Source organism: Pseudopipra pipra, chromosome 5 (assembly GCF_036250125.1).
Source record: "Pseudopipra pipra isolate bDixPip1 chromosome 5, bDixPip1.hap1, whole genome shotgun sequence".
Lineage (NCBI taxonomy): Eukaryota > Metazoa > Chordata > Aves > Passeriformes > Pipridae > Pseudopipra > Pseudopipra pipra.
The window spans coordinates 59,899,402-59,971,490 of record NC_087553.1 but is presented as its reverse complement, the minus strand read 5'-3'; the positions used below and the strand labels follow the sequence as shown (position 1 = coordinate 59,971,490).

The 72,089-nt window shown below is 42.8% G+C and overlaps 1 long non-coding RNA gene across 1 annotated transcript; it reads left to right on the top strand.

Moving 5' to 3' along the window:
• The first annotated feature begins 37,669 nt into the window (after window positions 1-37,669).
• Window positions 37,670-69,353, top strand: LOC135415307 (uncharacterized). Its single transcript, XR_010431069.1, has 3 exons — window positions 37,670-37,917; window positions 66,746-66,791; window positions 67,928-69,353. It is a non-coding gene; the product is annotated as an uncharacterized LOC135415307 (long non-coding RNA).
• Window positions 69,354-72,089: the final 2,736 nt, after the last annotated feature.

The window sequence follows — 72,089 nt, the reverse complement described above, 5'->3', positions numbered from 1 at the left end:
CTGGGGCCACAGGGGTTACTGGAGAGAAAAAGAAGTAAACATTTATCTAGTGGATTACTCCTTTTTTTCCTAATCCCTGCTCTTGAGTTACAGAGGCACTGTAAGGATGAGCTGTGCGTATTCTTTTTGACGATAAAATTGCCTAGCAGTGAGATGAAGATTTTATGCACAAGTGGTTTTGTTTTTTCTTTATTGGTTATCCATTGCTTCTTCCCAGCTCCTAGGATCCTACCCTCAAACCCATGGCCATACACAGCCATTCTGTGTATGCAGCATGTGCATCTCAGGGAAGGTAGGGGTAATGGCTTGTAATGAAAAAGTAAAATTATCAAGGCAAGACTGCCTTGTGTTCTCTATTCTTGCTATTTTCAGCAGTCTGTGTCAGATCTGGTTTAATTCTTTTTTCATCTTTTCTGGGCAACAGAAGTTGTCCCTTTATATGAACATAAATAAACCCCTTTCAGAGTAATGATGTTTGCATAGAGGGTATGTTAACCTACAGGAGTGTGAAGTAGGTTTACATTCAGAGAACAACATGTGTATCAGGATTATTCCTTCCCCACTCCCCCTGTGTGAGACCTTTTCCTCTTTTGTTTCCATTTGAGCCAGGTGCCAGTTCATTACTCAGACATTTAAAATACATCAAGTGCAAGTAATATATTGGGATTTTTTCCTAAATGTTTTTCAGTTTGTTTGCTTCTACTATATTTTAAACCTGGTTTTTCCTGTCAGGATAAATCTTACCAAGATAAACATGAGCACAACTCTGATCTTGTATTTCCTTACACCTTCCTCTTTAACAAGATTCTAGCTACAGGGTCTGATTAACCCCTCTGACTGAGTCAAGTGACTCTCAGAAGACTGTTGGAGAAACTCCTGATTTACAGCCATAGGAAAAAGCAGGAAATCAAATCACTGTTTAAAGCTTTATACGTGCCAGGCACGAATGATCTGACCACACAGACACTTGAATGGCCAGACATGTAAGGCACATCTAGAAAGATCCAAATGCCACTCTTTCCTAAACCTGTCTCTTTCTCATGGTCAATATGAAGGGAGCCTCAGTGAGACTAGTTTGGATACAGCCCTCTACCCTTCAGGCATTTCCATGGCCATGAATGAGCATCCAATCTTTTCCCAGGTTGTCACTCTTGCCAATTGCCTTCATGCAGGAAATTGTCTTTTAAAGACCTCAAGGTTGAAAACCAGACTCCATCATGTCCAAAATACAGCACCACAGGGAGAACTTCCTCAAATGCTGTTGGCTTCTCATCTGGTTGATAGCTCTAGCTAAAACATTCTGGCTTGAGGAGGCACGAAAGACATTCTTATTCCCCCATATCAAGCTCCCTGGGCCAGCGGAAGAGGCCAAGGAAGGACTAGACCTGCTCAGAGATTTAAGAGAAGACTACAGAAACAATTACTGCCATTTGATCTCATCTCATACTTCTCACTTTGTGACTTCTAGGCACAGCTGACAGCAGAGTCAGATCCATCCAGTAAGGTGTTGAAGTGCTCTACATCCTACCTGAAGCTATTCTGCATTTTTCACCTGCTCTGGCAAAAGAACTGGGGAAATCTTTTCTCCAGGTTGCACTGTAAGGATCTTTGTTCTATAGGATTTTGCAGCAGCTTTGGGGCCCTAAAGTTTTTATGGGTCTGATCTCTTACCTCTGATGCCCTCTATGAGATTTCTGTCTCCTTTTGTTTTTGCATAGGATAATAGTTTTGCATTTCTGTTGAACTGGAGTGGGCTTTGGACTGGTCAGCTAGACAACCCATTATACTTCTACTGTGAGTAAAACTCTTAAACTGTTTAGTCAAGACATGTCTTCTCCAGAGAAACACCTCATTGCCTGGCTGTTTCATTTTGAAGCCTTGTAGCCATGAAATTTGTTGGGAGAACAAAAACAGCTGTGATTACCTGACAGCTTTAGCAAATAGCACAGAGACAAGATGTCTGAGATAAAAGTGCCGATTGCAGGTGGAGGCTGCAGGCAGAACTTTAAAACTTCTCTGTAACCTTTGGGCTCTGGTAAGCACCAAAAGGGGGATGCCCTGTCAGTCTGTGTCAATGAGCAACAGTGATCTGATACTGCTCTTCTGCCCAACTGAGAGTCATTACTTTTGCTAAAATTGGATTGTGTCTGTAAGTGTGATGCCATTATTCTTCCTTAATGTAACCACACTTTACACAGAGGATCCTAATAACAACGAAAGCCCTTGGCACTGTACATGCTGTACAGGTCCCTTCTGAGAAGCAGGTCCTGATCTGGAGTCCACATAATCTACAGGGGGAGGATGGAGAGCTGCCCATGGGGAATTTTGCACCATGGTGAACAGAAAGTCTGTCCGAAGGAATCGGATTTTGGAGTGCTAAACCTTAAATTCTTCCTGGTAGCCATGGCTGGGACAAGCTGCATTTATGCCTGGTTATTTTGCAACAGAGCTTACCTGGACTACAGGAGGCAATTTCAGATGCTGTTTTGGCAGTGGGAGATGCAGGGGAGTGTTAATTCCTGGGGGTCTTCTCCCTGTCTCATCAAGCTCTCCTTAGGTTATGTATGGAAACAAATTTTATAAAATCCAGTTTTTCCTTCTTTCTCTCTCATCCCTGTCTCTTGCTTGTGAATATATTAGTCCACATTGCAAGGACTTTCACAGGCACCGAGCCAGGACAGGATGGGTTTCTCAGCCACAGATTATAATCAGATCTGTTCATTTTCCTTTTCTCCTGCAGTCTGTCCCTTTCTCTTCCTTGTGCTTTTCTACACCCTGGTCTTCCCTTTCCAATTATTTTTTCCCAAGACATTTTATTCATCACAGTCTCCAAGCCATTTGTTACTGTACTGCAAAAGGTCTTATGCGCTCTCCCTTTCCCTTTTTTCTCTCTCTCCTTTTTTCCCCCTTCTTTTCTCTCCAAAATAACATTCCCTATTAAAGCCAATACACGCTACCAGCTCCAGATCCTGCTTACACCTCTTTGTGTGTCTGATGGTACCCCAGCACCCCGTGTGCCACAGATGGTTGGGAGAGACGATTCAGTCCTGCAGGACAATCCCACACTGCAAACTCTGCACAAATATAAGCAAATCCCAGTGTCTTATTTCTGCCATGTAGTGGTGGTGAATCCAGTGATGGGATAACTTAAAATATTGAAATACCTGGTGGTGATGCTTTTGTTGATTTTGCTTTTGAAGAATGCCATAGTGGAGCTGCAGTGACACCCAGACAGGAAGCTGAGGCCAGAGGTATGTGACTGTGAGGCAGCTTGGTCAAAGCAGTCACAGATACCAGGCTCTCTGTGCCTTCTTGCCACTGCAGAGCAATGGTGGCCAGTGTGCTGCTTTTTACCAGTTGTGTATAATCACGGTGAGGCAGTGGAGCTGCAAAAAATCAGGACTGAACAAAGGATGCCAACTTCTGAACTGCCCCTTTCCCACCATGTGTGACCAGGGAAACAGCCTTATGTTGTGCTTACCCTGCAGCTGATTTGAGTTCACTTGTGCCTTAATCTCCTGATAGCACAGCATCACGCAGTGACACTAGAGGAGGGAGCACTGCTCTCTTTCAGTAGCCCAAGTCATTATTAAGAAGGAGGGGGGAAAAATAAAAATTTATGTGGTCTCACTTGGATTTGAGAACTAACCTAGGCAGTGCTCAGCTTTAAGTTCAACTGTCCTGGAAAATATCCTCATGAGATTTTTGAACAGGAAAGTCAGAGATATTACAAAACAAATGGTTTGCTTGAGATTTCTACCAATTCTGGGCAAAATCCCATGAGAATAGTTGTTCTTGGGAATTTTTTTCTGCATCTGAACAAGAAAGAAAATATGTTCTTGAAGCATTACATCTCTCATCACAGTGGAGTGGTGTATCTGGAAATTCAATTCTGACACTTCTCAAAGACTGAAAAATGAAGTTGGTTGAGCTGAGTGAGACTATTTTTATCTCTTACCACATCCACATTGTCTCCTATATGTGGGACAGGCAGTGCTCAGCTCTTCTGCCAGGCGCAAGGAAACACCTCAACCCAGAGATGGCATGGTGGGACATGATTATCATGCGAGATGAGGGATCCTTTGCTGCCCCACATCCCTCTCATTGCCTCTTGGTGGGCTGCAGTGCCCCAAAACCAAGCAAGAGACTAGACCAAGCAGCTGGTTAATGGCAAGGAGACAGAGGTGGTCACAGTCCAACATTCTGTGACAATTGGAGGGCAATAAACAGTATTTTAATCTGATTTTGTAGAAAGAAGAGGGGTAAAAACTGCACTCTTGTAGCTGCTTGTGAAGTGTTCAAGTACATTGGGTTCTGAGGATCTGGGGGGAGCGAGAGCGCTGCTCTGCGAGGGGTCGAGCTGTGAGGGACCCTGGTGTGGGCCATGCTGTCACGTCTGGGCACTGGCCCACAGCCCTTTAACAGGCAAGCAGAGCTGGGAGGTGGCAGCAGCAGGTCCTATCCATGAGCCATGGACAGGGCTGGAGCCAGGCACCCCTACAGGATGAGCTGAAGTGGCTTGAGATGGTGCAAGAATCTTCCTTAGAGACAACGTAAGTCAGTAAGACGAGACCTCCTTTGTGACAACATGAGAGGAAATTCTGACACCTGAAGATCCTGCCTGGATTTCTCTGATGGTAAAACTGCCAAGAGTGCTCATGTTACATGAAAGATCTTGGGCTGCAAGCAGAGGCCCAGCATTATATTGTGACATACAAGTGGTGTCCTTTCCTCCTATCCCATGCCTCTGCACCCTTTGCCTCTGTCTCCTGGCTATGGATGTGGCTTGGCAGACTGTTTATGCACATTCGTGCTCCCAGGGCAGCTCATTGAAGCTGCACCTTTCTCCAAATCCCTTCCTAAGATGTGGTCAGACCAAATCAAGGATTTCTAGTAACATTTTACTACCTGTGAAGCTTAAACACAGGATTTTGGTATACCATAAGGTGCAGGCAGCTTTGATGTGGCCAGGAATGGGGTCCACACCTCTAAATGCTGAATAGGTGGGGATTTATGCACAGCTCCAGTCCTCAACCAAAGACTATGAGCAGCTGCTCTCTTCCAAACCAGCCCAGTCCTCCCAGCTGCAGCATCATCCACAAAACAGCAGCCACACCCTGGGTTGTGGGTGCTGGGGATGGAGGACATTGCCTGTGGTCATGATGCTGTTGTGGACTTCTGCTTGGAGTCAAACACCTACAGCTGTGGTGACACCACCGTGGCAGGTGTTGCATGCTTGTATGACTGTGCTGCTCTGATGTCTGAACACATGGCATTCACTGGGCACTTTCCCTCAGGGGCAAATCCCAAAATTTCTCACTGAATTTACCGAGCAGCAGTGGGGGGACTGATGCTTCTGGCAGAGCTGCTCTCTGAGGCACTCTGACAGGGTCCATGGTTGAAAGGGTTGTTTGCATCTAGCTCAGATAACAGAAATTTGAGATTGCTGATGCATTACGAAACAAACACACACAGTTTGCATTTGGTTTTCATAAAGAGGCTAGATATGACCTAAAGTATGCAAATACCTTCTGATGCAGAGAAAAAGATTTCAGGACTGCGGAGGTGTAAGAGTTGGCAAATTATGCGGCATTATGGAATAATACTCCATTTTTGTGCAAATTGAGGAACAACAGCTGTTAAGCATGTCAGTATTTGGGGAGGCTAATTTTCAGAGCAGGGGAATAGAAAACATCGCTGTCACATACACAGAGAGGAAAGGAAGTGAATGCAGTAATGAACATGGGAGAGAGCCTCATGTTGTTATCCGTTGGAGAATAAAAGCACCAAATCCTTATTTAATCCTTGCAGAGTTATTTAAAATATTAAAAATAGTGTGTCTGAGGGGATTTACAACGGTCACAGAGGGTGAGTTGCATTACAAAGTTAACATTTGAGGGTTTTGTACTCATTTGTGGGAGTAAAGCAAGTACTTCTTTTCCACAATTCTTTCTCTTTTTTTTTAATTGACAACAACATGCACACCACATAGTTATCTTACCAGTATTGATGCCCTTAAAATCCAGAGGGTTTAAATCTGACCTCATCCCCACCCCCAGTGCTTACCATGCAGAAGTCCCCAGCCCCACTTATCTGACCCCTCACTCTGCCACTGCTGAGGACTCACCCACCTTGCAGATTCTTCTTTGGCCTTAATCTCCTGCCCTCCCTGCCTTTTTTCACCTAAAGCACAAGCAGTCATCTGACACTTGTCTCCCTTGTTTCTTGACTCAACTTTCTTATAACCCGTTCTCTAGAGTCAAGGAGGGAATTGAGTCTTGTCTTCTAACTGCATCTTTTTTCCTCCCAGTCCTTCCTTTGCCTCCTGGGACTAGTATCCCTCAGGTTGCTAAGGATCCCTTGTGAGAGACTGAAATGTTAATGGTAAATGACTCGAACAAACAGCCATTTGCCAAAGCAGCAGGTGCTTTGATGATGATATGCAAAGGAACAGCCCAGGAGCAGAGTGTGTACCTGCCACCAGAGGCTACAAGCTGAGTTTTGAGCCAGACAAGGGCCTGTAATGATGGGGTATAACTGGCTCAACCACACAGACCTGAGAGGCAGCTGCCATGTCTTAGAATGTGTCATAAACCATCAAAGACTCCCAAAGCACTCCCAGACTCATTTCTGAGGCCTTCCACCAGAGGACTGCGTGTGAATCCCAGTGTTACTTCAAACAGTGTAAATGTCCTTTCCCCCCAGGGGAGGTACCTGGGCGTTCCCACCTGAACTTGAACGTGTACTACTCCATTGACCTTTCTGTTTCATGGGCTTCCCCCATTCCCAATGGATCAAAACTGCAACCATCACCTTGACTCAGGGACATTGAAATAGCAACAATCAAGTCTCATTCGTGGATCCATGGGGGGTGATATCTTCCTACTCTTATCCTGTCTTTCTCTTTCTTTCTTTTCCCTATGCATTTTCTTAAGTGTTCTTTTAATGCTTTTATATTGCTGTATTTCTAAAGATAATAAGCAAAATGGCTACATACCTCCTTCCCATTGCAACCAAATTTTTCTGAAATTAACCTGACATACATATATTTATAAACACCCGTTGCTTAGTGTTATTTCACTCTAATCCACCCCAAGGGATCTATTATTAACAAAAACCTTAACTGGCATTTACTGTATGTGTATATATATATATATATATATATATATACATGAGGCATATTGCTCACATTAAAAAAATAAAAAAATACCCACTAGCAGAGGTAGAAACTAAAAGATGCTGGCTGCAACCCCCTTGGAGCAATGAAATTTCAGGGTCTTATTTGGAACAAACCCAATTTGTTTTCTCCCCTCCACCCGGCGCCTTCAGACACACAGAGGAATCCTGCCTATTGCCATGTTACCCAGCCTCGGCTGTCTCAGCCTCCCTGTTCTTGGCTGCTCAGCACTGTGCTGGCTTTGTTTTTGCTAAAGCTTGGCCAACAGCAGTCTTTGGCTGGGATTTGCGAGCAGAGCTGCCTCTGAAAGCTGGGGAGGGTAGAGAACCTGGCTCTATCTGTCCTCATGGTTAGTCTGACAAGAGTTGCTCCTGCAGGAGAACCAACTGAAATACCGTTTCTCCAATTTATCCTCTGCCAGCTCTAATTTTTCGTGTTCTATCTGCGTTATAACTTAGTTGATGTAGCAGGTGCTTTTTAAATAAAGGGAGAGAACTACTGTTTCCTGTTTATTTTGTGTTTGATAACTTCTAGGCAGATAGATTTTGCCTATGCCATCCTTAATAGAAACTGATTTTGAGAGATCTGCTGTAATATCAGAGGACCAGTTGATAGGGTTCATCCTCTAGGCAACCTCAACCTTTCTCCTATTAGGTGGGACTAGTCTTTGCATATGTAGTTACTTAGAGGTTCAACTTTAAACCCAAGCAACTGATTACATGGCAGAAAATGAGCTCTTCCTTCAAAACTGAGGGTAGGGAGTGGGTGGATTTATTTTTTAAGGACACCAGCAACCCCCAAAAATGCCAAAAATTTGTATCTGGCTGAGTCACAGTCAGTGCAGTTACCTGTTTGTGTTCCTCACTGTTTCAGTTGTGGTTGTGAATTGGAAAGTGGGTTATTTTTACAGGTTTACAACATGGAAGAGTTTGTTGCTATACAGTAAATCCTTGCAGCCTGGGACTTGAGAGTATAAAGAGGACAAAGTCATCTTTGCCTGTTTTAAAATGCAAAACTTTTCACAAATAAAGGGTAGCCTTCAGCAGTGGGCAGCTGTCTGGAACTCCAAATACCCAAGTAACTCTGAGTCTGTTCAGTTCAGCCAGAGGCCTCAGGCAACTGATACTCCTCTATAGTTGTCCATGGCCAGGTTGAACTACTTGGCAAATTTTGATTTTTAGTGGGATATTAAGGATCCTGGTGCAGCAGCCTGTTCTGGTTGCACATCTGATGAAGGCAGCAGGACAGATCACCAGGAGCTGGCCCAGATTTGTCAAAGTGGCACTGAGCATGTGATGGATAGCAGAAGGTTTCCAGATATGCTGGAAACGTGAGCAGATTTTACTCCCCTCTGCTGTAGTGCAAGACATCTCTTGCTCTTCTTCCTGTTCTGCCCTTACCAGGTGAAGGGACATAGGGAGAGTGGGCTGGGTGGCAAAAGAGCTGCCGAAGGTGAGAAGGTGGCATTGGGGTGATGGAAACAATTACACTCAGGTGGAGACCAAATGCCAGGGATGAGGAAGTGTCAGAGGAGGTGAGGACGTACAGAGCTGGAAAGGGGCAGAAGTGTTCAGTTGGCAGGTGTAAGAGGTAATTGTTAAACTGGTTGCAGAAAGGGCTGTTGCATTGTCAGGGAGATTGATTGAGGCAGAACTCATTGTAAGGATGGCAGATATGGACAGCAGTGACCAAATGGACCAGGCAAAGAAGATGCCACAGAGGAAAAACAACAGGAGATGGGAACACAAAAGTGGGAGAGGCTGAAGTGGCATGTGTGAAGCAGGGAACAATTTGGATATGAGAAGAAAGAAAGCAAGGAATCAATAGGGAAGGATGGAAAGAAGAAAGATGAAACCGTACCTGCATTTCACAATGTTTCTGGGTGTCTTCAGGAGGATTGTGGTGTGCCTCCTCCTACATCCAGCACTGGCCACCCTTCCAGGCTACCAGACACACTGGGGACAAATAACAGCCTGCCAGCAGGGTGCACCTCTGCTTGGTGCAACAGCTTCCAGCGTGTTTGTCTGGACGCCAGTAATTCAATCTCCACCAAGACCCTATACTGCAGTCTCATCAGTCCCCCGTCAGGTTTATGCCTATGCAGTATACAACATCCCCCAAAACATCAGCATCTCCATTTCAAGCACATATTGGCAGAAACATGGATCTAATAAAGAGATTAGTGGAGTATTTGATTTACTAAAAAGGCCTATCAACTCTTAGAGTTTTCATATTGAGCTTCAGGGTCTGTGTTTTAAACTAAAGAGGAGCACCAGTACAGTTTTCATTAATAAAATACCAGTGTACATGGGTTGCTACTGGCAAGGAGAGAATGGCTATGCAGGAGATATGCTTTTATTTTTTTATATACTTATTCTAAAATTGACCTGACAGCTTCTAGCTATTCCTTGGTGACAGATTTCAAACTATTCAAATAGATAATTTTCAGCTCTAGCATTTCTCTTTGGAACCTTATGCAAAAATTTTTCCACAATATTTAGCATGTCAAAGGCTGTCTAACAGCTCCGAGCCTTGCTTGTAAAATATGCGCACACAAAAATGTAACAAGAATATGTTTTGGCAATAAGCTTAAATCTCAAAGAAATGTTCCAGAACCTTGATTAATTAAAGACAACCCAAGTGTTACCTCCAACCTGCACTGCTACATCATTAAGCAGCCTAATTAATACTAGGACATACTGAAACAAGAGAGTTATTTTGGATTTTCAGTTACTAAGGGAAAACTAAGTGCTGTCTGTTAAATGCTTTGGCCTCCTTTTCTTGTAGAAAATGTGCTTTATAACTTCCCCATATGCTCCTGCTGTTCTCTCCCTGATGGATGTTGCTATGGAAGCAAACTAGGGGAAAAAAATCAAACAGCTAATAATGTTTCTGCAAATGATTGCACAGGTGGAGCTGAAAAGTACAGATGACAGGAGTTAGTTAAGCAGGGGATTTGAGCTGCAGCAACAATTTGAGGCCAAAAATCAAAACACTCACACTTTGTTTCCTTTTCTCTTTACATCAGTTAAGTGAAATTCCAGATTTCTGTAGGCTGTTGAGGTTTATTTTACTCTTTATTAAGAAAATTTATTCAGAAATTTTCAGAGATGCCCTAAAACACTGAATAAAATAGATGGAGGTTTAGAAGAAGAGAGGGCTGGGTATACTGCTAGTGGGTGGGATAGTCTTGGAGAATATAGGTTCCTTGAGGCTATGGTATAAAGAAATTGTGTCTTTCACTCAAATGAAATGTGATCCTTCAGTTCTGTATCATATTTGAATATCATTTTAGCAACAGGGGAAGATGCATGTGCTGGATGTTGGAGGGACAAACCTGTAGCATGACTGACTGTCTTATATTCATTCATAGGAGCATAAGTTTTTTGATATAAAGCACACCCAACAAGTGTATGTGAGTGAGGAAATGCACCAGCATGTTGACACAGAGCATTTAGTTAAGTACTGAAAATGAGAATACAGAGAGTCAAGGAGTGAGAGTGATAAAGCTTGCACCTGGCATCTCTGCAGGCTCCTGGCCAAGGCCAGACAGGTTGGCAGTGTGTCTCCAGGGCACAGAACAGGCAGCTACTCTATATATTTCTTGCTTGTTTTTCAATCATGTTGGCTGCTGCTCTGTCTGACTCAGTGACACTGAACTTTTCTTTAGCTTTTCTGAGTCTTAGATAAACTTACACATATGGACCCTCTTCAATCTGGCTCATGCTGCTTGGTCCTGTGTCCAGGCATCCATCCCTCTCTGCTAACAGCTTACAGCCTGTGGCTCCTTCCCCAGACCACTTTAGACATGTTGAAAAGTGCAGCTGCACCACCTGAATGCTTTGGAATGGGGCAGATGGCTGCAGATCTCCTCTGGCCTAGAGCTTGGTCCCCATGAGGCCTCCTGAGCCCATGGTGCAACATGAGGAAGGATAGAGAGTTCACTGTCAGGGTACATTTAACCAGAGGCCATTAGTCTCATTCTACCATCATTTTAAAGTTTTCTGGATTCTGTTGCACACCAAAATGTGAGGCGTATTAGTGATGGTAGCACGGTGCTGGTGTGTGCTGAGAGCTGGAGTCCTCCCTCCCAGAGGAGATCTGTGCTGATCACCTTGCTCTAGACACTTAGCTTTTCACTGCAGATGCTGCCAAGCAGAGGCTCACGTCTCATGTACCAAATCAGGGGCTAATACATGTTTAATTTTAAAAAAGTCCCTTTCCTGCCAAATCTCCTTATGAAACTTTTAATGAAAATGATACATCCTGTCAAAATGCTACAGTGCAAACTTTTTAACCACTTGTAATTAGGAGATGGATTTCAAGTGAGGGAAAGGTCAACTCATCCACTAAGTCCTCCAGCTACGTGTGGGCCAAGTGCCTAAGTGCCTGGAGGACTCCTTCACATCCATGCGTGCTACCACATAGCACAAGGATGAAGAAAAACAAGAATCAAAAGATTCAAGGATTCATTAAAGCCACCTGTAGCCCCTATGTACCTAGAAGGTACTGGAACACAAGCACAGCTGAAGGTGCACAGATGTGGTCCATAACCCCAATCACATAAGCCTTGGCACAAAATTTGGCCAGCCATTTAGGGAAAAGGGCATGAATCACTTTATCAGTTTGGACTACTAGCACAAGTAAGGCTGCCTGGATTAAGTTATGCAGAGAGGCTGGATCCAAACTATATAAATTCACACAGTTGGTGTTCCATCACCACACTCTTGCTTAGCAAAGGTGCATTCGCAGGTCCATGCACATGTTTTTCTGTTGGTGTGTTTCATTGACATACACTGTATATGCATACAGACGTAAATACATAGCTGTCTACTTCTAATACTGGATTAAAAACAAGCTTCCCAGCTCCCGGGGGGTTACAAACAGGGCTGTCCTGGTCCTTGATATATGACAGCCCTGACTTGACTGCAGAAGAGGCCTGATCTAGGCTATTCCATCCTCTCACACTGCTCTTGTTGGAGAAAAACCACTTACCCCTCTTTTTCTCCAAACTGAAAAAGTTTCCAACCACTTCCTTTGATTATTTTATCTTTTTTTGCTATGTGTGTGTTCTTGAAAGGGGGGACAGTGCTCTGCATGTAGCCACAGTCACTTGGTATTCAGGCAAAGTTCAGAGTTAGTGAGGCGCCTCTAGAGCAGCTGCAAAGGGCCTAATATAAATATGAAGAGCTGCCGAGATTCATGATTGCACCTGGCTGTCCTGCTGCTTTACAGCCACTGCAAATTAATTCTTTCTGCACGTGAGCAACTAACTCAAGTCACTTAAACTAGTGGCCTCCTGCTGTCCTCTTAGGAAAAGAAATAGATGATTTACACTGTAGGGACCTAGCCCATGCCAAGGGAGCCACCAGCTACTCTGCTGTGCCTTTCCATGACTGTTGGAGCAAGACAGAGAAGAAATGTCAGTTTAAGCAAGATAGGGGAGAAATGTCAGTTTAAAGTTCAGCTCCTATATAACTCTTGATAAGGTTCAATTACAGTCTCTGAGCCGGTATTCCCTGGGCATGTTGGAGGGAGCATATGGATCTGCTCCCTTGTCCTGGTAGAGTTCCAAGCACAGGAGTGCAGAGGAAACCACTATATATTTTTCCATTGGCTTCACTGGAGCGTGCTGGCTGCAGCTGGAACAGCAGGGAAAAGACAAAATAGCCTGTTTGGGGAGGGACATTGTTAAAAATGGCAAAAGCTGCTGAAGAAGATGCTGCTGAATGCCTGGGGATGCTGTCCTTGAGGCCCCATCGCAGGAGTTGCAAACTCCAGTTCCCACAGGTAGCTCTCAACCACACAGCTGTGCTGCTGTCACCCAGTGGACCATGCCTCCCACCTAGTGAACCGTGCAGCATTGACAGAGAGAACACCCTGTTTCCCTTTCTGGAGCGTCTGATTTATAGACACATGCATCCAAAGCACTGCAGAGGCCCTGTGCAGCACGACAGTGTTTGTGGTGCAGTATAAATAATTCCTGTAATGTATGCAAAGCTCTCAAAATGCTAACTTTTTATTTCAGTCTGGGAAAAAGAAATATATTCTCTCTTGGGCTGGAGACATTATTATCAGAGTTAATACTGTCAGAGAGAAATATCTATTGTGTTTCTGTCCTGTGCTATATTCCTGGGCATTCTGTTGTGGGGGGAAGATTCTCCAGTCTCCCTGAGGTCCAAGTGAGCCCTGCTGCCTGTATGAGCATCACTGAAAAATTAGGCCCCCTACAAGGTGTGCCAAGTGCAGTGTCTTCTAGGTTAGTTTGCAGCAACTCACCATACATTTCTGCTCCTTCAAACACATCTTTAGAGAACATCACTGGCAGGCAACGAAGGCGAATTAGGAAAGAGGGATACAGGGCTGGATGGCTCCAGTGAGGTCCAGGCTGAGGAGTCAGGACTCAGTTACTCAGCTGACATGATCTATGAACTGAATCCCACACTTACAAATAGGGGCAGAGTCCAGGCTGACACCTGAGGCATTACCCAGTCCTTCTCTCTTGCCAAGACAAAATCAGGTCCACCTAAGACATTCCCAGTGTATATTTTAGAGACTTTTTAGTGTGTGCTAATGCCTCATTAAAAAACTGTCTAATATACCTGGACAGTCCTTATAACAGGTATTTGCTATTTAGAACATATTACTGACCAATGCTTTGATCTTGTCAATATGACAGAGCCAAGAAGCCTGGACCTCCCACTTCCCACAGAACAAGACTGATATACCAAATATACTCAGCCTTGTGTCCTGTTGAGAAGAGGACAGGAGGGGTAGGTGGAAGACCCTCAGACCTCGCATTAGTTCCCGACATCCTTGGAGAAGGGCAGTGTTAGGTGTCCTGCATCCCACTCTGGAGTAGCTTTGTTTTCTACAAAAGCCAAGTGGAGACAGAGAAGTGTCTTAATCAATAAATTTGTGCCTTAAATGGCCTTAAATGGCCTGCAATCTTCACCCAGCTCTGGGATCTAGCTGCTTAGAGTGGCAGTGCCTTCACCCGCCCCTGGGATCCAGCAGAGCAGATCTCACCTGAAGGAAATGAATGTGAAATTGAATATTAGCAGAAAATTTGATTATATATTCATCAGAGCATTATGGACCTGGTTGAGTACACAATGCTACCCATATATATTTGTGCTCATTTCTTTTTAGTGCCTGTGGCAATCATATTTCTGCTTGACCCAAGTTTCCTTTATTTGCAAAGGTAAAAATGCTATTATTGCTGACCATAAAATTATTCAGCCCTTTTATACATAGCTATAGGAGTTGAAGTGGTCCACTGATCAATATGCAATCAAGGATTTGTGTGCATACAGTGCGTAATTTTGTTACTCAAATGTAGTTTGTCTGTCAAATCTGAATGAATTTGCTGTTTTTGCAGAAGTGGCCTCTGCAGAAGCTTTCCCAAGACTACCCTGCACTAAAAAATCTACATTGTGCCTATTGTCTGAATGAGCAATTTTTTCATCTCTTAATCTTCTTGAATGGAATTGTGTAAAAACCAGGCTGTAGTGAATTTTCCTGCAACATAAACAAATCTCAAAATCATAAAACAAATCCCTATAATTTTCAAAGAGGAATAATTCTTCTTTTTCAACTACTTCATCAAACTAAGACCAGATCTGCCATCTGCATAACATGTGTTGATTTAATGAACATATTATGATACAAAACCGAAAAGAATTAGGATAAATACTAGGATCTGTATATATTGATACTAGAACCTATATATTGAAACACACCCCAAATCCACACATTTACAGTCTTCTGCACTACACACAGCATAGCACCAAAATGCACACTGTTAAGGGCCTGCACTTGTATTCCTACTTGCATTATGGAAATATGACAATAAAGGGCTGAGAAGCTGTATCTTGTTGGAATTTTTCAGTTATGGAATTTCACTTAGGACCAGGGCTTTTTTTTCTCTTCTGTGTTATGTATTAGTAGGAAAATTCCTAATACGTGGTATGGCTATTTCTGTATCTTTGAGACAAGCAGTTTAAAGATTTTCCTTACTTCTGGCTAGGACGTAATGTTACTGCTCCATTTAAATTTGATGTTCAATTTGTATGACTGTAGAGGGGAAAAAAAAAGAAATCCCGTTAAGAAATAATTAATGGCGAAGTCACAGAGATGAAGTGCAAACTTCTAAAACTAATTAATTCATTAGCTTACCCTAAGTCCCCAAATGACTGTATCAAATGCAGCCTAATTCCTAATGGCTGGGACAAAGAGGTGACATGTACCCTTAGAAGAGCTGAGGGACAAAAATTTTTGTATTCTACTAGCTGTCCCTGAGTATTCTTACTCAGAAGGCAGAGCTCAGCAGTAAAAAACAACACAGTGCCTTTGAGCTGCAGCACTAAGATTTTTTTCTTGAGTTAGCTGATGACCTTATCTGTTCACTCCTGCTCCTCTCAGCCTTCAGATCACAAAATGAGTTCAACACATATGACATTTGTATAATACTTCTCACTGAACAAATGTGAGAAGTCTCTTTTCATGTCTCTTTACAAACCCATTCCTTGCCTGTGAAAAGCAGTCTGGCTTCACCCAGATGTGCAAGCCATGCCTTGCAAACGTAACTCCTTCCACCAGTGCCACTTATTTGATGCCATGAGCACACAGGCACCTAAGAGCTGCAGCATGCTGGGTGCCCTCCTGCACCACAGCTCATCCCTCCCTCTCCTCCCCAGATCAGAGGAACACATCTTGGGACCTTGGGCTTATTCAATGCCTCTGGAGAGCAAGGAAGAAAAGTCTGACATTTTGCTGGAAGAAACCCAGCATGGAAAAGATCCAATCATGATAACTGAAATTTGCAGCTGAGCAGGCAGAAGTAGGTCAGGCCTGATGCTAATTGCAGACGGCTTTTCCAGGGAGTGGGAAAAAGTCTAATGAGTGCCAGGGTTGAGGTTAATGTAGACAGCTATGATGCCAGCTCACCCATCCTCAAGTAGGTTTGTATTTGACCTCCCCCAAGGATGTCTGCATGCTCTCAGAACTTATTCTAACTTGAAGATCTACTAAGCCATTCTTTCTCTATGCATTTCACCTAGGTAGCTGTTGCAAAGCCTTGGCATTTGCATTATTCCTTTCTGCCCCTCTACATCCACGGAAGCCCCATATAGTCTGTATCCATTAGGAAACTGAAGTCATGATTTATACTTTACATTCAGCAGCCAGTAAAAGTTATGTTTGGGCTCAAGTCTGCTTTGATTGAAGACTCAATTTATCTTCATAACAGAAAGTTTACGGTTGTGCTTTTCTATTTGGCATATAATCAAAGGAGAGGTGTTAAAACCCTCCAGGAAGAGCCACGTCTAAAGACACTAACCTTAGAAAGTGGGGATGAGGAACTTTAAAACATAGTATGGATATTTACCCCCAGCAAACTGAAGTGTCCAAACTTTGAAGCTCCTCTGTGTAGGCTTATATATAGCAGTGAAGGGAATACTACATGTATTAACAAGGAACCACATCCTAACTGCCTTCCTGAGGAGCTCACTGTGGGGACTGCAATGTATTTTAACTCAAGAGAGCAGTGAGTGGTTTGAAGGGCTGCCCCATCCCAACTGCCTGCACACAAGGCAGGGAAGTGATGAGGCTGATCCAAGCAGGCATCCTGCCTGACAGTCTCAGGGTTATTTTCTCAGGTTATTTTCTGAGCATATTTTCTGAGATTGCGGTGGCATGTCATCATTGCTGTGCATTGGGATGTGCTATGGATATAGCAGTAGTTTCCTGAGACACAGTTCACTCTGAACTGGAGATGACTCCTGTTTTCACCAGGAAGCCCCTGTTGCCTTTTGATGACCCTAGACTACATTTTGTGTCGAATGAATTAAAAATGGGTGATGTGCAAATACACGGGTGTTGATTCGGGTATTACGGGGAGATTATTGGGGTTTTGCAAAGAAGTAGATCCAAAATATCAAAGCCATAACTCCCAAGCAGGTTTGGCAGATGGGCCATTACCCTTCAAAAATTGCTGCAGTTTAAGTGCCGATACAAACTTCATGATCTGCTTTGTTTAGTTATGTCTTTCTCAGATGTCACTATAGTGTGTGCTTAAATAGGACCCCCATTCCAGAAAGTTCATTTTTGTAGTATTTATATGGCAGAGACATCTGTCTCTTTCTTTTGTGAGCCTGTGTTCTAGTTTTGATTTAGTGTATTGGGTCCCTTTAGTGCCAAAAAACCCACTCTATTCCTCTCTGGCTGATAAATTCTGATGATTGCTCTCATTCTGTTTTCTTATGAAAGGAGACATTTTAATATTGCCTTCTCATCCATCAAGCCTTTTCTTCATCTCAGGGAGGCAACTATCTGTTTGGGAAGTGATTTCTTGTAAGTGTCATTTCCTAAAGGTGAACTCCTCCTGGCCACTGCTTTTAATTATATTTTAATGGCAAAGGGCTTGCAGAGACATTATGTAATCAAAAAGATGGCTTTGGACATCCTTCCAAGGGTTTTGCCACAGTTGGACTCAGCTTGCTTTCCCTGTTCCTAGCCCAGCAATCATGGAGAGGAAGGGAAGGGCACTCTTCAAGCTGGATGTTTTTCAAGATCAGAATTGACTACTCATGCAAAATGTAAAGCAGGGAGCAATTTCTGGAATCTCTGAGTCTCATCTTAAGAAGAGATGTGTTTTTACATTCATAACCACCAAAGGCATTTAATTTCTTACAATGAGTCTGCAGTTCACAGTAAATAGTCATTTGTCCACATGTCCAGGGAACAATAAGATTGCAAGTGTTTTCTGCTGGCAGGAGTCAAATATCCTGCTTTTGTCAGTAGGTCTTTGATATGCAGGAGCAGCCATGCAGATGGTGAAAACAGCCTTATACCACTCCTCTGCACCTGGGCCATCTCATAGGTGAGCAGTAGCAGGCTCTGGTTCAGCAGCCTCCAGAGACCAGTGACACCCAACACTGCTGTTCTTAAACAAGTGAAAAATAACAAGGCTAGGGATAACCAGAAATGTGCTTCAGCATAGTCTGTGTCTGGGTAGCATCTATTTTATTTCTGTCAGGCTCCATTTTAGGCACTTTGAGCAAAGCATCTTTTTTGAGTATTGCATTTTCAAGACAACAGTGTGACTCAGGAGCCATAACTAGCGCTGGCTACTGGCCAGGAATTACAGAGAATACAGCTCTTGTATAATCGATCCTTAAACAATATTGAAAGAAAACTACCTTTGTTTCTGAATCTCAGTGCTTTGAGTATTGGCCAGTGCTGGAGAAAGAGCACCTGGCCCCTGGGAGGTGTTTTCCCCTGTCAGGAGGCATCAGTGGGTGCAGAGGTGCATCTAAGCAGTGTGTCACTCATTAGTAGCTGGTGAGGATCAGTGTGACAGATGAACTTGAAATATTTTGCTGCTGCAGCTTTTGATCTCTTTTTGCTGCTCTTTTCCAGCCCCACTGCAAATAAAGCTCTGAACGTTATTGTTCTCTTAACCCTAAACCTAATTTTAACCCTAAACCTACCGGGGCTGAACCATGGAAAGTTTTCCTCTGGCTGAACCACTGACAGTTTTCCTCTGGCCATTACCTGTACAAAGTACTTCTCAAAGCTACCATCTCTGAAGTCTCTGCTTCCCTTTTGCAACCCCATTCCAGCCTCACTGCCATGAAAGTACTGGCATTTCTTTCTTTCAGCCCTGACCCTAAACATGGGTTGAGTTCTCCCAGACTCGCATTAGAAAAGAAAATGCAGTTTTTCTTTTCATCTAGGGTTGGGACTAGAGAAGGGTTAGGATTAGGGATGGATGTAGAGTAAGGGTCAGAAATGGGTTAGGATTTGGGCTAGAGCTGATGGAAGAGGAAAGCTTTTGGTCTGCATAGGGAATTACAGCTTTTGGAATGGTTCCTAGTGGCTTCCTCCCTACCAAGATTCCCCAGGGAAACCCCTTTTTAGTACCCTGCAAGGAGATGATTATTTCATACGAGAATGAGGTGGTGCATTCCCGTAAAAAATAACTTGTTTCCTGGTTTTGTTCCAAGTGCAGATGAAGCACAGATAGATTTATTATGCTTCCTTGTAAGCCTTAATTTGAATGTCGGTCACTTCATCTTAAGCCATTTTTCTTTCTACAGTGCCCCTTTCCTGGCCCCAGGCATGGAGAGCTGTGGAGAGAACTCAGACAGGGAGCTTGTGCACAGCAGTGCAAGGTCAGTGGAGCAGTTCTCTGCTCCCTACTCTGCAGAGTAGGTTTGAATGCAACTGTTTTATTTGAGCAAAACAGGTCTAGTGCAATTGTGCTGGGCTGAATGCTCACAAGAACGATACTCCAAATACAGCAGTGACTGAGATGCTTATGTTCTAACCTCCCCGAGGGTGTAAGTATTTGGGGAGTAGAGGTTTCTCTTATGGTACAAAACCCTTCTCTGAGCATTGTGACTGAGAAACCAACAAATGAAAATGTGAATAGTATATAAATACAATCACAGCAAGCTGCTTTTCTTCCCCCATGGGTGCTGGAGAAAGGAAATCTGAATGGAGAGGGCTGGATTTCTTACATCTGCACTGAAGAGCAAATGCAAACCCTGAATCCAGCATGGTAACATGCTGTAGGCAGTGTTAGAAAGCCAGCTATTGCCATGTTGTATCTGTTTTCCCCTTATTCTTGCAGGTCATCAGACTCTGAATTTTGCAAACAGGCTCCCTTGTTTTGTTTTTTTGTTGTTTTCATAATAACCCGTATGAGCTCTTTGGTAAATTGTCACTGTGATTTTTTCCACTTACATCATGGTTTTTTGATACTTCAGTTCTGAAGTACCATAAAACCTAGATTAATAGTATAATGGGAATTTGGAGAGCTGTGACATACAAGCTGTAGGTGTCCATGAAGCACAATTATAATACTGAGCTAATCAGCACTGTATTCAGTTGACTAAATTCTCACCTCTTAAATGGCAGTAAAAAACCTTCATATAAGAAAAATTAAGAATGATGCAAATGCAGGGGAAAGTCAGGGCAAGTTCATCTATTTCAGTGGGCAATGTGTCAGCACTGTCCTGTTGATTAAAGTCAATACTATTATTATACATCATGCTTCCCAGCTCCTGCAGGTTTAAAGGCACAGAAAGGTAACACACAGCTCCTAATGGATAAGTTTAGGATGGAATGGGGGGAAATGGTGCATGGGAGTTGACAGGGATGCTGGATACTGTTACCCTAACATTGCCACAGGCAAAATTGCTCCTTTGAGACCTGCTTCACCACTCTCCATGCAAGGTACAGATGATGCATGTCTTGAATTTCTACAGATCATCTCTAAAGATTTTAGACTTTTTATCATGGGCTCCCTTAACCTTTCATGTTACATCAGTACATGCTCAGCAAATGTGAAGGTAGAATGCACATCAAATAGGTCAGATGAGTCTTGGCTGACCTCAAAGAGTAAATTACATTTAAAAGGAAAAAACGTTGCCTCCTTTATTTGTTCCTTACAGTTTTTTTCCATTTTAATTTTAAATTTTGTGTCAAAACTCCCAGAAAATGCCCCCCTTCACCTGTCTCTCTTTCAAATACGGGCTGTATTCAAGACACAATAGTGCAGAGTGGCCCTACGGAAGTTTTATCTCTTCTTAAATAGGAACTTTATCCATATTAAACAGCAGTTTTAGCCTAGTGGCTATGGCCAAGCCAGACACACCAGCTGCTCTTTGGCTATTGCAGTGATTCTGCACTGGTGACCACCCTCTCTCCCAGCTATGCTGCTATTCACCATTTGGGACCTTATCAGCAGGTCATCACTTGATACATGGACACTCATTTATATACTTCTTTTCTAGCTTTCCCTCTCTGTGCCCAGAGATACCCTTGAAATGCAAATATCCCCCATGATTTTAGATCACAGGCACTCTCTGCCCGTAAGTGAGGTGGCACAGACAAAATAACCCTCAATAACATGTCCGAACCCTCCATTTCAGCATTTTCTGAACTCCAGTGGCATAGGGCTCTATTGTGAAAATCAACTAAGAAAGGCTTCACTGAGTGGAGCACATCAAGAGAAAATAAAGAATGAGGCCCTGGTTTCATCCACAGAAGCTGTCATGATTTATTTGCTGTCACTTGAATCTCCATTAAAAGGCTTGCTGCGACTTCACCAATTTCTTTCCGTTCTGATTGTCTCATCCTTTGCTGATTTTTGAGGTCTGGCTTGTTATATCTGAATTTGAAAGATATGTAGCCACCCGAGCCTGGCAGCATGCTAGCATTAACTTCTCCTACCCGATGGGCTTTTGCTGGTCCTTTATGGAAGATAAAAATGGATGAATCAACTTCAGAGGCTTTATGGATTGCACAAAACCCATCCTTCTTCCTACCCAAGTAAAGCAAGAAGTCCTGCTAATGAACCCATTGGAGGAGGGCTCTGTCTGCTGCTCTGTGGTAACCACATCTAGAGTGGCTGTGAACTTTTTGAGCAGCCATTTCTAACTTGGGAAGTCTCAGATTTATGTAGCCGTTTTCGTTTTAAAAGAAGAAGTCAATACGTATTCACAGTTTGACCCCCATTAAGGACTAAAGTGATGCCACGTTTCACCAGGAGAACGTTAATGCTATCAATTTTTCAGCTTTCCTACTATATTTTCAGCGTGTCATGTCCCTTCATATCTAGCATGTGCTGAGGGACCACTGGAATTCAATTACTGCCTGTCACTGCTGTTTATATTGATTTATAGATCATCCTTTTTGACAAGTTCATTGCCAAGCTTTAATATGCCTTAATAGCTTTATTGTTTATTAATAGTAATGCAGTGGTTCAATTTCCAGCCTGCATTAAATGTCAGCCCTTTCTTTCTGTGGTGGGCTGTGGGCTGCAGAGGATCAGTGGGCAGGTGGGCCATGGCTGGCTCCACCCGCCTCCCCCTGCCCAAATGACTCTGCCACCAATTCTTTTGGTTAATGACCTCCACAGATTTCCTTCAGCACCTCCAGTAAGGAATTAAGAAGAGATTTGTCTAACAATTGCTTGTCAGAGGGACTAAAATGCCTGGTGGTGCCAGTGGGGTTTTGGCAGTGCCGCAGGGTACAGTGTGTAGCACTGCTGGTGCCGGAGTGTCTGCAGGCACAGGAGAGCCCCGGCACACACCACACCTGGCTCGGCATACAGACCACACCATACCCTAAAAGAGATGTAGATTAACACTGCCACTGGTTAGCATATCTGAACAGGTAACATAACCAAGACTATTATGGGGAATACAGAGGTGAAAAGTGTATGTGCATCAGGGGCTTTTTTTATGTCAAGCTATGCAGAGTTTTATAATGAGGCCAGAGTTCACTGGCAATTATTGCTTAGGAAAGTTTTCATGGATAGCTATTTTTCTTTCTTTTCTTGCCAGCTGGCTATTTGAAATATCAATTTACCAGAAGAAAAATCCTCCTCAAAAGCAGGAGTCCCCAGGCACCATGGGTCAGGGCTATTTCAATGCAACTGTGCTGTGAGAAAAAGGAATGTCCTCAACAGTAATACAAAGTCTTGTATTTCTTAGGCATAAGTTGTTGCACACTGGTGGGATAAGAGATGAACAGCAGCATATTTCTGAGTATTTTCTGCCTAGAAACATGCAGGCCAAATTTTTCAAATGAAGCTGTAGCTGTTCCTCCATGCGTGGGTCTGTGTGTTTTCCCTGCACCACTGTCAGCCGCCTTTGCAGTGCCAAGCACAGCAGTTTGTTTTTCAGGGCTGTTTGCAATCCCAGGATGGTTGCAGAAGAGAGCTGCTGCAGCTCAGAGGTGCAGGGCTGATCTGTTTACCCAAGCTGGGGAAACATGAGGTGCAAATCTTTCCCCAAAAAGCAGCTATCAGCAGCTCAGGTTCCGTAACACAGCACTGCTCTCTCCTGTGAGCTGCTGACAATGGCAGCCAAGGACTCTTTGCTTTCAAGACACTTCCAGAAAGGTTCCTGCTTCCCGATATCTTGCTCAGCAGTGCTGAGCACCTTCAGAGAAATAAAATTACTTGCTCATTTCTGCCTTGGTCTGCTGCATTTCCCCAGGAGCATTAGTTCATATATTCCTCTTGCCTTGACTAAAATGATGAGAAATGAACAGTACTTACATTCTGTCTTTCTCACACACACACAAAAATACATATATAGATGTATTTAAAGGGACAGCTTAAAACTTAAGTTATAGCCCAGAAAAAATAACTAAAGGTGATTATTTTTTTCCTCCCTCATATTCAGTTTTTGAAGTGAATTCAGAGAGAGCTGCCACTTTGGTTGATGAAATGTGACCTGTTTTAATCACTGCTGTCCACTGTCAGGTATGTCAGGCAATTTAGCTTCAGGTGCATAATGGCAAATTATTACAGAGGCAGAATGATTTTAAGTTTCTAGACAGTGGGAGCATTCCCAGAATCCATTACTGCCTGATTAAATTACTCAGATTTCTGTGTGTGAAGGTTTTGTACAGCAGCATGTAATCCACGAGAGTAACTAATCATATCATATTGATTTAGATGCTGCTAGAAAGGGAAATCTAATTGTAATACTGTGAAAGCTTCTTGAGGAATCTGTACTAATGATTGCATTTGTAATCCCATTTGCAGGTGAAAGTTCTGAAGCGCAGCTGTGAGATGAATAGCAATGCTGATGGTTTGGACACAGCGCTGCAAAATCAGGTCGCAAAAGATGAGAGGAGCAGAGGTTGTCCTGATGACTTAGCAGCAAGTTTGCATCCTTCTGGTTTTCTCCACTGATACTTCCTAGGACTTATACAAAAAAAAGAATGTGAGCAAAAGGTGTAGGTAAAGATGAGAAAGGAGGCAGGATTCAGCCCCCCATCCTGCTTAACTTCAGAGTCCATCCCAGGAGCCAACACTGTGCTCTGAGCTCTGCTGGTGTTTTGTAGGGACCCAACTTCTCTGCTCTCTCTCTTCCTTTTATCTGAGGACAAACACATTTCAAAAGCACTTTTCATTCAGGGAAACTAAATGCTCACCTGCTTTTCATTAAAATTCTTTATTGTTGTTTTCTTCTTCTTTAAATACAAATTTCTACAGTGCTTCTTTTGTGTTTGATGATTGCCAGCAACTTGATCTGCCTTGACCTTTCATGTCTGGGCTCTGGCAATATTATCCTCCCTCTTTTTACCCTTTCTGGAATACATGGGCTATTAACACGTGAATTATATGAACTGCTTTTTTTATCTTTCCTCTTTGTGGCGCTATTGCAGAGTGGTATAAAAAAGCATAATGTGATGAATTGCTTATCTTACTTACTGTCATGGGACTTTTGTAGCTGTTGTTTTTTCACTTTTCTGACCTCTTTATAAAGAAATATAAATAATCTTATCAAGAGAACCCTTGCATCTCTTGCATATACCAGAGCTTGTGAGGTGGTTTGATGGGCGAGAGGGCACAACTACGTGGGAGAAGAGCTGCCTCCCAGGCTTTGACAAGCACTGGAAACACTTATGTAGGTTTCTGAAGGTGCAGCAAACCATCAGTTGGAAGACAGGTCCCTTCAAGACACTAAAACTTTCTTTCCAACATGCAGTGGGTCTCAGCTCACTTTCCGTCTTTGGCTCCTGCTGGCATATGATTTTTGAGGACCGAACAGCCATGTCCCTTACAAGTGAGGTCTGGTTTTGACTCTGAATTAGTGACCACTTCTGGAGAATTGTGGAAGAGATATCCTCATCCTTCCCTTGGGAGCTGACTTCAAGAGATGCCAGACTGGATTTCACTGCCCTATGACCTCTCCTGCTCGCCCTGCAAAGCACATCAGGGAGGCCTGCAAAACACCAGATGATGTGCTGCCATCACCTTGCTGAGCACTCCAATGGGATAAGAGCAAGGCCTGGGACAGGGATCTTCCTGGGGAGCAAGCCCAAAGCAGGACTAAAGGCAACAGATATAAATCAAATTTCATCTGCATCCTTCCTGCAGGTGCTCTGCAAACTCACCAAGTCCTGTGGTGCACTGCAGCTTGTGAAAAGAAGGGTGATGGCCCAATTGCCCCTCCCAAGGGGGGCTCATCCCTGCTGCAGCAGTTCAGTGCTTCCCAGTTTGCTCTTTTAGTCTGTGCTTTGGGTGAGCAGGTATGAGGCAGAATAAACTGGGGCCCTGGGCAGATGCTACCTGGCTCCAAAGAGGTTTTAATCTTTTTTACAGTGAAACATTCATTATTTTTGTTGAAGTGTATTTCCTTGCACAGTTCAGGTGTAGTTTAATCCCATTCACAACAGAGAAATTCCAAGTAATATAAAAGACATAAGAAAACACTGAGAGTTTAAAATAAGCCCCTATATGGTTCCTAGTCATGAATGGACACTGATTTTGTATTGGGAAGATAACAAAACTGAAAATTAGTTAAGAACTATCTAAATAGCCTTTAGGTTATTCAGTTACATATAGGAAAGCATTTTACATGAATGTTTAATGAATGACTCCTATACTGTCTGTTAGGTGTCATTAAAACACAGGGGTGTTTATTTAATGTAGACACCCCTCAAAGTTTTAGATAGCATTTGAATTTGGGATAAACTATAATTTGCTTCCTTGACAGGTATGCAGAAGTCTAAATGTAAAGTCATGCTGTGGGTGATTATTTTGGGTAATATGGATTCCCAACAGCTGTGGATCATGTTTCTGAAGAGGGTCTGTGACCAGAGTCAGTTCCTGATCCCTGCCAGCCAGGTACAGGGTGAGATGGAAGGAAGTAAGCAAGCAGGCAAACAAGTCAAGTTCATGTGCTGTGATCCTATACTCAAGGACCACAGTGAATGTGTCATTAAAAGATATTACACTAAAAATATACACAGGTTTTCTGCATCACTGAGTTCTTCCTGGGGAACCGTGCGGCAGTGCCCCAGATTTCTGCAGCTGCTCAAAAATGGGTAATAATAATAAGAGCATTTAATGAGATAATTTAAGTTAAATAGCATTTAATACAAGATCATCAGATTCTGCCTTACTGTGAAAATGCAGCCTCTTTTCCACCATTATATGAGATATACTTTCCAAAAGTCTCAGATTTCCCTGACAGAGATCTGAAAAATGCAGAGCAGATACAGAAATGCTTTAATGAATGCAGTCTCATCTATTGTATCACCTTCTCCTGTTTTTCTGGGCTGCAAAAATATCAGTAGTGAGACTGGGACTCTCAAAGAGATGCTACCATCCACCCAACCATTTCAGTTTCTCTGGAGATTGCTCCATGTCTATCAACATCTTACTGGGTTCAGGTTTATATGCTGCCATCAGCTTGGCTGCCTGCCTATCAGCTGGTAGATCTGCACTCTGAGCTCCCCTCCTCCTGATTTGATTTCCACGCTTCCCAGTCTTTTGTCTGTGATGGACTCTTGGTAGGTGTCTGAGGACTTTTTTCCAGAGTACATCAGAGTTGAGCTGTGCTCTGTACAGAGGTAACACAACAGTATGAGCCACACCATACCTTGCTGAGCTCTCCTGGATTGGACTTTTCTTACACACCCCCTCACCAGTATAGCAACTCCTAGCCTACAAACAAGGTTTTTCAATTCACAACACTGGAGCAGCTGAAAATAATTGTGATGAAGGGTAAACAGAGTATTTATATGTATGCTTAAATTGATAGAAAATGCAGTAAGTATAAGGTTGAAGGAAGCATTAAATAAAGGGTTCCAGGAAGTGGGCTTGTTCTTTTGCCCACATGACCAGAAGTCATGGTTCATTCATGCTGGCATTTTCAAAGCTGTTCCTGTTTCCTTCTTTCACTGCCCAACCTATGACAATGGCAGGTTCAAACTGTGAGGGTGCTGCTGCTGCCCAAAGCTGTTCAGAGACCAAGTGCGAGGTGATGAACAAAAATCTTGAGTCAGAAGTTTTTGGGAGGGATGCATGTGCAGCTGGAGAGGTGACATCCTCCCGAGCATGTGGACCTGCTTGCCCACAAGGCAGTGTGGGATCTGCAGAAAAGGCATCCGGTGTGGTCTGGTTTCATACTCTAAGCTGAAGGCCACCAGCAGGGTCTGACTTTGTGCCCAAAGCCAAAGAGCACCATTCACACCAGGATGGAAGTTGCCCAGTTGAGAAAAGCGACATCTCTCCCCTTACTGGTCTTAACCCTGTGGTTTTCACCCCAGCTAATACTGATCCAAATCCATGTCCCTGAAGGCACTTTTCCATGATGTCTGAGGTTTCTTAAAACAGCAGTCAAAAAAAAAAATCCATCAAAAATCCCAAATCTAAAAGAGATAAAATCCTACAAACAAAAACTGCTGAGTTTGGCACAGTTCTCCTTTATCATTGCTGAAGCCATAAGGGGCAATCTTGCTGCAGTGGGGTGATGGGCACAGGGCAACCCTGGCTGTGAGATCGCTTAGTGAAGACAACCACGTCAACCACTCTCTCTGGAGTTCCTGCTGTGATGCTTCTTGGATGAAGAGTATTACTCCCATTTCATGCTCAGTTTGCATGTTTGTTTGGTTTTTATCAGAAAGGGAAAGTGGTTTTTTTTGTGTTATGTGCTTCCCTGTAATTAATCTGTAGCACAGATATATGCTTTCTTGTGCTATGTTTCTGTTTCTCAGTATATTCAGGTTTTATATCTCAGTCAACATATTACCTCCCCCGAAAAAGAATTATTTCTATAATCAGATTAGTGCTGAATTTATACTGAGTCTGAAGTACAGCTTTACTCACTTGATTATTCAGTTTGCTATAAATGTTGGGAATAAATTCCAAGACAGCGAATCAAGCCATTTATTTTTTTACTACCTTTATACATATTTCTACTTATTTGCCATGTACCTTTACTACACCAACTCAGAATAGACAAAAAAAGGATGCTTAGCATGACTGTAGGACCTATCTGAATGCTGAGATAAGAGCTTTAAACAATTTTTCCAGTAGAAAACTCCTTAAGTTTCCATGAACTTTCTTCTGAGGTAAGAGCTGGGAGGATTTTGGCTTTTTTTTTTTCACACACACATTGCTCATCTGAGATGTTGAAAAGATGTTATGATGGAGAGCAACTTCCGTACTTCTGCATTAGTGACAGCACTGGCAACACAGTTACTGTGTTAATGGCAACACAGGCATATTTGTCCACTGCACCCGTTAATGCAACATGATTCTCAACTTATTTTTGTGTGAGCTTCTATATAGTCAGCCTATGTTGAAATTATCCAGGCTGGATGGTGTGTGTGCTTTCTGCAAACAGTGCTCCCTGTGAGTGGTATTATTCATCCTAAAGGCAGGTGCTTTAGGACATTTCTAGGACAAATATGCTGGATATGAAATATGGACATAAGTGTGATATGCATATGAACTGGGAAGATGCACAAGTGATATAATTCTTACAAGTTCTAAGAGGTTTCTTTACTTCATAAAATTTAAGAAGATTGTTTCTTGAGTGTTAGTTAAGAGTTAATAAAAACAAAATCTGAGGTTGCCAAGTTATTAATTTTCCATTCAGGAATGGGTTGCTCTGAATTCAATTACCCAGCTGCAGAAGTGCTTCCCAGTATTTGATGGCGTCTTCTTAAAAGTGTAAATGATGGTGTGCATATGAGTACACACTAATCAGAAATTAAAGGCTTTGCATGTCACGTCAAGGTTGGTGGTTGCAGAGAGCGGCAATGTCAGGTGGCCTGTCCTCTGCAGGGCACCACATCCCTGCACGACAAGGAGCAGTGCCTGGCGCAGGTGCCTGATGTTAAGGTGAATCGATAGCACAACCCAGAGCTCAGCCACTTCCCAGAAACCTGCTGTCCTGCCAGCAATTGAGCTGAAATAACCTTCCTGCTTACTGCAACTGAATCAGCACTTGAAGGACAGGGACGATAGCTGGCTGTAAAGAGCGGAGGCTGATTTTGCAGGAGAAAAGCTTAGAAATCTGTTTCAGAATACGCTGGCTATGAATATTGGGAAAAGACCATGGGATTGCCCTGATGGTAACCTATTTGACTTGTTCACGAATGCATTATGAGTTCGTATGGAAGTATATGAGACCAATACCTTCAGTATTATTTTTTTTTCTTTACAGTTCACAATTTTTAAAGGTCTGGCAAACCCCCTTTCATATGAATTTCTATGAAAAGCAATAGTCTGTCTTTCCATCTGTTGCCTTTTCTTTGGGATTCTGTAGACCCTAAACTAGTTCATTGATATTTCTGAGTTACTAGGAAAAATGTACTTCACCATACTCTATTTATTCTGCTGCTTTCTAGTAGCCACAAACATCACAGTGGAATTGAAATAACCCCCTTCAAGCTGAGAAGTGTCCTTGAATACTAGGGATCCCATGGGGAATACAGTTTTCTTGGGAAGCAACCAACGGGCAGTTTTCAATCTGAAAAATGTACCCACGGTGACTTGATATCTCAGCCTGCCTGGTGATGCACTGACTGGCTGTGGTTATCTCTGAATGCCAACTTCTCTCCCATCTCATTTGGTCTCCCACCAGGGCTGCAGGCAGGCGCAGAGCAGGCATATGGGTCATCCCTGCCACTGCTATAGGGCATTGGGGCAGTTGTCCCCAGGAGGCTTAGATATCATTCCCCAGCAGGAGGGATACATTGTGTAAAAAATACATTTCCAGGGTTTCTCATGTCTGGTTTCGTTTTCATTGTCTTGAGGGATGAAGTTGCCAGTGCTCACATTGGAAGAGTCCCTCTAGGAGATGAACAATGAAATCAGATCCCCGTGGCAGGAAGTACTCCTTCAGTCTCAGCTTTCCTACCCATAATGTTGTTCTCATTAATTTTGCTCCCAACAATATCTCTGTGTATAAATAATTCTAGTCTCTCCTCTGTTTTCACAACCATTGGGGATTTACACAGCTTGAAAGAAATAAACTATGCACTGAGAGTACTGTGGAATGGATAAAAATGCACTTCCAGAAATAGCACATTATACAAGCATAACTCAGGGCCTCCTGCTCATTCAGGTGGGCCACATCCTGATGCCCTTGCAGAGACAGAAAGACCATAGAGCATGAAAGGTAACATATATTTTTTTTTTAGTATTGTATGGTATGGTGGTTTTGTTTTTTTAATGAGGTAGGGTAAGGGATGCTTTAGTCTTCTGTTAATTCACATGTTGTTATTTAAACACTAGAGCAACCTGAGGTGGTGCTACACCCTCTTTTGTGTATGTGTTTGGAGTTCTGAAATTCTATTAGTAAATAATAATTGCTAAATAATTTGCAAATGATTTACCAATTCTGTCATGCCAGAAGAAAAATACAGGATTGCATGTGCCTTCAGCTGCTCAAGGGAACAAGCAGGAGCACTCCAAATCTCCTGACTGGTTTAGGGTACTCCCAGTTGGTCATCCTTGGCTAGTAAATATTCAGGGGTGTCAGCACTGGTAGGAAGCAAAATTGCTCTGCAAGGTAACATCTAGAAAGCAAATATTCTTGATCTTACTTTCCTAGTGCCTGTTTTATAAGGTCTTCACAGTGGAATTGAAGTCTAGTAAAAATAACATCTTTCCCCTCCCATCTGACTATCTCCAAGCTGTTACACTTGCACAGATATTTAGCATCATATGTCAAAAATACTGTCACCTCTACTTCAGAAACAGTGCAACCAGGGCCCAGAGGAACCTCTGAAAGTCTTCCCTAGGTCACAGGTACAGCAGACTGGGACTTGGAAAACCTGGTCCTTTTCCATGATGTGATAGAGTGTTCCCTAGGGAGTTGCCCCTTCTGTATCCATATTGTTCAGGCACCAGGGTCTGGAGGCCGAGGGGTTTCCAGCCATCAGCAGCTCCTGCCACTCTCTGCCTCTCACAGCCCTGCAGTCCCGACAGCACAGGGGAGGGTGAAGGTGGCTGGTCACCACAAAGGTGGTGGCACCTGGGTCACATCTGTCCTGCAGGTGATGCTCCTGGAGGCTGTGCTTATTTCAGGGTTTTTTTTTTTCTATTTTTCACCTGGTATAAGAGGAGAAGGTTGACAGCCATGACACACAGTCTCTTCCTCAGGCTACTCTGCCAGAGCTTCTTTTCTCATCTGCAATCTCGAGTCATTTTAAATAACTCCCCAGCAGCTCTAACACACAGTAATGTGATTAGAGCACTAACTTCTCTGACCATATTGCTTTATACTGCATTTCAGACAGTAAATGCATTCTTCCCCTTGGAGCCACCTCTCACACTTGCCCCAGGTGCCCGAGACGTTTATAGCAGCACGTGAATTCATCACTGTGCCCCTAAGGCAACAACTGCACTTGTGTTCACCCTCTCTCCTATCACACACAACAGGCATCCTGGAACACTTTAACAAGAGCAACTACCCTGTCATCCTACATCCCTATTTTGAAAGTGTGATGATGTTTCAGGCCATGGCAGAGGAGGCACAGTGGTCACAGCAGGACACTGGGCTGGGTGCAGCAAGCAGCTGGCAGTGGTACAAGCAGGGAGGTGAGAGCACAACAATTAAGCAACGCATTCTGTTTCCTGATACAGACAATATTTTCATAGACTGTAAAATCACTTTTCCTAGCAATGGCTGTCATCTTTCTTGATTTAGTACCTGGTACTGACAATTTAAAGTCATGTTTATCTTACAGGTAGCTTAAACAAATCTCTGGGAGAGATGCTCTTGCCCTTTGAGGAAAACGGACTGGGTCTCTTTCTGCAGAACAATAGCCCTTAAACTGGTCTCTATGGAACTGTGAAGAATTTGCTTTGCCCCAGGATTTGAGGGGAGAAAACCCACTCCTCCTAGAGAACCACATTCCCCTGGGTGGGAAAGAAGATCTCTTCTTTCACTACAGAGGAACAAGTAATCAAGGGAAACCCTTCTAAGAAAATAAATGTCAGAGAAATGGGATTCCTGCAGACAGTTGTAGTTCAACCACATCTTCACTTGAAGCAATTTGACCCTATGTCACTGACTTCGTGTTCCTTAAGGAAAACCAGTAGGAAGTGCTGTGTCACTGAAGGAGCCAGCTAGTGCGGATCTGGGCAGCCAAGCTGCTTGCTGAGGTCTGGGCTCCTGTGATCAGAAAAGCCCTTCCACTGAGCAATTCTCTGTTAGACAGAGTATGCTCTAAAATATGCAACTATCTCCATGTTAAAATAATGCCTCTCACCTTGATACAGCTAGTTAATTTTTCTAGTGATCTTCTCCTTCACTGACAGTTATGAACACTATAATGTAAAGACAGGCTAGGGAGCTGGGCTTTATATATTGCAGTATGACATATTTAGTATCAGCTGAGTTTTCCCAAGATTGTAGGATGCTGATAACAAACTGAATAATACTTCAGCTTTGCAGGACAACCAGTGTAGTTTATCAGTCTGAAAAAAGGCTTACTATTGTCTTCATATATAACTATTGTGACAATATGTCATGTAGGGATTTTACGGGTAGAAGTCATCTTCTGAGAGTCACTGCTATGTATCATTTTTACGCAGGTTTATGTTTAGTGGCACTTACAGGTGACAAAGATAGAGTGGTACTCTTTACTATAAGATGAAGTTGTGTAAAAGCGTGGCTGTACAACCACTGCACTCTTTTAGGTTGGTGTCACCCAGTGAAGTACCTCCAATACTCAGATGCAACAGGCTGGATCTCTCATTTGATTAAGTAATTATTTCTTATGAGAAGGGGAAATCAGTTCATAAAAATCATAGAATGATTTAGGTTGGGAGGAAACTCTGGATGTCTCAGAGTGGGGCAAGTGCCAAAGGAGAGCAGGTTGCTCAGAGCCTTGCCCAGCTGAGCTTTGAGCATCTCCACAAATGGAGACTCTAAATCAGTTTGAACATCCTTTTCTGGTGTGTTACCATTCTTACTGCAAATATTTTTTTCCTTGTGACAATCTGTCATTCCCCATGCTGCAACCTTTCCTAGTTGACTGTGTATCACTGGAAAGAGCCTGGATTTGTGGTACTGGAAGCCAGCCAGCCAGCCAGCCAGCCCTCTGGTACTGGAAGCCAGCACTTCCACTTCAGGCGGGGGAGAACAGCAGTGAAGCCCCATTCGCTCTGCTTTTCTCAAGGCTCATCTAAGCCTGTTTCCTCAGACTTCTCTCATACATCACATCTCCTGACCCTTAACCCCCTCAGTAGCCCATGCTGGACTTCTTCCAGTTAGTCCACATGTATACTCTTCCAGCTTGTTGAGGCCGCTCTGAATGTCCTCCCCATCCTCCTGCCTACCCACCTATCCCCTAATTCAGTGTTACCTTGCTGAGAGTACATTCCCTCCAAGCAGTCAGGTCATGGATGAAGGCATCACAGAGCTCCAGCCCCAGGATCGATCCCCAAGGAGCACTACCTGCAACTGGCTCCTGGGTAGACACTGAAACAAAAGCCACTGTCCTTTAAGCTCAATAGTCTGGCCAAGTTTTATGTCCCTTCTTGTCCATCCATCTAGTCCATACCCTTCTTACCTGGCTGCAAGGTTACCATCTATGGTGCAGAATGTTGAAAGCTCTGCTAAAATCAACACCTGCTGTCCTCCCGTACTGCAGAGCTAGACATTGCAGCACAGGGGCAATCAGCCTGATCATCAGTGATTTGCCCTTCTTCCTCCAGCCTTTGTCTTTTATCAGATGAAGTCTCTTACAGGACGTGATGTGCGCCTCCAGAAAGTACAGAAGATGCAGCACTCCTTTCTCCATTGGGAAGGACATGAAAAGGCACAAATCTGCTCCCTGTTCCTCCAAAGACTTTAAGTATGTGAAAACTTTTCACCGCAGTGAACAAATTAAATCCAAGTCCAGCACTTGCCTCCTCCTAGAGACAGGAGATTGCTGAGCACAAGCACTTGACTGTAACATTCAGTCTTTGTCACCCCCGATTTTGCAGTTTCTGAGAACAGATCTATCCGATTCAAACAGGACCTTGCTTTGGTTTCACAGTGCCAACCCAAGCTGGAGAAGCACTCCATCAGCTGCCAAACCCTGGTGTCCCCATGTACCAGAGACAAGAAATATTCTTATTGCTCCTGTCACCATTATTTACATATTTGTGTTATCATTGCACTCACAGACCAGGCTTCCCAACGCAGGACAATGCAGAAAGACTAAGATAAAAGGATGGCCCCTTCCCCACAGCACTCCTATGCTAAGCCACTGTTTTCTTTTCAGCCAAGGGACTGCCAGGTGCAGTTCTGTGTATATGTGAGAAGCCTAAGTTTATTTTTTTTTTTTTACAGAATTTAAAAGATTTGTTGCAGTAAAGAGCTATATTTTATGGTGAACAAGACAGAGGGAGAACAGCTTCAGCATGATTAATTGTTGAGTACTGCAGCCCCAGTGGTGCTAGTGATGCTGACTCACCTCAGTAACCTGAAGGGGGGTGTGTCACACTGTCTCTTACCTCCCCGGGCTAATCAGGACCTCGTTTCTTTCAGCAGTGAGGAGATTGCCAGGTCCAGACCTTCCAGCTCTGTTCTGCATGAATGTCCAGGCAGGATTTATCAAGTGCACACCTTAATCACATTCCTTCTTTTAGTTCTGAGGATAAGGGAAAGTGCTTTTGCTGAGGCTGTTCATCAGGTTTTATAATGCATTTATGAATTGGGGTGGTGTAAGCTGTGGAAGTGGCACAGAAATATGCACCCATTTTTTTAATACGATTATCTGTTAGTGTAAGGGCAGTACCTGACCACTGTAAGGTATAAGTTCAAATGTTATCTTTGGGGGAGATAAACACCTATGAAAGAAAAGGTTAAATCTGCAGAAAGCAGTGGGAGCAAATCTTGAGAAACAGACAGCACAGAGTTTTCAGAAAGATGCTGTGATTGTTGTATATTGATCACCATTACCAATAAGTGTAAAGCCCAGAGAGTACTACACTGATGGATAACACTGGGGCTGATAGATCAGAGTAACCTAGCAAGAATAAAACAGAGTTTTGGTAGGATCAGATAAGCTAGACAGGAAGGAGACATGATATTCTTGTCCTCTGTACAACTTCTCTGTCTCTACAGTATTGTCCCTTTCAAAATATCCTCTCTGCTGCCTCTAAAAATAGAACTTGGATAGACAGAAACTGGATATAAAGGTGGAGGCATTAAAAAAATGCACGTGGGCAAACTAGTACAGAATAGGGTCCCAGCTTGAAGAAAAGAAGATCCTTTCTTTAAAGTGCTGCTGCGTTCAGTACAGGGGTATGCCACAAAAGTAGAGAAGCACTCCTATTTTCTCACGTATGGCCTTGCTAAAATTTATTATTCAAGAGCTGTGGCTTACATCTGATATATGAATGCTTGCTCTTCCATTAGGATACAAAGCTTCTGCTTCCTTTAAGAAACACTGCACTTGCCTGAGTCTCCTGAAATCCCAACACAATCTGTGCTGTTCAACTCTCTCCTGCAGACCACCCTGGTGGGATGTGCCTTTGACAGCCTGCTGTCAGAGGATTTCCCTGCAGGCAAATTCTCTTTTTAAAATTCCTGACAGAAATGTCTTTTGAAAGGTTTCATTTTGTAAGTGCCTTTCATTTGCTCCCATACTGAAACCTCCTGGAAACTAGATTACCTTCCCCTGGATGTCTCTGGTGAGTGTTCTTGTACCCCAATACAAGGATGCAGGTTTTCTGGTCTGATTAAAGGGATAATTTAAATTCAGCATATATCCAGAAAGCATGTCTAAAGATCTGCTGTACGTGAAATCTTGCAATAACTGGAGTAGACTCTACAGTGTTAATTAGAAATTACGTACATGTCAAAAAAAATATGTAAATAAAGTATAACAAGCTAGGAATGCTAAAGATCACAAAGACTGAAGCTACTCAGCAACACCTAATTAAAGAGACTGCCAGTGTAACTAATTAATGAATCTTCTTTTTCAAGATGATTCTTCTAAATGACAAAGCTCTAAAATGTGACTTTTTCACATTTATTGGAGAATAGGTGCCTAAAATCCCTTTCCAGTTAGAGAACAAAAGTAATGCACTTGCACCGTGACTAATGCCCTGTGGAGTGGGCATAATCAGGGTGCAGAGGTCCAGCCAGGCTGGAGAGCAGGTGGCTGTGGACCACCTTTATGGATGTTGGTCTAAAACAACATGTACAGCTGCTGCCTAAAAGATTACAAAACTGGGATAAGTTCTGTCCTAAGCAAAAGCTTTCCAGAAGCTTTAACCTTTTTCCTTTCTATTACCCTCTTTTTCTGAATTTAAATAAATGAGTCTAATACAGACAGCATAGGGTGGAAGAAAAGGGGTTTGTAAAGCAAAACCAGAGAAGCAGACAAGTGCAACAGAGGGACAGACCTTTGCATTGAAGTCACTGCAGTGCCTTTGAACTGATGCTTTGTTTCCCAAATAAATCACAGCTACTGAAGGAGGAGACAGCTTAGAGGGTGGCTGTAAAGACCCTCTGTTAAGAAGCAGAAACTGTTGGCCATGATTAAAGAAGCATTAATAATTTTGAAGGCAGCTGCCCCACAAGTGGGACTGTGAAGCCACTCGTCAGCTTATCAATCACAAGGAAGAGTTTGGGGGAGGAGGATGTCTCAAAATGGGGTTAGTTTCCTTAAGGGTTTAAAAATAAAGTTCTTTTGTCTTGGGATTTTAAAAGTGATGAACACAGTTGCCCACCCATATCTGTGGCAGATGAACAAACACACAAATATATAAAATATATATATATGCATCTGAGTGACACACACCACTCCTCTGAAGTATCAAAAGAAAAGATGCAGACCCACCTCCCTTGCTGCCAAACTGGCCACTGACTTTTGCCCATTGCTGTAGAGATAGGACTGAAAGCAGATGTGTTATCTGCATGCAAAGATATGAATTGAGTCAAAGTTTATAGCTCTATATTGCAAGGACTGTGGTTAATGGAAGCTATCTGGAGGCTGTTTTAGAAAAGAATGTCAATTTTCTGTGGTTTTTTTAGCAAGGAAAGGGAGAAATCATGTCCTACATTTGTTTTTTTATTCAAACACGATCACTAAGATTTGTGTTCTGCATTTCTGCGCGAGAAGCTTGCGAAGTAAAATTGTTGAACGCCTGTGTCTGTAGCTTTGCCAGTAAGTGGTGCTAGCTGCACAGTTTTGTAACCCTTCCAGGAAAAATAATGGTAAGACTACAGCAGGTCCCATTTTAAAGGATTTTGGTTTTTGAGGAAAATATACAAATATAAACTGTTTGAATAACAGAACTTGGGAAATCATCCTCTGATCGTTTTAGGGCTGTGATAGGCATGTTTGAAGGAGCAGTGTCCAATTTCTCAGCCATTTTTACGGTTTCTGGATACAGCATGTGTGCAAGCTCTGCACATCAAGGGGGTTGCATTCTTACCAGCATTTACCTGTCTTGGGCACATCCTGTACTGGCTGAGTAAGCACAGATTAGTTGTATATGTATACATTTATGCATGTGTATACCCTGATATATATGTGCCTAGACTGAACACTGCAGTGCTCGGACCTGCTGCAGTTCTGGATTCATGCGTGGATGCCCCGTTACTATGGGGATTGGCTCTGCTGAGTCCTGTGACAGTAAAATCCCAGGCTTGCATCTAGTCATCCAGGGAGGGTTAAAAGGCAGAGAGCCCTTTGGAGGGGGAAAGCATATTTACTGCTCAAAAACATGCTAAATGGGCATATATTCACCTGCACGCTTGAGTGCCTCCAAAATAGGGAAAATATTAATCCTATCATCTGAATAGCACTTATCAGCAGAGGATTTGCTTAAGAAGATTTTCTATCTTGGCCTTTTCAAGGAGAGGTGAGGCTGTTCCAGCAGCTGGTGGGCAGCTCAGGGAAGTCTGCCTGTCAAGAGAAATAGAAATGGAGACTCAGCTAGTGAGAAGGCACCAGCAGATGTGAGTGGAGGTGAGGGGCTACTTGGCTGTGGGTTGGGGTGGTAGTGGGGCTCAAGGCCAAGGGTGGCATTTTACTGATCCTGCCAGATCCCCCTCTGTGCCACAGGGACCCTCAGAGGCAAAGAGCCAGGATCTCCAGGCCAAGTCTAAAGCAAACCTATGTCTAATTTCTGTTGGAATATGAGACTAAAGGTACTGATGGGCATGGAGGGCTTTATAGAGTGGTCTCCCTGTATGCTCTGACTCAGGGTAAATACCCATTTATTTCAGCAAGAGAGGTAGTACCCTTTATATCTCTTTATTTGTCCATCGGAGCCCTGGGGCTCTGCAAGAGGGAAGGGCCAGAGCTCTTCTTCCTGATAGTACCAGAGCAGGGAAGCCCCTACGAGTGCAAGAGTAGTCTGAGTTTTGTACCAGCAAATTTTGCACCTAGGTTATCTCTTTCCCTTGCTCTCATGCTACATTTTTGTGCCCTCCACAGAGCCTGGTCCCTCCCCTCAGAATCAGCCCCAAAGGAGCCAGCTAGAGTGAGATCCTGGTCTCTGAAGACCCCACCACCAGAGTGGGGGGCTTTGCTGTGAGCTGGGGACTGCCATGAAGTTTCCACTATGGCGAGTCAGGCTGCACACTGGGTGGGGAAGGATTGTGGGGTTGTAGACTTCTCCCTACACTCTGAGAGCATTTCCAGGGGGTGGTGACTGATGAAAAGACCTAGAACAGGTACTATCCAAGGCAGGGCCGGGGGTCAGTGCTGGAGAGAGAGCTTTGGGAAGGAGTTGTTCTCTTCTGTGCTGCCCAGGTTTAAGTCCCCTAAATTTTGATTTCCACTGCAGGGAGGAAAAACAAAAAGAAAAGAAGTTAGCCTCTGCAGAGCAGTCCCAAGGGGTGTCTGTACAACCCCGGTTTCTGGAAAGGTGAGGGAGGAGTTCTCACAGCAGGAGGGAATTTTTAATTAGATCTACTCTTGCCCGCAGAGAGGAGCTTGAGGGGAGCAGGTGGAAAAGGCTTTTAAACACTGCAATTGAACTGCCTTAATCAGAACATCTGGTAAATCTCTTGAGGAGGGGATGGCACTTTAGAAGGCGATGGAAGGAATTCTCTTCCCTTGACTGCTGCAGGCAGCTGATGCTTTTCCAAGCTCCTAATGCTGAAAGGTAGCCAGCATTCTCACCACCCAATAGGCTGGCCCCATGTCTGCTCCCCCACCAGGGAAAGGAGAAAGATTTAACTTGCAGATTGGAGTGAGAAAAACGGGCAGCTACTCACTAACAGTGAAAACCTGAAAGCTTGCCCAGAGAAAAGAAAGACTGACTGTGAGAAAATTCAGTCAAACATGTTTAAGGTCTCTAACCTCAGAAATCTCATCTGTTCTAGTGCCTGCAATCAGAATTGCTTTCTCAGAGTTGCATGTCTGCTTTGGTGGGAGCAGCTCCTCTGCCACAGTGCTCTGCCCATGCCAGAGCAAGCTAAGTCCAGGGTTTGTCCTGAAGAAATGCACCTTTGGTGTTTTAAAGCTAGTGTTTTCTCCTCTGTGTTCCCAGCATAATGTGGATTTGCAAAGGTGACTGAAAAATGGGCTCTGCAAAGTCATTAGCAACATTGATTCTCATTATTGTAGCATATGCCAGTGCAAAAACATCCAGTGTTTGTAAGATGGATGGGTTGCACCGGCTGGGCTGTGAGTGCCTTATTAGTTAAAATACACAGCATCATAAATGCCAGCATTGACAGCTGAGGCCTTGCAATGTCAGTATGGTGAGCAGCATTAATTTGTGCTGACATCAGACTGCTTCCTCGGTACGAGTGCCAAATCCTTGCTCTGTGCTGCAGCCAGAGTTCTGCTCCCCAACACCAGACAGTGAGTGCATCATGTGAAACTGGCCCAAGGTACAGCCACAGTTGTGAGAGGCAACAACAGCAACAACAGCAGCAGGGGCAACACAAGGCAAAATAGGCTCTGTGGGAGGCCATCTAAGTGCTGTGATGTCCTTTTGCTCAGCCCCCATAACCCAAAGAGCTGCAGGAGTGTGCAGGCAGGGACTGCCCATTGCTCAGTGTGCAGCTGCCCCAGAGAGGGGAAACTCAGCTCTGCCTTGTGGTTCCAGTTCAAAATCAGAATAGGGATTCTATTATAGTGTGCATCCATCTCTACAAAACTGCCTCACTAAATTGAACTCCTCCCCTATCATGCAGCCTGACTGTAATCACGGCAGCGGCAGCTTGGACACCTGCACTGGGGCAGTGCCTGGGAGTGCTCAGCAGCATGACTGAAGGGGTCCCACCCTGCATGGCTGGTGCAGGGGTTCTTTGCCCTCATCCCACCCAGGAAAAGGCACAGCCTCTGGCAAAATGCCCTAATTCCTCTCTCTGCTTCCCCAGCTCAGTTAATGTAACCTTTGCCAGGGAGAGCATCCCCTGAATCTGAGGGCACCGTGCCAGCTGATCTGTGAACTATTTAACCGATTTTTCATTAACCAGCAGCTTATGGAGAAGTTGCTAAATTTTATGGGCCATTAGCAGCTTCTGACGTTGCAAATGACTATGAAATTCAGGGTCTTGCAGTTTTGAATCTTGTATGCTTGATAAATAGCCCTCGTTTGGAGCTTAGAGATTTGAACAAATGCGCTCAGCTGGTATGGCCCCATATGAACAAGCAGTTGGTGGTGTGGGGAACTGAAGGGATGTGGGGGATGTGGGGATGAGAGTGACTGCAGCAACCCACAAGCCTGTCTGTGCTTCCCTGAAAAGCAAGGAGTTTTCTTTAAGAAAGATGATTTTGAGAAATGTTATATTGAAGATGGTCCACGAAAGTGTTGGAGAGTGGGAGTGAGGCAGTAAACAAATGTTAATGCCACCTTTGAAATCCGTATTAATGAAGTGCAGGGGAGGGCCAAGAGTGCTGACTGCTGTTTATGCATGTGTAGCTGGACATCTGCAAAAATGTCATTTATCCTCATTTTATGACTAGGAAAACTCCATTGCAGAACAGCAAAATAAAGAACCCCAGGATCACATGAAGGCCACAGGCTGGGTACAGGTTTGTCCTGGCCCCAGCCAGGGGCTGTGCTCCTCTGTTTGCACAGGTCCCACAGCAACCTGCTGCCTCCAGCTGGCCCCTGCACAGGGCTAGCCCTGGCTGTCACAATTTTCCATCTCCCGAAAGTGTTCCAGCAACTTTGCAACAGAAATAAAAAGTTACTGCTTCTGCCTGACTGAAACTTATCGTATGTGGGAGATGATTAAAACCCAAAATTTGAACCTAAGGTGAACAGTGAGACTTGGAAGATAAGGTGTTCAGGTTTTCTTTTTATCTAATGTTCATTTTCCAAGTAAAACAAGGCTGATGCTGACAAGAATAGCCCAGCACACCCCTGAGTTCAGCTGGGGACTGGGCTCAAATTCTCTGTGCTTCACTGAAGGCAGAGTTTCCCTCTGGGGATGGGAATGGCAGGCCTGCCACTGATCTGGCAGAAAGGTGCAGTCCTTGCTCTCACACGGATGAACAGGCAAGGGTTGCCATACCAAGCTGGCCTGCAGCCATAGAAAGAACATTTAGCCCAGAAATTCACTAAATAAGACATGATTTGGCCAACAAGCCTTGTTAGCCTCTGACTGACAATCCACATATCCCAGAACCAACCACTATAGCCACCTGAACACAAGAGCCTTTCTGGTGATGTTCATTTTGTTTTTGATGAAGGGAGATGGGTACAGGCACAAATGTAGAGGACAAAGCTTGGGTCACATGTGGAACAAATGCTCAGCTGAACTTTCTGACCCCTTACCAAGGGAGTTGAGATTCAAGGGGCCCACCAAAGCCCCAGGCATGCTGGGGAAGTGCCCTGCCTGTGAGGCTGCCCAGGTGCAAAGCAGTGTCGACAGCGACACTTGCTGGCGCAGCTTGGCTGGCAACAGGGATTCAAAGAGACAGATTTTGGCACCTTGCTCTGGGGAGGAGAGGGAAGAGATGCTATTTCCATGCACTCCGGAGGAGGGTATGGAAAGCCATGGCTGATCTTGCTTATGAAGGAGAAACCTGAGCTTCCCTTCATGTGTTAAATCTGCTGAATGCATCCTGGCAGTCCCCTCTCCAGCCTGCTGCTCATTGCTGGGGTAAAGGCAGATGTGATTCATATGCTTGGGCTTGGGTTTTCTTCTGCTTCTCAACATCACAAACAGGTTCCCATTTGGAAGCCCAGCTTTATTTGTTAGAGCATTGCAGAGGGATGAGAAAACAAAGTAGCTTGTACTCTCCACTGAGCTGTGGGCCAGAGCTGCAACCTAGCACTGAGAGACCTGCCCAGCCATCTCGGACAACAGGCCCGTGCTGGATAACCACCACAGCTTTGAACCACAGCAGCTACCAGAGTTAATATAAAATGGGAAAAAGGAAGAGCTGTAAAAGTAGAGAACTGGACAGAAGTGGGACTGAGAATTCAGATAGACTGGCATTTAAAAATTAAAAGAAGATTTGAAAATAGGGAAAACATGAATCAGTGGTATGGAGTCACTGGCAATAAACGGCAGAGATTTCATTTGCAAGTGAAAATTCACACCCACCCCACATCAGTGTTGCTACCTGATGCCTCATATCCAAAAAAAGATAAATGTGTTAATGCATGTGTCATCCATAACCCCTCTCAAAATATAAAGGTCCTGAGTAGAAATTCCAGTTAGGACTTAAATGTTTCAATGAGGTCTTCTTCCTGCCACATTTGAATAGTTGAATGATGAATCCATTCCTGTATAGTGTGCAGGGTGGGCACTGAGGCAAATGTGATCTGCTGCAAGCAATGCAGTCAGCAGTCCATTCAGTCCCCAGTCCTTCTGATCTGGAGATCTTCCCAGAACAGTGAATGCAACTCAGTATCGGTTAGGGGAAAGTATGTATTTAATGAAAAAAGAGTAGGGAAAAATCAGATTTGACAATCTGAAAGTATGTAGGAATATATATTAGATCTACTTAAGGCAGAAGGATGCGCTCAGATAGCACGTAATGTGTATGTTGGCAATTCAGAAAGAGATCAGTCAGGGTAATATTACAGACATTTATCTGTGCTGCTTTGATCAGGTTTTCTTTTGAAGTTTCCTGAGTCAAAAATATTCAAGCAAATGATTTCTCTTTGCATTTTGATACTTGTGCTTCTAAACAGTTATTAAATGAGCATGTCCAAGAAATGTGAGGAACAAACCTCAGCATCTGTGCATACCTGTGTATGAGCCACCCAGTCTTTGCTATGCCCATCTTTTCCTGGTTCTTCTCTAATGTGTGTTTGAGTGAAAAAAAATTTGTTCATCTCCTCAGAATTTAAAATGCTTCATTATTCTCTGTGTGGGCCAACCAATGACCATCTCTTCAGCTGCAAATGCGTTTTGATGGCCTAACATCTAGTGCAGTTACAGCAGTTTGGAATCATGCATGAGCCTAGAGAACAGCATCACTACTTAAAAAAAAAAAAAGCAAATACTTTTTAGATGGCAGTGGAGGACCCTTTGAGAGAAGTACATTCCAGGAGTGTCCACAGCACCCAGCATGAGTATGCATGGCTCTGTATTACTGACAGTGTTAGACGTGTGTCTCTCCTCAGAGTTATCAGAAAACTGCCTGGTGTAGCTGTAGAGCTAAGAAGAGCCTAAGTGCTTCTAGTACACATAGATCCACAGTTGGCATCAAAACACTGATTATGGAGGTAAGACAGCATTTGGCTGATATGAGAAATAAATAATCTGGTTTTATTATAAGCAAAATGAATTTAATGGAAAAGAGAGGGTGGTGGAATTTTCTTTTCTTTCATTTAATTCCAAGGTTTTTTTGGGTGCCTCATGGAGGCTGTAAGGTGAAAGGCCCCATCTGGGCCTGACGTCAGGGAAATGTTGCGGTCGAGATAGGGAAAATATAAAAATGGAAAAATATACCTCGGCCACATGGCCGGCCTTTGTGTGCAGAGAGACCCCCCTGTACATGTACAGAGGGGTATGTCATCAGTCAATCAGGAGGGAGGGTAATACCCCCTCCTGAGTTCGAAAAATTACCTTTTAAGTTAAAATACCTATTACCTGCTGAATATTTAACAGCTTATGTAACCAAGAGGGTACAAAAAGAGCGCGTTTTTCAAACGGTGGTGTGCTTCTCCATGCCATGGGACTTGGGATTGCACCCAGTGCTGCAATAAAGAACTTCTTGCTGCACTTTCCTTGTCCTGTAGGTATTTTTTGCCGTTTTCTTAAATTGAAAGCAGGGATTTTTTTCCCACAGCTGACACCTCGGTTGTGACAGGTGCTGCCCCCACTTTGGCCCCCACCTGTTGGATGTCCATTACTTGGCTAACGTTGCAGTTCATGGCATAGTCAGTGCTGTCACTATAGGTGCTGGTATGTTGCACAGTTACACAATGGTGTGCTCATTTTAGAACTTACCTATTGTCATGCAATATTAATAAGCCAGATACATCCTCACTGCTGGCACTGTGAAATGCTGCTGTATCATCAGGGGAATGTGATTTATAAAACGCTTGTCTCCTGAGGAGAACCTCAGAAGAAAGTCTGCTGTATTTCTTTCCTATTCTTAAAAAAAAAAAAAAGTCAGGGCAGGGAATTTTTGTTAATTTAATACCCAATATTCAACCCTGTTTGGACTCTACTATATTTTCTTTTATTTTAAATTTCTCTCTATTTGTATTTGTTGTAGAAGAGGGTTAGGTGAGTTCAATTCCTCATAAGAAGATGGTATAGTTTTGAATTAACAGGTCTTTACAGGTTGAAAATGCACTTAAATTATGTGTGAAGAGTCACACAGAAAGACATTACTTCATAAAGCTGGAAAGCAAACAATTGGAGAAACACTTCTTACACATTTTTGGGATTATCTGTGCTAACTCGCTTTTACCCTTTTTTACCTTTGAACGACCAAAGAATTAGAGGGTCTGATGGATAATCAAAGTGTACAAGGACATTTATTCAGGGTAAGGGATGACCCAGCAGAAGAGCAAAATGTATTATTTGCATCAGAGTTTACCATGTAAGGGGAATCATCTCACACTGAAATGCTAATTGAAGTGATTTTAAACTAAGCTGACAGAGTCAGTGGTAGTGAATCACCAGGGTCACAAAGTGCTTGTCCAGGAGTTGTGTGGTTCATGTCACAAATTGCCCATTGTACCAGAGAAAGAAAAGGTGGGAAATGTGTTAAGGGCTCTAGATCTTTGAAATAGTCAAGTCCAATTTCTTTAGCACAAAAAGACTCTGTGAAAAAGATCAAATGAGGCATATTAAGATCTGAGCTTCTTGAGTTCATTCCAATAAACATAGTCAGAAGACACATGTATTTTTTCTTTCACATTCATTTTACATTTTGTATAAAATATCAAATAATAATATGAATCCAGTGTAGTTGCTTTATATTAGAACACTGAGTAAATTACATGAGTAGGAATGTCTTATCTAATTTTCAGATTACCTTAGGCATTTACTGTTGTTTTGAAAGAAACCAAGAGGAAATGAAACTCCCAAATAACTAACACTATCAGAGCAGGATGAGACCCATAATTCCTACTGGCATCCTGAATGCAGGTGCAGATCCTAGAGATCCAGTGCTGTTCATTGGAGCTGAGACTCAAGACAAGTCTCATCCTTTTTGCAGATTACAGTCACTTAAATTTTATTAAGAAATGTCAAGTTTGGCCTCTGGTTCCATCTCCCAAACTCTGGATTTTCTTAGCTCTTTATTGCTGTCTGTACTTTAGATCCCCTTTCTAGATATTGGGCTCCTTTGGCTCAGTGTTCTTGGCCTTGGTCAAGCTTCTCATCTGCACAAGAGCTATTCAGCCACAATCAATTAAATAGAGTCATGTGTCTGCTTCAATTTTGGTGAATAATCCAATGGCCTGCAGAGACAAGCTAAAGCACTTTGAGGCTAAAGGTAAAGCAAAAGAGGTGCAATAGTGCCAGAGATGTGTGTGATGGTTAAGATTAACAGCATTTAGGTTTTGTTTACTTTTATCTTTAGCACCTTTTTTTTCAAATTAAATATTTTCTAAAAAGTCTTAGAAGTATTTAAGCCCTAATAAAATAGAGGCCTTATGGAGTAATTATTATCACTTCTCACGATATCTTATAATTCACTGTTATCTCTTCCCCAGAGTATGATTTAATTACTGCCATATCGGATGCATTGTATTTTGTCTAATGCGACTGCAACTGATGAGCAGGCATTGCTGAGAGCTGATAATGAGTTAGGCAGCTGAAATTTCACCTAAATGGAGGATAGAAATTGGTACTTCTAGTGTTGATTAACTGATATTTTTTTCACAATGATAAATAAAGCTCTATTACCTAAATGTCATTTTCCAAAATGTGTTTTCACTATGTCTTTCATGGAATAACTGGCATTTCTGTGATTTTGGTTTCTCAGTGCAAGAAAGCAATTTGCAGAAGTTGTTGATAGGAAGCAGCCTGTGTTACCTTAGTGGGCAATTTAAGCACAGATGTTTTTGGAAGATAATTTGTCACATGACTCCAAGACACTTTGAATACTTTGCAGACTATCAGAACTGAATACTTTTGGTAGATGAATAGTTTGAACTGCATTTTTAAAAAGAATATTTATTGCATACCACAAGGATTAATACCAAAGACATCAAAATAAACAGAGGCCCTTGCTGCCAGTTGAACTTTAGGAAATGAAAGACTTGAGTAAATGCTCCAGGCATGGGTGACCCGATGTCTTAATCCAGCTGCCATTTGTTATTAGAAAACAAAAATCTTTGCTTGTCATGATATCCCTCTCTAGTTCTGCAAGGGTTATATTTAGAACTCATCTTTCACCAGTGGCACAGATGCCTGTATTCCTGGATCTTGCAAAGCCAAAACATTTTCACTTTTCCTTGTGCTGAAGGAATCAAAACATACAGAAATCTCACAAGTACAGAAATCATTGCTTCTGGTGGCTACAGACAAGTACTTTATATATATGAGATCTGCTACCTGGGAAAAGCTTCCTTCTCTATTAAATCTGAAGTGAGTGTTTAGAATGTTTCCTCCATAATCCCAAAGGAGATGATATCTCTGCTAGAGGATGTATCCCAACATACTTTGCAAAGGCAGGTAAACAGAAAGTCATCATACATCATGGTTTTCCTTTTGATGTTGCCAGCAACTTCTCCTGGGGTAATTTTAAATTCATTAGTCATAAAATTGTAATTGTATTGGTTTTTCTCAAGAGGTTCTGTTAGAATGGGTAGATTTTGATCAGTGCTTACTGCAAGCACACAGATGAAATGAACACTTGCTCAGGAAATGAGCAGGCTTTGATGAGAAGGGAAATGGTGAAGGAGAATAAGCAGTAGCCAAGCTGTGCTTCTGTCTGACATTAAACAACACATGCTCAACATTTCATGACAAACTGATACACAGCAGAGAGATATTGAACAAAATCCTGCTGTCTGAGAAACTTGCCAGGGTCACCGTTGTGCCAGAAATTGCATGGTAGAGATTTTAAGAAGCTGTATCGTGATATTGTGTCATTGGCAGATATTTTAAGAAGTAATGAAAAGTGATGATTTGCAGTGAGTTTTGTCATCCTAAAAATTACCTCTCTGGTCATCTCAAGCCTTGTTCTTGCCTATGGCACAGAGAAGAGTAATGATTTCTCCATGGCTTGGAACAGCTGTGACTGAGCCATCACAGGCACACCGTTCTGGTGCCCTGCCGTCCAAACCAAGAGAAACTTTCTGTCCTGGATATGGATTCTACCTTTCCCTAGACCAGGTTCCTCAGAGCACCATCCAGCCTGGCCCTGAGCACTTGCAGGGATGGGCCATCCACAGTTTCTCTGGGCAACCCATGCCGGTACCTCGCCACCCTCACAGTAAACTATTTTTTCCTAATATTGAATCTAAACCTACGCTCTTTCAGTTTGAATCCATTCCACCTTGTCCTGTTTCTACATGCTCTTGTAAGAAATCCCTCTCCATCCTTCCTGTAGGCTCCCTTCAGGTACAGGAAGGGCACAGTTAGGTCATTGTTAAGCCTTCTCTTTTCCAGGCTGAACAAACCCAATCCTTTCAGCCTTTCTTCATAGGAGAGGTGCTCCATCCCTCCTATCATCTTGGTGGCCTCCTCTGGACTCACTCCAACAGATCCATGTCCTTCCTATGCTTGGGACCTCAGAGCTGGATGCAGTGCTCCAGGTGGGGCCTCACCAAAGCAGAGCAGAGGGGCAGAATCCCCTCCCTCACCCTGCTGGCCACCCTTCTTTTGATGCAGCCCAGGACATGTTTGGCTTTCTGGCCTGTGAGCTCACACTGCCGGCTCATGTCCAGCCCCTATCCTCCAGCATCCCCAAGTCCCCTTCGCAGGGCTGCTCTTGATCTGTCCATCCCCCAGCCTGTATTGATACCAGGGGTTGTCCTGACCCAGGTGTAGCACCTTGGACTTGGTCTTATTAAACCTCATGAGATTCCCATGGGCCCATTTCTTGCACATGTCCAGCTCCTTCTCAATGGCATCCCATTCTTCAGGTGTGTCAACCACACCACTCAGCTTGGTGTCATCTGCAAATTTGCTGAGGGTGCACTCAATCCCTTTGTCTATGTCATTAATGAAGATATTAGATAACACTGGTCTCGGTACAGAACCCACTGAGGGACACCACTAGTCACTGATGTCCATTGATACACTGAGCCATTGACAACTGCCCTCTGGATGTGACCATCCAACCAGTTTCTTATACATCTAATAGTCCACTCATCAAGTCCATCTCTTTTCAATGTAGAGAAAATGATGTCATGGGAGACCATGCCAAAGGCTTTACAGAAGTCCCGATAAATGACATCTGTAGCCCTTTCTTTGTCCACTGATGTGGACTCCCTCATAGAAGGTCGTTAGATTGGTCAGGCAGCACTTGCCCTTGGTGAAGCTGTGCTGGCTGTCCCAAATCACCTCCCTATCCTCCATGTGCCTTAGTAGAGCTTCTAGGAGGATCTTTTCCATGATCTTCCCAGGTACAGATGTGAGGCTGACAGGTCAATAGTTTCCAGGGTCCTCCTTTACACCCTTTTTAAAAATGGGTAAAATGTTTCCCCTCTTCCACTCACCTGGGACTTCACTTGACTGCCATGACTTTTCAAATACCATGAAGAATGGCTTGGCAACTACATCAGCCAATTCCCTCAGGACTCTAGGATGCAATTTATCAGGTCCCATAGATGTATTCAGGTTCTGAAGGTGGCCATGAACATGATCTTTACTGCTCATATTCATATTCTAGCATTCTAGATATTCTTAAATATATCTTAGCATATTCTAGAATTCTTAAATACAATGCTCATAGTCATGCTAGCACATAGGATTGTTGGTTTCAGGGAAACACGGGACCATCTCTGAAAGATGCATTGCTGGGACACTTCTGGGAGGCATGTCAGAGAGGTGGGATCTAGCCACACTGATGTTGTTCTCCTTCAGTACCAGGACAACTGGTCCCAATACAAAAGAAGAGTAGAAAAATATTTGTATTTCAGTGAAGAAATGACTTGCAGGGATTTCACTTGAGATGTTCGAGAGGTCTCCCTGGGGCAGAACAAATGGTGAGTCATTCAGGCACATCACCATCCCTCCCCAAAACCTCCATCACTTCCCCACTTGAAGCTCTCCGAATAAGTGCTTCTAATCTCAAATGAATGGTGTGTCTTACATCAGTTACTGGTTTTAACTAAGCATTTGTCCTAAATATGCAAAAATATGTAGCTTCATTTGTATTTGCTTGCCCTAAACCCATCTAACAAACTGGCACAAATCAAGACACAGTATTTTCTCCTCTTTTTAATAGCCAGGAGAATTGCATCACATTTTAAATTGCATTTCAGCAAAACAATAGCGAAGCCAAGCCAGTGAGGCAGTGGTTGTCTCTGTGGCTTTGTTTGTTCAAAGCCCGGCACAACAGGGCTCTGCTTTCGGCCAGCCCCTGAGCACTTCTGGAATAACCAGGATAATAGGTAACTGCAACCTTTGCTTAGAAATATTTGTGAATAGTGTTGTAAGCACCAGAAAGCTGCACATAAGGCTTGCTGCTGCTGTGGAGGTAGACTGAGCTCTGGGCAATTTTGACATTCAGATTTACAGCAGACTTTTGGCATCTTCTCTCTTTTAGAAATGAATAAAGTGCCTTCATCCATTTGAATTAAGCTGTCCTTTCATTATCTACTACCTCTGTCTCCTTTTCATGCTGTTTCCTTCAGGTGTGAAAAGTGATTATATAAAAGAATGAAAGGGTGGTGAATTCTTAAATGCTATCATTGCCCCAGCTTTCCCTAGAAAGCTCTAGAGCACAACCTGTTCTTCAGAAATGAGAAGGAAAATGGTGGTGATCTTGAAATGCCTGCAAAATGTCTATGCAACGTATTTGTTAATAGTTCCAGTGCAGAACAGCTGGAAACACATAAGCAGGTGTTTGTACTCCAACACTGATCTGGTCCAGCTGCCTAATTACCACTTATAATTAGAATAGCTAAAATATTGTTATCTATAAAACCAAGCAAGTTAGCTCTCTCAATGCATAAATCATTTGCAATCATTTTTATTTTCTCAACAGGTGGCAGGGAGGGCTGAGGCTTTCAAAACCTCATCTAACTTCTACATGTTAGAACTGAAGAACTGGGCAAGTCACAGAACATTTCTGTGGCTCTGCCCATGCTACACCTAGATGCTAATTTCTGAAAACACATTTAACTCAGCTTATGCTGAAGTTTTCCTGCAACCCATACATGGAAGCAGCTCAGCACAACCACTCACCACGGCCGGCGGGTCTCTGAGCACAGAGGAGACATTTGAGTGACAGCCACAGCATTTTCATCAGACCACTCTGTAACACACCAGTTTTTCTATTGTCTCTCATGTGTCTTGTGCCTGTCTATGAAGGATAGAAATAGGCTTGATTTTGTGCTCTGTGAATACCTGTTGGCAGGTCTCACACAGCCTCTGGCCATTGCCCATCCCCAGGTGCTCCTCAAGCTTCTGAGCACACCAGAGCCCTCCAGGACCCTCCAGAGCATGTTGCACCTGAAGAAAGACTGAGCTTAGTTTACAGCTTTCTGTGACCTACCTTGATCATCATGCCTATCGTCATGGCATATGAATACCTTCCAGAAAGACAATGTATGATAAGCCAGTGCATGTTTTTAATAGGTTTCACTGTGTCTCCCTCTCTCTCTCTCTCATCTACACCATTTCACTTCATATTTCCCACAAAGTATCTCCTTTCCTGGAGGACACTGTGCTGTAGTTTTCTATACATTTTCCCCTCACACATCCTAGGTAATCTGTTTCCCCAGTTGCCAACATCTGTACTGCCTTCCATGGGAGGCTAATAAACATACACAAGTCAAAGTCCATGAGAAATCTCCTCGAGTACTTTTGTAGTGAGAAGCACCGTTTACGTAGTACCCAGGTGGGTGAGAGCAGAAATTAGCTGTCACTTCATTCGAGAGTTTGAAGGGCAGAACTTCAAGTGAAACACTTGAAACTGTGGAATGATAAATGTCTCACAAAAGCAATTTTACCAACTGAGAGGTGAGATGGAGGGAGGGAGCAGAGAAGAGAGGGAGGGAGTGTGGGCTGGGAGCTGAGTGGAGCACAGGAACTTCTGCTGAGGAGCTGCCTGAGTGATGTGTTTGTGGTGTCTCATAATTAACACTTAGCGGTTTTTAAGCTGATAGTAGGCGCTTGTATTGATTAGGACAATTTGCTAATTCTATGTCTGTGTCAGTTATGTCTTTCTAAAAAAGTAGATAAAAACATTTACCAAAGGTGTAAAATGATGTGCCTGAGTGCTCTGAAACTTTGCAGCCATCGTGATGTCTGAAGCACTGCGGAAGGCTTTATGTGCAGCCATCAACCCCCCTTTATGGTACCTTTGGGTGTCCCCATTAGACCATCCAGCTGCCTCCATAGAGGAGCACAAATCACAAGGGGATCTTGTGTCATCCCCATGGGCCCTGTATGAATGATACCTAAACCCTTGGGTTTTTTACATGGCACTGAATACCTGTGTTTGGGCAACTGGATAAAGCCACTTAAGTCTTATATTTTACATCCTAGGCAATAAGGGAGTGGTTTTGCTTACATCCTGTCCAACAGTCCTTGAAGGACAGACAGACATTGACATGAGCAGCTGTAAGGGCTCAGGCTTCCAAGACAGTTCACCAGTGCCCTGAGCTCATAACACTTGGCTGGTCTTCTCTCTCACTCGTAACTTTGCATCTTTCTGTCAATAAGATGCTGGGGTTTGGAATATAGTTACAGGCAAAATCAGCTGAGGAAATAAATCCTAATTATAGTTAAACCAAGGATATAAAATCAACTTTTCCATGGAGAAATTTGCATGCACTCTGAATTTATGGGCAAGACATTGATGTTATTGGGGTAAGGCACATTCATAACTTGCTAAATTGCACATCTTAATTTATGCACTTTCATTAACCAAATTACATACTGCATATGTTTTACTTGAAAAGGGGATTTTCTCTTCCCTTGCAATGGAGAACAGTATGAGAATCATGTATTCAGGCTGAACATTGAAAACGGATTTTCAAAGTCTTGAATTACTTTGTAAAAGTTAATACCTATTAGTGTATCTCAGGTGGTGCTCTTTAAGAACAAGAGGCCTGATTAAAGAGGAGTGAGCTTAGTAATGTTGCTGTAACATAAGTCAGGAGCAGCTATCATGGTCAGGCCCAATAATCTGGTCTTCTGCATTAAAAATGCAGTTACAGCTAATGATGAATTTGAGAAATGGTAATAATTATCTAGCCCAATTTATCTGTTCTAGCCTCAGTCCGAGACCAAATTGTAATTGCTGTTGTTCCTGGTCAAATGATGGAGGTTGCTCTGCTCTAATTCCTACCAGTTTCATAATAGCTCAGAGATAATAATGACATAGAATTACAGACTTGGCTCAAATGTTGTTGAGGCATTAGACAATTGCGCTATACACATAACACATGCTGGAAATACTAAAAAAGAAAAATAATAATTAAAAAACAGACACTAAATAAAATCAATCATTAATTGGTTGTCTGCATTTACCCTTAATATGTGAACCAATTTGAGGCAATTCTGCTTTAGTAATACTGTGGTAAGTTTAATTTATAAGTCATCGCAAAGTGTGGACTATGAATGCTTGTCTTATTTTAGTTGCATAGAAGGGAATTAAGTTGCTATTTTTCATCTCTTTAATATTTACTTCGGTAATAACACATTTTAATTTTTTTTTAAGTTACACAAATGATACGGGTAAAACATCTAGATCCCTTTGCAATTACTTCTGTGAAGGCCAAGAAATGTATAATATTTCTTTTTTGAGTTGGATTTTTAGTAGAGCATTTATAGCATAATAAAGGCTTTCTTTTTTTCTTTTTTGGCCATATAATTGACTTGGGTCCTTATGGTTTTTGGCAAACATGACAGTAATTAAATTTACAGATCATACTAAATAGTAAGGTGTTGCAAAACCCAGGATAGATGGCAAAATAATAAAAAGAGACCTGCAGAATTTAGAGGTATAAGTAGGCAATAAAATGAGATTCAGTCTGGAAAAAAAAAGCAGGGAGGGAACAATGAAAGCGAAATACAGAAACTGTACAGCAATAAGCTACATGGAAAGCCATAGTGAAATTTAAGACCCAGGGTGTTGGTTATGAGTTTATAAACTGCGGTTGTCATCTGGCTGCAAATGCCAGCCCCATAAGTGGGCACTTTGAAAGGAGATCTGTACCTATCCTGTGGTGTACCGGTAAAACGAATTCATTAATACTTGGGCAGTTGTAATTCAACCTAGGATCCATTTCATTAACTGGATTAGTCTTTATTGCAACATTGCTGTAGTGCCTTAAATGTGCTGAATATGAACAGTGTTCTTTCTGAAGTAGCTGGGTACATAAAAGAGATACAAGAAATGCTGAATAGGAACTGGGAAGGCCACCACAAATGAAGACAACATAAAGAAAATGAGAAGAAATACACAATATCATCAGCAGTAAAAGATGAGCAGAAAATTTCATGTTAATGGTATATACCGTCGCAATAAGAATGTATGCAAAGACAAGGGTGCCAGACTCATACGCATAAGGAGATGTGAGGCAAACATCTCCAATGACAGCGGGAGCAGTCAGAATGGATTTTCCAAGGGGAAGTCATGCTTGGCCAATTTGATAACCTTCTGTGATTAAGTGACTGTCCTGGTAAATGATGGGAGAGCAGTGGATATTTGCCTGAACTTCAGTAAGTCTTTGAGCACAGCCGCAAGATCCTCATAAGGAAGCTGATGGTACAGGCTGGATGAGCAGACAGTGAGGTGGGTTGAAAACTGGCTGCTTGGCAATGCCCAGAAAGTAGTGACTGGGGGCATGAAGTGCAGCTGGAGGTCAGTCACTTGTGGTGTACCCCAGAGGTCAGTAGTGCATCCTACCCTGTTCACAATTCCACTAATGATTTGGATGACGGGATAAAGTGTACTCTCAGCAAGTTTGCTGATGACACAAAACTGGGAGTGGCTGATGTGTCAGAGGAATGTGCTGCCACCCAGAGAGACCTCAACAGGCTGGCGACATGGGCTGGTTTGAACCTCATGAAGATCAACGAGAAGGCTAAAAGTCCTGCACCTGAAGAGGAACAACTCCAGGCACCACTACATGCCAGGACCACCCAGCTGGAAAGCAGCTTGGCAGAAAAGAACCTGTGGGTCTTGGTGGACACCAAGCTCAAGATGAGTCAGCAAGATGCCCCCACTGCAAAGAAGCCTAACAGGATCCTGGGCTGCATTTGGCAAAGTATTGCCAGCAGACTGAAGAGGGTGATCCTTCTGCTTTATTCAACAGTATTGAGGCCACACTTGGAGTCCTATGTCTAGTTCTGGGCTTCCCAATACAAGAGAGACATGGACATAGAGGAGAGTCCAATGGAGGGCACAAAGATGATGCTGGGGCTACAGCATCCCTCCTGTGAGGAAAGTCTGAGAGTTGTGGCTGTTCAGCCTGGAGAAGAAGAGGCTCATGGGGATCTCATCCGTGTATATAAATATCTGAAGGTGCAGAAAGGACAGAGCAGGGCTCTTCTCAGTGGTGCCCAGTGACAGAACCAGAGGCAATGGGCAGAAAGTGAAACCCAGGAGGCTCCCTCTGAACTTCAGGAAACACCATTTCACTGTGGGAGTAACCAAACACTGGCACAGGCTACTCGGGGAGGTTGTGCAGTTGCCATTCTTGGAGATATTCAAAAGCCCTATGGCCATGAGTCTGGGCAATCTGCTGTAGGTGGTTCTCCTTGAGCTTGATCAGAGGTTCCTTCCAACCTCAACCATTCTGTGATTCTGTGACAGGAGGATGAGTACAACATAGTACTTTATCTCTGGGAAAATAATAATAGACTGCTATGGATATAACTTTCATATATTCAGTCACAGGAGATGAAGTCTTTGTTGTCTGATTTTAGTTAAAACTTTCTATTAAAAAAGATGGGTTTGCATGTGTGGTTTGAATTTAAAATTGGACTACACAAATCAGCAAAAACAGCATTAACTTTCTTATCCAGGATATGATGAACACAAATCAGTAAAGAAAAAGTTCTGCGTTTATTGAAAGCACAACACCCAAACAATTTTTAAGGATTTTTCAAGTAATCTCAGATACATTCTCAATACATATAGGAAAGTAGGATCCATTCAGATTAGTGTATTTTGCTACTGTTCCATTTTTTCACAGATAGCTATCATCCCCATAAATGTCTGAAAATAGTTTTCTTTAAATTGGTGCATATCCAGTTTCACCAAGCAGTTCAGCCCTCTGATAAACTTCATCCAAGCTGCAGTCCATATCTAGTAAAGGAAGATTACAATATATCCATCTTTGGGGGGAAAATAGTTTTTATTTTCTGCACTGCACTATAAAATGCCATCGCTAAATTTCTTTTGCTGACTGCAGCTGCTGTACTGATGGATACTCATTCTGTATCCAAAGGACCTCATACCTCCAGTCTGGATCTGGTGTATTTTGTGAGATGATGGGTGGCCAGGCAGACAACCTATTTGCAGGCTTGTTTTCTATGTTCTCGACCTCAGTTGATCCTGCAGTCTGTGCTGCAGTTCTCCAGCAGCAGGTTTGGCTCCAGACATCCCTCTTGGCTTTACGTGCTCTTGGTCCAGCTCTGCCTCCTGCCTTAGGGCTCAGGTGGTGTTGGTACCAGTGTCTGTGTCGAGCCCTGCCTGTTGCTGGCAGGATGATGTACCGGGTGCCAAGACCCTCCTTGAGCCACTGACTTTGGCTTTACATATTGAGCAGCTCCCGGGGAGAACTGAAGCCTCAGTAAAGTCATAATTTCTTAAACAGCAGCCATTTATTTCTCGCTTTTCTTACTGCCTGATATTTTAAGAAGCAGAAATGAGGAGAGCTATAGAGTTTCATAGCATTAAGTGAATTGAAAGACAGATCAATTTACCTTTCCTACAATATGTTTTAGTCTTTTCAAATCATCATAAATTTCCCTCTTAAAAACTGTTTTAAGGTGTCATGCAGGAGTAGTGTAGGATAGCCTTCTTTGGAAAATTTAGTTATTGAAGTGATCATCTCTTTGTACCATCTGGCATATATCATTAAATAGTTTATTAATAGTAGAAACATATAAATAGACCTCATTCTGAAAAATTTTTGGATTGTCTTGATAAAATAAAACTGCAGAATTTAACAGAAACTAAATAAATTTATAAACCAAAATTTGCATAGAGCTGGAAAACACTCCAGAACAGAAATCTCTAAGCACACAATATAACACCTAGATTTATACTTATTCAGACAAAAAAAAAATATTCACTGCATTTCTATTTCATTTAGACTGGAGATGTAATTTTTATTTGATGGAAAAAAAAAACCAAAACAAAACTACAAAGAAATTTGACCTCGTAAAAATGAGTTTCTTACCCCTGTTACAGTAGTGGGACTTGTGAAACACAGAGCAGCTCGGTGCTATGCCCAGAAAAAAGGTTTCCCACTCCAGACCCCCAGGAGATAACCATGGTCCCAGTGCAGAGGGGACCTCTGAGTGCCAACATAGCAGTTTGGTTAGCCAGGAAAGCCGGTACTGGGCACATCCTGGGCTGGGAGGATGCAGGAATGCACCACACCTTCCCACATCTGCATGCTCACTACCCCTTTTCCTAGTTTAGCAAACCTGATGAGGAATTTTTGTTTCTATTGAGAGATTTCTTACATAATAGCATGGAAAGCAGTATTGCAAGCCTCCCTGAGAAGAGAGGGGCAGAGCAGTGCTGAGGAGTGTTCAGAGTGGAATGTCTCCTCCAGGAACCAGGTGAAGGGCATTTAATTGGGGTGAAATATATTCTAAAGCTGAATGGTCTCGCTGAAGGATGGTGTCCTGCTTTTGGCTGGGATAGTTCATTTTCTTGCTAGTAGCTGGTACAGGGCTGTGTTTTGGTTTTGATATGAGATTAATGTTGATAACACACTGATGTTTTAGCTGTTGCTAAGTAGTGTTTATACTAAGTCAAGTACTTTTCAGCTTCTCGTACCCTGCCAGAGAGAAGGTTGAAGGGGCACAAGAAGTTGTGAAGGAACAGAGGCAGGAGAGCTGACCCTAGATGATCCGAGGGATATTCTATACCATGTGGCATCATGCTCAGCATATGAAGCTGGGGGAAGTTGGCCAGGGGCCACTGCTGAGGAACTGCCTGGGCATCAGTCAGCAAGTGATTAGCAATTGCATTGAGCATCACTTGTTTTGTATATTTGAATTCTTTTATCATTGTTATTATTTTATTCCTTTTCTGTCCCATTAAACTGTCATTATCCCAGCCAATGAGTTTTCCGACTTATCCCATTCTCTCCACATGCTGCTGGAGGAGCAGTGAGCGAGCGGCTGCGTGGGGCTTGGTTGCTGGCCAAGGCTGATGTTTGCTGTAAATTTTATTAAGGTGTCACCAACAGAAGAAGAAGTGAAAAGTGGACACAACCCTTCAAATGAAGACAGGTTTGAGATTTTCAGCATATTATGCAACTAATTTTTACAGTACTATGAGAAAAAATCTAGGATATTTTGCTACATGACCAGACAATCCCACAGCACAAATCTTTGCTTTTGTTGAGTAGCCTCGAGGAAAATAGCTGGACAAAATGTGGATCTGCCCCAAGTTTTGGTATTTTACTGAGTGGTAATCACTTTGCCCAGGCTGTTAGAGCCAGCCCTGCAGATTGTCAAATCTCAGAATAAAGATTAGATCACCATCATTAGCAGATAACTTTATTTTTCAGAAATAGATTCTACATGGATGAACAGAGAATAGCAGGAGGGGAAGGCAGTAATTTTTACAGATGTAATTTTTTGAATGTACCTGCTGACACTTCAGTAGAAGTTTGAGGCAGTGCAGGCTTAATATAAAGAAAAAGCAAGTTAAACTTCCCTCTGAGGCTGGAAGTGGATTTGTTCATTTCATCAAGCAGCAGAGCTTGTTTGACAAGTAAGTGAAGTCTGTCCATAGTATCAACTAATCAGGATTATCACATTCCTGGGGAGAGGATCCAGGTTGAGCTGAAAGCTATTTTCCTGATGTTTGTGTCTGCATGCACTCAAAGACATGTTCAGTAATGGGCTAGACCTGTGTGACAACCCCATGGATGTCAATAATGAGGAGGAAGGACTTTATTGCTTTGCCACATGCCAGATCCAGCATAGGGATCATGGTTTCCTAAACCACAGTAGTTTGTTCCCCAGCAGGGTGGAGTACAGGCAGAGTCACAGCACGCTGCTGCTAAGCATGGGGGGGGCACGTGGCAGCTCAGGGTTTAGCAGAGACAAAAGGCATGGCTACAAGAGCTCTACAATGGGGAGAGATTCCAAACTCAAAGTATGGAAAGTAGGCCAAAGGCTACTGGATTAGGCACCGTTAGCTACCTAGTCCATGCTCCTGTGACGCTCTGTAAGCAGGTCAGAGGGCAGCTGGCCAAGTAAGGAAGATTTTACATTTCACATGTACAGTTCTGATTCTCCTTTCTCAGAAGATGGCCAAACCCACAGTGGCTTCTTTGGTCTTTGACATCAAGTGGCTGTCACATTCTTAAAGCCAAACATGGGCTTGGCAAGGGCTGGTGGATACAAAGGAGAATGGTTGGCAAAGCCTTGAGAAGCCTTTTCCTCTGCTGCATCACACCACTGGCTGCGCTGGGTGTCATTAACATGGACTGCTCCACACTCTGGGTAGTCAGTGTGTACCCAGTCTAGCTCTCACTGCCATGGGGGACACCATCACCCCTTCTATAGGGCCTGACAGCACTTTAACCCACAGCAGCTACCTTTCTGAGGCACAGGGAGATTACTTTTTGAAGATGTTAAGCTACCAGTAAAGCACAGCTTGGACTATTCAAGCTTTATTCCAGCCCCATGACTTCACAGGGGCTACTGGCTCCAGAACTTTGCTCTTCCAGCTCAGGGCAGCCCTGCTTGCCAGTGTTGACAGCATTATCTGTCAAGCATATTTGCACCGATCTCTCCAAGCAACTGTAGTTTCAGAAGGAGAAACTGTTTAAATGTGTGTTAGCTTCATGTTACCTGCTGGGAGGTAAAAGGTTGCTGGCAACCTAGTTCTACCCCATCTTTCATGATCACTGCCATAAACTCTGTGAGAGAGTAAATTTACATTAAGATGTATGGCCCTGCCCACCCACTGATGCTGATTTCTCTCAGCAACTTTGCATGGTGTGTAGGTTTGAAATACATGGTACGTTTCATGAGACCTGGACCTTGTTCCTTGTTAGCAGCTCTGGACTCCCATGGACTGCTGTGGGAAGCACACCAGTCTCAGGGTTATCAACACTGTGACCACTGAAAAGGAACTGCACACCTGCCAAACACTAATGACATCAGGTGTGTGTATGTTAATGGCTGTCACCAGCACAGTCCCTTGACAGAATCCAGAAAACTGATCTAGACTGGGAAAACTGGCAAAAAGAGGGCTCCCTTTTTCCCTGGTGTATTCATTCCTTGGTCTCATGGCAGTGTTAAACACTGGAACTCAAACACAGAATACTTCGAGGTTTCTTAAAACCCGGTAACCAATTTAAATCCAAAACTCTAAAGTAAAAAGAAAACACAATTAGGAAATGTTTTAATTTTTTTTTCTCTGTATCTGCAATAAATGTGTATGAAGGCCACCTCTCAGCAGAGGAGGAAAATCAGTCAAGTATTCAAATTAAAATGCACAGTCACACTAGCAGAGCTAATTACAGGAGAGCTCCTGGCCATTTGGGGTTACACAAGGAGCTCTGTACATAAAGCATCCACACAACTTGAAGGTTTTAAAGGGAAATAGAAGTGACTTTAATGAAAACTAAGGAGAAAAAAAAAAGGGGGGGGGGCTGAGAGTATAGAGTCTTCTTAACTATCTAGAGTTGAGAAGTTGTAATGAATTACAGGCTAATTCATTTTCTGAATTAATGGTTATTATTTTCTGAGTGTCCATCTCAGTGGATCACAAAGCTTTTCTCTAATGCTAATTTTTCTATGGTAAATATTAGGAAAGCAGTATTGGAAAGAATACATATTGCATATTAGACAAAATCTTCACAGTAGAGCAGTTTCATCTTAGTTCTCACCTATATGTTCACCTTTTTCACCACTTAAGACAATATTCAGGTTATTTTCATTCCTACTGTGCACAAAATGCAAATGGTCAAACACTCACAGACTTATCAGAGGAGAACATTTCCATCTATTCTAACTATCTGGACATTTTAAATGTTATTTTAGGCAGTTTTTAATTGTAATTGATGCACTATTTTGAGGGATTTGTTCACTGATGACCATGATGCTCTTTCTGAACCACCCAGCCTATAGGTCTGTTTATGAAAACATTGCTGCCAACTGGTAGCTAATATCTAAGATTCAGTGACATTTGGATTCATCTGGGGATGTGGAAGTGAAGTGTTGAGATGCTGACAGAAGGTCTCCTCCTCCCAGTGGTCAGGGAAGGGACACCCATTCCCTGGGCCCTGCCCAGCACTTGTCACTGCCAGCCAGCACAGCCCATCAGCAGCAGGGATGTGCTGTGTGTGCAGCAGCATCACAGGCTGTACTGCAGATATCTGTCTCTGGAGAAAGATGGGCAGAGCAAATGTGACAGATAGATAGTGATTCAAATTGCTTCATGCACTGTGGGAAGGCTTTTGAGTTTGACACTGCTGAGTAAGATATAAGACCTGGGAAAAAACAAAACTAGTATTGAAATGTCCTGTCTGTGAACACCTGCATCAGATTTAATAACTGGAAAGTTTACAGAAACCACAAGAAAGCAGGAATTTTGCCAAAGTGAATTCACTCAAATATGACATAAAGAATTTCCATGGGGAAAAAAAGTGCTTCAATATCATCCATCTGTGGGAATGGCTGAATTTTTATCCCATTCAAATTAGCCAACCCAAGTATCAAGGAACACCAGAATCCAGCCTTACACCACATCACTTAGGAAAAATGGTGGCATTGCATTGCTGTTGCTGCCAGCACTACATCAAGAGGTGCCTGTAGCCTTCTGTCTATGATTGCTACACATTGAGGATGATTCTCATTAACAAGTTCCTTTTGACATTCAAAAGTACTCAAAAGAAACACCCAGAAGAAAGCCTCCAGGTAAACCCCATTCAGAAGAGGCCCATTTAGGTGTTTGCCTTCTCATGTACAAGTTCTGGCAGCTTGTAAGCAGGCATGAGACATCATGCAAAGGGAAGAGTTGTCACTGGGTTTGTTTAATAATAAACCTCGAAAACATGGCTTCTGTGAATCTCTTCTTTATCTTATAAGTTACGGTCCCATATCAATATTTCCCCCTCTCCTTTAAAAAAAAAAAACAAACCAAACCAAACCAAAAAAACCTCAAAGGCTGCATTTGAAAGAATAAAAAAATTAAGTCTTCTTTCCTTCTTTAAATTCATCTCCTGCCTTAAAGGCGCTTGGGTCTCTGTTGTCCAGATCCTTTCCAGAGCAGCCTAGTGCACTGCAGTCTAAAAACAAGTATTCAAACAGAGATGAAAGGCTTATCTGCTTTAGTCAGACCATCCCCTGAAATTGCAGTCCCTGCTCACTCTCTCACAGAAGCAGCTCAGACCACAGTGTGACCTCCATCCAGCTCCCATTGTGCAGCACATGGCTGAAGAAAACTTCAGCCTTCCTCTGTGCCCAGCCACACTCTGATGTAGAAGAGCTTGGGTAAAAGAGGGAAGACTAATCTGTTAATACAGATCAGTAGCTCTAAGTGAGCTGCATTTTGCAGGCAGTGTTTTAGATTTTGGAATGTCAATCAGCAGCAAGATGGAAATTAGACACCAGGAAATAAATTTTGAGGAGAGTAAAATTTTGCTGAAAAGTTCAGAGGTGAAAATATCCTCAAGTGATAGTACAGTAGGAAAAGGTAATAAATTGATGTCTTTCAAAAGTTGGATTCTACCATGCTATTCATAAAAAGATATGATCTATGGTTTTCATATATTTTTCCTCACATGCTTGTTCATATTTTTTATCTGACTGTACTGAATGAGGGGTAAAGATGGATATGATACCAGCTGTGCTTAGAGCACTTCATAAATGATTCTCACCTAAAGGGAAAAAATAGCTTCCTTTTTTTGTGAAAAATTGGAGAGTCCGGGTGATCCTGTGATAGGTATATGACAATGATTTTGTATTTTTTTTAGCATGTCTTGGCTTGTTTGACTGTTTGACTGTTTGTTTTACTTGTTTGACTGGTTTTTAGCAAGGTCTTGACTTGAGTTTCTGCATAATTTAATCCAAATTATTGTTATTAATAACATTAATATTTTATATATTCATAATAGTTTTTCTTATTAATAATTACAGAGAATCATCCCAGGTTATTTTCATCTTGACTGCTCTAAACCATCCTGAAGTCCATAGGGTATTGGTGTGCTCACTTTTAGCACAATTATGTACATTTCCAAAATTTCCATACAGTTTTTCACATTAAGAATGGGCCTATTAAGAAACTGAAATCAAGTATTGTTATCAATTCGTGCACATATTTTTTTCAAATAAAAAGTGTCATTTATTGATCCCCAGAAAGAATTTTCTTACCAAAACATTAGAAATAGCACCTATAGAGACCTTACTCATTTTGTTATGCAGAGAGAGCTCCTACCATGCAGTGACACCAAATGTTCTGAGTACCAACAGACAGCATCTTGTCTGTGACATCTGACTGTCAAGTTGTCATGAAAAATATCTGGATAGTGCTATGAATATGTTTATGTGTAGTTTATTTTAGGAGCGAGCGTGACAAACACATGTTCCTAAAGCAGTTCTATGCTTTGGGAAAACAAAGGGAGGAAAATATTTTAATATCCCTTATAGTGTTGCTTCTGTTTTATAAGTAAAATATGTTTATTTTTCTTTGCTGTTCTACAGACCCCAGGAAAATCTTTTAACCTTGCAGTTCTTTACAGTTTTGTATATTTAAGCTGTCAGAAACCAAACTAATTAAACTGAAAAGCTGCTCACTTCTCTTTCTGTATAAGGTAGGAAAAAAAAGAGATACAATTACTGGTGAAAGTAGGACACTGAGCAGAATTTAAAACTATGTGCAGCCTAGAAGCATTATGAATATGAAATCTTTGTTGTACAAATTACAGCTTGCACGCAGGCCTGGGCACCAGTCTACCTGGGAATATGGTGACAAATTATAAAGAACTTTAAGGATAAAATGCCTAACATAAGGGCTATAGGAGTGATCCATGGAGAAACAGCCAAGGAGCTAAATATTTTAGGATGCCCCCACATGGTGTCCAAAACTGGTATAACTATTTACATGTGTTAGAAAAATACAAACAAGGAGGCATTAGGAGATTGTTTAGAGCACTTCTCGGGGGTATAATTGCATATAGAGGTAAGAAAGTGAGCAAATGGAGATTTGAGTTGACTATCCAGCCAAAATTTTAAGAAGGATGTCTAATCGAGTGTGAAATAGCTTCCCTTGAAAAAGTGTTAGAAGTCACATCTCTGAAATGATTTAAAAGCAGACTGGACACATCACGTGATAAGGTAATGGATGGAGAATATAGAAGTGTCTCACAGTGTATTTCTAGCTTTTGGTTTGTGCAGTCCCTCCGGTTGTGACCTGTTTGGCTGTCCCCTTGCTGCAGGTGCAGCACCCACCACTGCTCCTGCGCAACACCCTGCCCTCCAGCGGGGAAAGGAAGACATAGCCAGAGATTTACTGTCCAAAAATGACGACTCTGTTGCTTAAACATTAGGTAATTGAGTGAATGTGATAAATCGTCTGTAAGTGAAGCCCGTGCACCTCGGCCAAGGCTGAGTGGTGCCAGCACAGTCCTCATTCCGCCATGAGGAGCAGTGCCTGAGAGCTGCTGAGGACCTGGACCCCGGCTCACCTGGTACTTTGTGGCTGCTGGACACCTTCCAGCTGTAAGGTGCTCTGTTGTGGTTCTGGTTTGTTCTTAGGAACTCCCCTACCTCATAACATGGATTACATATGCACAAAACAAACAACAAATGTGAGGAAATCAGTATAAAAATGTTGTTTTAGTTTTCCGTGAATTCTCTGTGCTTTTTATGCTCCATCCCTGGAAGTCTGCTGCACAGGTTTTTCAGTGAAAATATGTGATGAGTTATCACATGGAGTGCACATTACAGAAAGGAAAGTTTGTTCTTGTGAATGGCCCAAGGACCTGGTTACACCTCTTTGATAGCTTTTTTCACCCAAAAAGTCCTTTGCGTTGCGAAGGACAGGGGGATGGGGGGTGGGGGCGAAATTGGAGACATAATGCTTTCTTCTATCAGTTAAACAGGGCATCTGCTGGAATAGTGGTATTACAAGTAGTAGTAATAATACAAACACATCCTTGAAATACATGGTAATGATGGATCTGTGGTTAAGTCACAGAGTAAGGAGATCAGGAGACAGACTCATGGTTTCCCCACAGGTTATCCAGTAAGGGGTTAATTTCCCATTGCCCTCTGGTTTTGTGTCTCTCATCTGTAAAGCAGAAGTAGTAATACACATTTGCTGTATTAGAGTGACGGAGTCTGCACTGATTTCACAATTCTTTAAAACCCTCTGGCATTAAGGACCTCAGCAGCAAAGGCTGAAGAGCGGAGCCAGCACTGGCTCTTTACAGTTGTGTGATGCTGGGCCTGAGAATCATGCTGAGAAGGAAGTTTTCATCCTTGAAAGTACAAGGATTCTCCTGGCAAGTGATGTTTAGGCCTGACTGAGTTAGCTGACATGCATTTAAAAAATGAACAGAAAATGTATTAAGTACTTAATCTTAGAATCTTCAAATAATCTTTGTCATACAAAGCAATTATCTCCTTTCACACTAACTCTTTTGATCTAAGCATTATACAAACATGATGTGCCAAATTTGAAACAGAACAGCCAAATAAGTCAATGGCAGCAGTTGAGAAAAGCAGGCAATTTGACTGTTTTTTGTTACAAACCTGGAACAACAGAGTGTGATGAGTTTTGTCTAAAAACAATAATACAAGTGCAACTTTCAATTCACTGATAAAAATACACTTCCCCTCCATCTGGCCAGCTGGATAATGTGAGGGAATGCTGAGACCTTCTCTACAGATGATCAGTACTTGATTCCACTTGATAAATATGCCCAGACGTTGGAAATAATTGCCTAAGCTCTATGATGCCGTTTTGTGTTTGATAAACTAGCTAGAGGAAATGTAAACCAGTGGGAGAACAAACTAGTGAGTACATTATCATCAAAAGCAGTATGTTCATGTAGATAAAGACTCTGGGGGCTGGGTTGTATTTACATGTGCAAAAAGTCCAGAGGAATGACTGTTCAATATTATATACTCACTTATATATATAATATATATTTTTATATATCTATAGAATATATTTATATGTACTTGTAGTTGTCTACTTTTTGGTATCATAGCAACTTAGTAATCTAATTACCCAAAGTTAAAAACCTAGATGCATTCTGTATGCATTTAGCACTCAAAATAAAAGCTATCACAAAAAAAATAATTTCTCCTATTTCACCCCGACTGTCACTGGGAATCTGCATCAGCTGGTGCATAAGACAGCCCATCTGTATTTTCTTCCTCACCTCCACAGCGGAAGCATGTGCTAGCAGGGTAAACAAATAATCAATACAGCAATTGAGCTCTCTTGGGTGTCATTTGGGACAGATTTTGTTGTCCAGCCTCATGCAGTCCTGAGCCAGGGAAACTCTTTTGGCACATCTGTTAATAGTTACTCAAACCCTTCCTGACTGATGAGGCTATTAGTAAAAATTAGTGAAATGGCTGGAGGGAGAAAGAGGGTGTTGTGGAACTCCAGTCTGTTTTTTTGCTGAGTTCCCAGGGACTGGTGAGGTGATGAGACAGGCAAAGCACTGGCACAGCCTGGTTCTGCACCCCGTGAGTTTTCAGCATCATGGAGTGAGACCTGAGGGGAGTGACACAGACATGGGGAAGCAAAACCTTCCACTCAACTGCCCTAGACCAATCTGCCCATAACTGTCCCCTGTTAGAGTTGTGTATTTGCTGCCTCTCCCAGTCCCTTGATACTCAGTCAAAAGAGCTCACACACTGATCTCTGACTGCTGATATATAGTGGCATATTTTGAGATGGGGTGTTGAATTACAGTGGTACCTTATATTTGAATTTATCATACACCTTTAACCACTTTATTTGCTTCTTAAACCTGATCACTTTGCTTTTACTTCAACAGTCCCCAAATAGGAACAGCTCCCTATAGCTAATATTTCCTCCTTCTTATTTCAGACACAGAACTTCTCCTAAAATGACAACTATGTGAGCTATTAGAAAGGTAAGAATCAGTGTTACAACAGTGACAAATTTTCTTTACCTAGAAATGTCAGAGCTTTAATGCCCTATATATACCATATTGGATATGGCTAGAAATAGAAACCTTTATGCCAATGAAAAGGAAAAATTCCCAGTCTTCCAATTCTAGAAGATTTTGAGATATCTGACCCTTAAAGTATGAATTATTTTTTGGCATATAAAACCTATTTTTGAAATGTTACAGCTACTTCTTGGCTCAAAATATCTGGACTAGTACTCATAAAAGCTCTTTCTTCTTGAGATGGAAAGATATAAAAAATATACTCTCTAGACTACCAAGATCTCTCCAAAACTTTCTAAGTAGGTTGTTTTTTACTTTCTTTTTGGTTGGTTGTTTCTCATGGTCTGGGTTAGTACTCACAACAATCAGGAACCTCCTGAGTTTTGTCTGCAGCACATAAATAAGAGAAGATGTACTGGATGTACTGATGTTCCTTCCTCAGAAGGCACAAAATAGCTGAATTAGGCTTCCCAAATTCCCATTCTCTATAAAGCAGAACAAACAGCAGCCCATAATGCTCTGAAGTCCAATTTAAATTTTTGCATTGTGAATATGGTTTGGGGTAGGTGTATTAGGAAGAAGGAATTAAGGTAAAGCATGTGTGTTTGTTCCCCAGATAGATTGCAGTGGATTTATATGCACACAGCACTGGACAAATTTGATCTAAAGATCTGCATGTGTCAATGCTTTCTAGAATTCATTAGTAAGCACTTGCAGCAGCTAGGACAAGTGGAAAATATTTCACAGCTAGTGTGGCATTGCTTAGGTGTTTTCCCAATAATGGGACGTTTTAACTGGCCAGGGTTTCACTACTAACCTCCTTATCAGTGTATAGCCATTTCTTGTTCTTACCATCTTGCTCCACATCAGGAATGTTGTTCCAGGATGTTTGAAATATGATGTATTTCCTTCTCCCACAGAACACCTTTTTGCTCTGCCCTCCCTGTGTCTGGCAGCAAAAATTAGGTCAGTTTATTCTATACATTGAAGGCAAACTAATGTGATATTAAAGAAAAATTCATACATTAATGAAGAAAAATGGGAGACTATATCTGTACATGCTGACAGATTGTTATGCTGTGATTTATCTGGAACAGAAACATCAAGCCAGTCTACCTCGTGGTGTCATACTGCAGCAGTCATCAGATCATCCCGTCTGCCTCCGCTACTTAATCAAGCATGAGTCTGCGAGAACACCTGAGCGGTGAAGGCACAGACATGACTGTCTGAGGATCACAAGAGCACATCAGCCCTGAAGTGTGTGGGCAGGGATGCACCCTGATACCTTTTCGGATGCAACCCCCTGACTGCCTCCGCTGCCTATCCATCACTTCATCTTGGTGACAAGCATTTATCCCACACCACTCCTCGCTTCTGAAGGTAGTCTTCTATGACAGAGGGAGGCTGTTTACACTGGCACTTCTGCTACACATTGCTACACTTTACGTGTCTTACCAGATATTTGTGATACACCAAATGACAGGTGCGTGTCTTAATAAGTTCTACCGGGGGCAGGAATTAGTAGATGAGGGAGCACGCAGCAGTGGAAGCATCTGGTAGGAAGAAAAAAGACTGTCTTGTACTCTGTCAAGTGTAATTAGAGTTGCCAGTTGTCATTGCTGCTAGCGTTTAAATAAGTTTCTCTGATGAGAAACTATCTGACAAAACTCAAAGACACGTAAATTTATGAACAACATAATTCCAAAATGATCTTATTAAACAGTCGTGTTGGAGTCCGGTACTCTCTGACCATCTTCTTTTGAATATGATATGGGTGAAGGGTGTGAGGCTTAATGTCAAAGGTCATTTGAAGGTGTTATACAGGATTTCTGATTTATCAGTGATACAAAATATACTGAAAACATAATACTAATGTAAACTACATGTACCAGAATATAGCCACAGTTCAATTAATCGCCAATGTGATTCCCATTACCAGTCTCTATAATATGCTCACTGTCACAATGGGGGATGTTCCCAATCACTGAGAAGGAATGTGTAGATTGAAACCAGCTCAAGGTCATTGCTCACTTTGAAATACTTTTGCTAGTTGTCCAGTTTTAAACTCTGTGTGAGCCTTCTTCCATGGATAGAATCTATTGGTCAGTCTCAAGCCACCAGCCTTACTGAAGAGGTAAAAACTTCAGCAAGTTGTGAGATGGTTACACTAAAAAAGCTCTCAGAATAATTTGCTTTCAACAGTAAGCATTGGGGGAGGCTGGCAATAAGTGTTCTACAGTCTAATTAAGAAGGATAAACATTTGCGGTTTTTAATTGTGTCTGACAACATATTTAATTTCCCCCTCCCAGAGTGCACCACAGCGAGGGGCACTCACAATCCACACCCCAGCACGCTCTGAAGGTCTCACGCTGAGAGAGGAGCAGTGCATCACATACAGCTGCTGCAAACAGCATCTCAGCTCTTGTTTTAGATTCTAATCTTTCTTTTGTTACCTTTAATTAATTATAAATATTTGTTTCTTTGTTATTGTAATACTGTGTCATTTTATAATTGCTTTGTTCCATGACCTGTCACTTGAAAGTATTTAGAAAGAAAAAAAAGAGTGATGAGGCATTTCCCTGTTTTCTTGACTAGTTTAAATTATGGTTCTTACACAAAACAGACCACAGCTGGACACCTGTAGACCAGTGCAGTCTATGGCCAATGAGAAGCTTGACTTTATTTTGGGAACAGGCCTTTACATTCCACGGGAGACAGAAAGCATAAAGAGAAACCTTTAAGCACATGTTTTAAGGAAGGGGAACAAATTAAAAAGAGGCTTTGAAAGTAATGGTTGTGGAGACAATGTGCATTAGCCAGACACAAGCTGTAGTTAAGTAGTAAATTCCCATAATAACCGGAGAAAACAGCAGCCCTTCACCCCTCCCATGACACTTCAGGGAGTAATACTGACTGCTGGTTTTTGAGGTCAAAATACCCACATGAAATGTTTTTTAAGAGCAGAAACAAAGTAATGAAAATTGATGAGCTGAAATAACATACTCTAAAACAAGGAGTAAAGTCCTGACCCTTTTGCCTTCCACTGGTGCAATCCCCTCAAGACATGGTAGAATGTATTGGAAATAGAATTATTTTTCTGATTTATATGAACTCACAGAACCAATGAAAGCCCATTGATATTCGTAATATTTTTGAGAGAATATAATTCTGCTATGTTCCTTCTAAGGGCAGACTATGGCCCCAGGATAGGTACGTGCCAGGCAGATGCTGGCAGCTTCCTATGGTATGGCTGGGGCAGGCAGCACCGTCATTCAGACTCATGTTGCTCTCCAAGCTATGGGCAAGCTTTCATAGCCATTTCATCAAGCCATATCGGCAGTGAAGAAATATCACAAGCAGTCTACCCTGTACATTAATTACTTTTTAAGTAATACAAGCAAATTAATAATAAAGAGTGTCTTCTCTGGAATAAAAAGCAAAGGGAAAAATGGCCTAAATGTATGGAGAGCACTATTAATTATCTGTAGGCCCAGTGCTTGAGTTTCATCTGCCCTAGTTTAGACTCCCAAAGAGTGAACTTCCCCCTGTGGGTATGAACCTACACTGAGTAATGATGCAATTGCCCCAGACAGCAGATCTAGTTCCCCTGGATTGCTAATAACCCCCCAGATGTCTAGGCGCTCATTTCAAGCAGCTCAGCACCATTTAGGCTCATTTGCTAGCTCACACCTTCATGCCTGAGAGATGACTGCCAGACATGCCATCCATCACCCAGCACTCTCATTCTCTGCCTTTCCCATTCTGACGCACAGACCTGCTCCTTCCTGCCACAAGTGCCCAGTGGGCAGTGGAGGTGCACAGCATGGATGGAGAAGGGGCTGGCTACAGACCTGAAAGCCGTGTCACAGTTATCCATCTCTTGGAAAGCCTGATTAAGGAATGGGGCTAGCTGACAAGCTGCCTTCCCAGCCACAAGTGCTACTCCAGCACAAGTCTCTGGAGAGGCAAGTAGTCCCCAATGAACATGTTCCAGTTTGGGTTTACTGGGTTCTTGTCCTTCATCCATGTTGCAATTTTTGTGTTTTCAAGCTTCCCATGTCTTTTGAAGGGAACATGTGCGCACTGTGGACTTTAACTCTCCTGGAGTAAGTTGAAGACAAGAGAAGGAGGAAAATATATAGGATAATTGGAGGTTATGGAGGAAACAAAGAGTTTCGTCTACTCGGCTTCTTACTCCTCACAGGTATTCACCACAGAAGAGCCCAGGGAGGCAGAGGTTCTCCTTGGCAGCATCCCCAAATGCATCAGAGTCACCTAGAAACTTCATACCCCAACCCAGCTGCATAACTACCAAGCCTTCCCCCACCCATGCTATATCATGAAATATTCTGCCATTACAGACCACACTGGATCTTTGTCCCCATTTAACAGAAGCTCCCATGCTTTTGCCTTCCCAGACACACAAACAAGCAACCAGCACAACCAGTGGATCCCTCCTGGACAGAATTCGTGGGAGATGGTCAGCTTGTGTTCCCTGCACACATCCCCAGGAAGCAGTGGGTGCCGTGTCAGAGAGTTTGGAGAAGGTGAGGAGCCAAGGGCCGAGAGGGTACATGTGGAAGGAGCTAACAGAGGAGAAGCAGTTGCCACTGTCACTCATACTGAGTCAGTGACAGTGGCCTGGAACTGACTGCCACAGGGTAGGAGTCATGAGCAGGAATTTGGGGGTGTGTGTGTGGTACTGCTGGTCACAGTAGTTGGCCATTGCTGTCATAGTGTCCAAAGGTGGAAACAGCACCATGGGGCTGGCTCACCAGTCCTTTCCATCCCTCAGCCTCAGGTTAACAGAATACGAAGGAGCTCATGGTCTAATTTTGGCCTCATACTGGAGGGTATGCTCACAAATTAGTTGCTTGATGTATTTGCAGAGCACGTTCACAAATTCCCTCAGAGACCACGCACTAACCAGTACTAGTCATCAGCCTGGGCATGCACAGAAAAGAGCCAGCGGCCAGAATAGCTACAGTAGGTTTCACAGATGTCTCAGGAGAGGTGGTGACAGCAATTCTGCTGACAGCCTGTCTAAAGGCCATTGCAAAGGCACTGCATAATGCACATGTTCTGCTTGACCTGAGGTTTTTGAAGCAGACCTTGTCCATGAGACCTGAAAACTGGATTGCAGATGAAAGTCAGAGGATTTAGCAACCACACAGCTTCCTGCAATGCCCAAGCCTGCTTCTTTGGTCCTCTGAGCAGGAACTAGTGATAAATGCACCAGGCCAAGTGTGGCAACTTGC